The sequence below is a fragment of the Carcharodon carcharias genome, chromosome 34, assembly GCF_017639515.1.
Source record: "Carcharodon carcharias isolate sCarCar2 chromosome 34, sCarCar2.pri, whole genome shotgun sequence".
Classification (NCBI taxonomy): Eukaryota; Metazoa; Chordata; class Chondrichthyes; order Lamniformes; family Lamnidae; genus Carcharodon; species Carcharodon carcharias.
Window position 1 is genome coordinate 19,788,651 of NC_054500.1, and position 60,948 is coordinate 19,849,598.

At 43.0% G+C, this 60,948-nt stretch overlaps 1 protein-coding gene across 1 annotated transcript; it reads left to right on the top strand.

Moving 5' to 3' along the window:
• The first annotated feature begins 20,868 nt into the window (after positions 1–20,868).
• ppp5c (protein phosphatase 5, catalytic subunit) lies at positions 20,869–58,815 on the top strand. Its single transcript, XM_041179293.1, has 13 exons — positions 20,869–21,026; positions 26,508–26,749; positions 33,716–33,863; positions 38,191–38,312; positions 40,324–40,389; positions 41,427–41,525; positions 44,137–44,242; positions 47,718–47,860; positions 50,136–50,223; positions 50,895–50,935; positions 52,794–52,972; positions 54,216–54,297; positions 54,837–58,815. Exons 1-13 carry the CDS (start codon positions 20,942–20,944, stop codon positions 54,897–54,899), a joined length of 1,464 nt encoding a protein of 487 aa, XP_041035227.1. The 5' UTR covers positions 20,869–20,941; the 3' UTR covers positions 54,900–58,815.
• Positions 58,816–60,948: the final 2,133 nt, after the last annotated feature.

Below are 60,948 nucleotides of genomic sequence, written 5' to 3' on the forward strand. Positions count from 1 at the left end.
TTTATTTCTAGTACAGCTGCAAGGATACATTTTATTTCTAGTACAGCAGTGGGGATATGTTTTATTTCTAGTACAACAGTGAGAGTATATTTTATTTCTGGTACAGCAGTGGGGATTTGTTTTATTTCTAGTCCAACAGTGAGGGCATATTTTATTTCTAGTACAGCAGCGAGGATATATTTTATTTCTAGTACAGCAGTGAGGGTATATTTTTCTTGTACAGCAGTGAGGGTTTATTTTATTTCTAGTACAGCAGTGGGGCTATATTTTATTTCTTGTACAGTAGTGAGGATATATTTTATTTCTAGTACAGCAGTGGGGATATATTTTATTTCTAGTACAGCAATACGGATATATTTTATTTCTAGTACAGCAGTGAGGGTATATTTTATTTCTAGTACAGCAGTTAGGGTGTATTTTATTTCCAGTACAACAGTGGGGATATATCTTATTACTAGTACAACAATGCGGATATATTTTATTTCTAGTACAGCAGTGGGGATATATTTCAATTCTCGTACAGCAGTGACGATATATTTTATTTCTAGTACAACAGTTTGGATATATTTTATTTCTAGTACAGCAGTGAGGGTATATTTTATTTCTAGTACAGGTATGCGGAAATATTTTATTTCTAGTACAGCAGTGCGGATATATTTCAATTGTTGTACAACAGTGAGGATATATTTTATTTCTAGTACAGCAGTGAGGGTATATTTTATTTCTAGTACAGCAGTGAGGATATATTTTATTTCTAGTACAGCAGTAGGGGTATATTTTATTTCTAGTACAGCAGTGGGGATATATTTTATTTCTAGTGCCTCAAAGCGGATATATTTTATTTCAAGTTCAGCAGTGGGGATATATTTTATTTCTGGTACAGCAATGAGGATATAATTTGTTTATAGTACAGCTGTTGGGATATATTTTATTTCTAGTACAGCAGTGAGGATATACTTTATTTCTAGTACAGCAGTGGGGATATATTTTATTTCTAGTAACGCAATTCGGATATATTTTATTTCTAGTACAGCAATCCGGATATATTTTATTGGTAGTACAGCAGTGAGGATATATTTTATTTCTAGTACAACAGTGAGGATATATTTTATTTCTAGTACAGCAGTGAGGGTATATTTAATTTCTAGTACAGCAGTGGGGATATATATTTATTTCTAGTACAGCAGTGACGATATATTTTATTTCTAGCACAGCAGTGGGTATATATTTTATTTCTAGTACAAAAATACGGATATATTTTATTTCTAGTACAGCAGTGGGGATATATTTTATTTCTAGTAACGCAATTCGGATATATTTTATTTCTAGTACAGCAATCCGGATATATTTTATTGGTAGTACAGCAGTGTGGATATTTTTTATTTCTAGTGCAGCAGTGGGGATTTTTTTTTTCTAGTACAGCAGTGAGGAAATATTTTATTTCTATTACAGCAGTGGGGATTTATTTTATTTCTGTTACAGCAGTGGGGATATATTTTATTTCTAGTACAGCAGTTAGGGAATATTTTATTTCTAGTACAGCAGTTAGGGAATATTTTATTTCTAGTACAGCAGTGAGGATTTAATTTATTTCTAGTACAGCAGTGAGGATATATTTTATTTCTAGTGCAGCAAGGAGGGTAAATTTTATTTCTTGTACAGAACTGGGGATATATTTCATTTCTAGTACAGCAGTGAGGGTATATTTTATTTCTAGTACAGCAATGACGGTATATTTTATTTCTAGTACAGCAGTGAGGATATATTTTATTTCTATTACAGCAGCGGGGATATATTTTATTTGTAGTACAGCAATGAAGGTATGTTTTATTTCTTGTACAACATTGAGGATATATTTTCTTTCTAGTACAGCAGTGAGGATGTATTTTATTTCTAGTACAGCAGTGAGGTTATATTTTATTTCTTGTACAGCGGTGGGGGTATATTTTATTTCTAGTACAGCAGTAAGGGTATAATTTATTTCTAGTACAGCATTAAGAGTATAATTTATTTCTAGTACAGCAATGCGGATATATTTTATTTCTAGTACAGCAATGCGGATATATTTTCTTTCTAGTACCACAGTGCGGATATATTTTCTTTCTTTTGCAGCAGTGCGGGTATATTTTACTTCTAGTACAGCAGTGCGCATATATTTTATTTCTTGTGCAGCAGTGCGGGTATATTTTACTTCTAGTACAGCAGTGCGCATATATTTTATTTCTAGTACAGCAGTGAGGGTATATTTTATTTCTAGTACAGCAATGTGGATATATTTTATTTCTAGTACAGCAGTGGGGATATATTTTATTTCTAGTACAGCAGTGGGGATATTTTTTTTTCTAGTACAGCAGTGAGGAAATATTTTATTTCTAGTACAGCAGGTGGGAATTATTTTATTTCTGTTACAGCAGTGGGGATATATTTTATTTCTAGTACAGCAGTTAGGGTATATTTTATTTCTAGTACAGCAGTGAGGATTTAATTGATTTCTAGTACAGCAGTGAGGATTTAATTTATTTCTAGTACAGCAGTGAGGATATATTTTATTTCTAGTACATCAAGGATTGTAAATTTTAATTCTTGTACAGCACTGGGGATATATTTCATTTCTAGTACAGCAGTGAGGGTATATTTTATTTCTGGTACAGCAATTGAGGGTATGTTTTATTTCTAGTACAGCAGTGAGGATATATTTTATTCCCTGTGCAGCAGTGAGGGTATATTTTATTCCCTGTACAGCAGTGGTGGTATAATCTATTCCCAGTGAGGGTATATTTTATCCCTTTTGGGGGTACATTTTATTCCCAATGAGGGCATATTTTATTTCCTATACAGCAGTGAGGGTATATTTTATTCCCAGTGGAGGTATATTTTATCCCCAGTGGGGGTATATTTTATCCCCAGTGAGGGTATATTTTATTCCCAGTGAGAGTATATTTTATCCACAGTGAGTGTATATTTTATCCACAGTGGGGATATATTTTATCCCCAGTGAGGGTACATTTTAACCCCTGTGGGGGTATATTTTATTTCCGGTGAGAGTATATTTTATCCTCAGTGAGGCAATATTTTATTCCCGATGAGAGTATATTTTATCGCCAGTGAGGATATATTTTATCCCCTGTGGGGGTATATTTTATCCCCAGTAAGGGTATATTTTATCCCATTTGGGGGTATATTTTATTCCCAGTGAGAGTATATTTTATCCCCAGTGAGGGTATATTTTATTTCTGGTACAGCAGTGAGGACATATTTTATTTCTAGTACAGCAGTGAGGATACATTTAAATGCCTGTACAGCAATGAGGGTGTATTTTATTCCCTGTACAGTATTGAGGATATATTTTAATTCCTGTACAGCAATGAGGGTAGATTTTATTCCCTGTACAGCAGTGAGGATATATTTTATTCCCTGTGCAGCATTGAGGGTATATTTTATTCCCTGTACAGCATTGGGGGTATAATCTATTCCCAGTGAGGGTATATTTTATCCCTTTTGGGGGTACATTTTATTCCCAGTGAGGGCATATTTTATTTCCTATACAGCAATGAGGGTATATTTTATTCCCAGTGGAGGTATATTTTATTCCCAGTGAGGGTATATTTTATCCCCATTAAGGGTATATTTTATTCCCAGTGAGAGTATATTTTATCCACAGTCAGTGTATATCTTATCCACAGTGGGGATATATTTTATCCCCAGTGAGGGTACATTTTAACCCATGTGGGGGTATATTTTATTTCCGGTGAGAGTATATTTTATCCTCAGTGAGGGTATATTTTATTCCCAGTGAGAGTATATTTTATCTCCAGTGAGGATATATTTTATCCCCTGTGGGGGTATATTTTATCCCCAGTGAGGGTATATTTTATCCCATTTGGGGGTATATTTTATTCCCGGTGAGAGTATATTTTATCCCCAATGAGGGTATATTTTATTTCTAGTACAGCAGTGAGGACATATTTTATTTCTAGTACAGCAGTGAGGGTATATTTTATTTCTAGTACAGCATTGAGGATACATTTAAATGCCTGTACAGCAATGAGGGTATATTTTATTCCCTGTACAGTATTGAGGATATATTTTAATTCCTGTACAGCAGTGAGGGTATATTTTAATTCCTGTACAGCAGTGAGGATATATTTTAATTCCTGTACAGCAGTGAGTGTATATTTTTATTCCTGTACAGCAGTGAGTATATATTTTTATTCCTGTACAGCAGTGAGTATATATTTTAATTCACTGTACAGCAGTGAAGGTATATTTTATCCCCTCTACAGCAGTGAGGATATATATTATCCCCTCTCCAAAACTGGGAGGGTATTTTCTATTTTAATTCCTGTACAGCAGTGAGGGTATATTCTATTCCTTGTATAGCAGTGAGGGTATATTCTATTCCTTGTATAGCAGTGAGGGTATATTTTAATTCACTGTACAACAGTGAGGGTATATTTTAGTCCCTGTACAGCAATGACGATATATTTTAATTCCTGTACAGCAGTGAGGGTATATTTTATCCCGTGAACAGCATTGAGGATATATTTTAATTCCTGTACAGCAGTGAGGGTATATTTTATTCCCTGTACAGCAGTGAGGGTATATTTTATCCCCTGTACAGCAGTGAGGATATATTTAATTCCCTGTACAGCAGTGAGGGTATATTTTATCCCCTGTACAGCAGTGAGGATATATTTTATTCCCTGTACAGTATTGAGGATATATTTTATCCCCTGTACAGCAGTGAGGATATATTTTATTTCTAGTACAGCAGTAAGGGTATATTTTATTTCTAGTACAGCAGTGGGGATATATTTTATTTCTAGTACTGCAAAGCGGATATATTTTATTTCAAGTACAGCAGTGGGGATATATTTTATTTCTGGTACAGCAATGAGGATATAATTTATTTATAGTACAGCAGTTGGGATATATTTTATTTCTAGTACAGCAGTGAGGATATACTTTATTTCTAGTTCAGCAGTGGGGATATATTTTATTTCTAGTACAGCAATTCAGATATATTTTATTTTTAGTACAGCAATGCGGATATATTTTATTGGTAGTACAGCAGTGAGGATATATTTTATTTCTTGTACAGCAGTGGGGATATATTTTATTTCTAGTACAGCAGTGGGGATATTTTTTTTTCTAGTACAGCAGTGAGGAAATATTTTATTTCTAGTACAGCAGTGGGGAATTATTTTATTTCTGTTACAGCAGTGGGGATATATTTTATTTCTAGTACAGCAATGCGGATATATTTTCTTTCTAGTACAGCAAGGGGATTTATTTTATTTCTTGTGTAGCAGTGAGGGTATAATTTACTTCTAGTACAGCAGTGCGGATATATTTTATTTCTAGTACAGCAGCGAGGATATATTTTATTTCTAGTACAGCAGTGAGGGTATATTATTCTTGTACTGCAGTGAGGGTTTATTTTATTTCTAGTACAGCAGTGGGGATATATTTTATTTCTAGTACAGCAGTGAGGATATATTTTATTTCTAGTACAGTAGTAGGGATATATTTTATTTCTAGTACAGCAATACGGATATATTTTATTTCTAGTACAATGGTGGGGATATACTTTATTTCTAGTACAGCAGTGAGGGTATATTTTATTTCTAGTACAACAGTTAGCGTGCATTTTACTTCCAGTACAACAGTGGGGATATATCTTATTTCTAGTACAACAGTGAGGATATATTTAATTTCTAGTACAGCAGTGAGGATATATTTTATTTCTAGTGCAGCAGTGGGGATATATTTTATTTCTAGTACAACAATGCGGAAATATTTTATTTCTAGTACAGCAGTGGGGATATATTTCAATTCTCGTACAGCAGAGAGGATATAATTTATTTATAGTACAGCAGTTGGGATATATTTTATTTCTAGTACAGCAGTGAGGATATACTTTATTTCTAGTTCAGCAGTGGGGATATATTTTATTTCTAGTACAGCAATTCAGATATATTTTATTTTTAGTACAGCAATGCGGATATATTTTATTGGTAGTACAGCAGTGAGGATATATTTTATTTCTTGTACAGCAGTGGGGATATATTTTATTTCTAGTACAGCAGTGGGGATATTTTTTTTTCTAGTACAGCAGTGAGGAAATATTTTATTTCTAGTACAGCAGTGGGGAATTATTTTATTTCTGTTACAGCAGTGGGGATATATTTTATTTCTAGTACAGCAGTTAGGGTATATTTTATTTCTAGTACAGCAGTGAGGATTTAATTGATTTCTAGTACAGCAGTGAGGATTTAATTTATTTCTAGTACAGCAGTGAGGATATATTTTATTTCTAGTACATCAAGGATTGTAAATTTTAATTCTTGTACAGCACTGGGGATATATTTCATTTCTAGTACAGCAGTGAGGGTATATTTTATTTCTGGTACAGCAATTGAGGGTATGTTTTATTTCTAGTACAGCAGTGAGGATATATTTTATTCCCTGTGCAGCAGTGAGGGTATATTTTATTCCCTGTACAGCAGTGGTGGTATAATCTATTCCCAGTGAGGGTATATTTTATCCCTTTTGGGGGTACATTTTATTCCCAATGAGGGCATATTTTATTTCCTATACAGCAGTGAGGGTATATTTTATTCCCAGTGGAGGTATATTTTATCCCCAGTGGGGGTATATTTTATCCCCAGTGAGGGTATATTTTATTCCCAGTGAGAGTATATTTTATCCACAGTGAGTGTATATTTTATCCACAGTGGGGATATATTTTATCCCCAGTGAGGGTACATTTTAACCCCTGTGGGGGTATATTTTATTTCCGGTGAGAGTATATTTTATCCTCAGTGAGGGTATATTTTATTCCCGGTGAGAGTATATTTTATCGCCAGTGAGGATATATTTTATCCCCTGTGGGGGTATATTTTATCCCCAGTGAGGGTATATTTTATCCCATTTGGGGGTATATTTTATTCCCAGTGAGAGTATATTTTATCCCCAGTGAGGGTATATTTTATTTCTAGTACAGCAGTGAGGACATATTTTATTTCTTGTACAGCAGTGAGGACATATTTAAATGCCTGTACAGCAATGAGAGTGTATTTTATTCCCTGTACAGTATTGAGGATATATTTTAATTCCTGTACAGCAATGAGGGTAGATTTTATTCCCTGTACAGCAGTGAGGATATATTTTATTCCCTGTGCAGCATTGAGGGTATATTTTATTCCCTGTACAACAGTGGGGGTATAATCTATTCCCAGTGAGGGTATATTTTATCCCTTTTGGGGGTACATTTTATTCCCAGTGAGGGCATATTTTATTTCCTATACAGCAATGAGGGTATATTTTATTCCCAGTGGAGGTATATTTTATTCCCAGTGGAGGTATATTTTATCCCCAGTGAGGGTATATTTTATCCCCATTGAGAGTATATTTTATTCCCAGTGAGAGTATATTTTATCCACAGTGAGTGTATATTTTATCCACAGTGGGGATATATTTTATCCCCAGTGAGGGTACATTTTAACCCATGTGGGGGTATATTTTATTTCCGGTGAGAGTATATTTTATCCTCAGTGAGGGTATATTTTATTCCCAGTGAGAGTATATTTTATCTCCAGTGAGGATATATTTTATCCCCTGTGGGGGTATATTTTATCCCCAGTGAGGGTATATTTTATCCCATTTGGGGGTATATTTTATTCCCGGTGAGAGTATATTTTATTCCCAGTGAGGGTATATTTTATTTCTAGTACAGCAGTGAGGACATATTTTATTTCTAGTACAGCAGTGAGGGTATATTTTATTTCTAGTACAGCATTGAGGATACATTTAAATGCCTGTACAGCAATGAGGGTATATTTTATTCCCTGTACAGTATTGAGGATATATTTTAATTCCTGTACAGCAATGAGGGTATATTTTATGCCCTGTACAGCAGTGAGGATATATTTTATTCCCTGTACAGCAGTGAGGATATATTTTATTCCCTGTGCAGCAGTGAGGGTATATTTTATTGCCTGTACAGCAGTGGGGGTATAATCTATTCCCAGTAAGGGTATATTTTATCCCTTTTGGGGTACATTTTATTCCCAGTGAGGGCTTATTTTATTTCCTATACAGCAGTGAGGGTATATTTTATTCCCAGTGGAGGTATATTTTATCCCAATGAGGGTATATTTTATCCCCAGTGAGGGTATAGTTTATTCCCAGTGAGAGTATATTTTATCCACAGTGAGTGTATATTTTATTCACAGTGGGGATATATTTTATCCACAGTGAGGGTACATTTTAACCCCTGTGGGGGTATATTTTATTTCCGGTTAGAGTATATTTTATCCCCAGTGAGGGTATATCTTATTCCCGGTGAGAGTATATTTTATCGCCAGTGAGGATATATTTTATCCCCTGTGGGGGTATATTTTATCCCCAGTGAGAGTATATTTTATTCCATTTGGGGATATATTTTATTCCCGGTGAGAGTATATTTTATCCCCAGTGAGGGTATATTTTATTTCTAGTACAGCAATGAGGGTATATTTTATTTCTAGTACAGCAGTGAGGATATATTTTATTTCTAGTACAGCAGTGGGGGTATATTTTATTGCTAGTACTGCAGTGGGGATATATTTTATTTCTAGTACAGCAGTGGGGATATATTTTATTTCTAGTACAGCAGTGAGCATATATTTTATTTCTAGTACAGCAATGAGGGTATATTTTATTTCTAGTACAGCAGTGAGGATATATTTTATTTCTAGTACAGCAGTGAGGGTATATTTTATTTCTAGTACAGCAGTGGGGATATATTTTATTTCTAGTACAGCACTGAGGGTATATTTTATTTCTAGTACAGCACTGAGGGTATATTTTATTTCTAGAACAGCAGTTGAGGTATATTTTATTTCTAGTACAGCAGTGGGGATATATTTTATTTCTAGTACAGCATTGAGGATACATTTAAATGCCTGTACAGCAATGAGGGTATATTTTATTCCCTGTACAGTATTGAGGATATATTTTAATTCCTGTACAGCAGTGAGGATATATTTTAATTCCTGTACAGCAGTGAAGGTATATTCTATTCCTTGTACAGCAGTGAGGGTATATTTTAATTCACTGTACAGCAGTGAGGGTATATTTTAGTCCCTGTCCAGCAGTGAGGGTATATTTTAATTCACTGTACAGCAGTGAGGGTATATTTTAGTCCCTATACAGCAGTGACGATATATTGTGTGCCCTGTACGGCAGTGAGGATATATTTCATTTCCTGTACAGCAGTGAGGGTATATTCTATTCCTTGTACAGGACTGAAGGTATATTCTATTCCCTGTACATCATTGGGGATATATCTTATCCCCTGTACAGCAGTGAGGATATATTTTAATTCCTGTACAGCAGTGAGTATATATTTTTATTCCTGTACAGCAGTGAGTATATATTTTTATTCCTGTACAGCAGTGAGTATATATTTTAATTCACTGTACAGCAGTGAAGGTATATTTTATCCCCTCTACAGCAGTGAGGATATATATTATCCCCTCTCCAAAACTGGGAGGGTATTTTCTATTTTAATTCCTGTACAGCAGTGAGGGTATATTCTATTCCTTGTATAGCAGTGAGGGTATATTCTATTCCTTGTATAGCAGTGAGGGTATATTTTAATTCACTGTACAACAGTGAGGGTATATTTTAGTCCCTGTACAGCAATGACGATATATTTTAATTCCTGTACAGCAGTAAGGGTATATTTTATCCCGTGAACAGCATTGAGGATATATTTTAATTCCTGTACAGCAGTGAGGGTATATTTTATTCCCTGTACAGCAGTGAGGGTATATTTTATCCCCTGTACAGCAGTGAGGATATATTTTATTCCCTGTACAGCAGTGAGGGTATATTTTATCCCCTGTACAGCAGTGAGGATATATTTTATCCCCTGTACAGCAGTGAGGATATATTTTATTCCCTGTACAGCAGTGAGGGTATATTTTATCCCCTGTACAGCAGTGAGGATATATTTTATTCCCTGTACAGTATTGATGATATATTTTATCCCCTGTACAGCAGTGAGGATATATTTTAATTTCTGTACACTATTGAGGATATATTTTATCCCCTGTACAGCAGTGAGGGTATATTGTATATCCTATACAGCAGTGCGGGTATTTTTTATTTCCTGTATAGCAGTGAGGGTATTTTTTATATCCTATACAGCAGTGAGGGTATTTTTTATTTCCTGTATTGCAGTGAGGGTATATTTTATCCCCTGTATGGCAGTGAGGATATATTTCATTTCCTGTACATCAGTGAGGTTATATTTTATTCCCTGTACAGCAGTGAGGGAATATTTTATTTCCATACAGCAGTGAGCGAATATTTTAGCCCCTTTAGGGCAGTGAGGTTATATTTTAATTCTAGTACAGCAGTAAGTATATATTTTATTTCCTGTGCAGCAGTGAGGGTATATTTTATCCCTTGTACAGCAGTGAAGGTATATTTTATTCCCAGTACGGCAGTGAGGGTAAATTTTATTCCTTGTACAGCATTGAGGGTGTATTCTATTCCTTGTACAGTAGTGAGGGTATATTTTATCCCTGTACAGCATATTCTTTGGACAGCAGTGAGGTTATATTTTATTCCTAGTGAGGTTGTATTTTATCCCCTGTACGGCAATGAGGGTATATTTCATTCCCAGTACAGCAATGAGGATATATTTGATTCCTTGTACTGCAGTGAGGGCATATTTTAATTCCCTGTACAGCAGTGAGGGTATTTTAATTCTGTACAGCAGTGAGGATATATTTCAATTCCTGTATAGCAGTGATGGTATATTTTATCTCCTGTACAGCGGTGAGTGCATATTTTATTCCGAGTGAGGGTATATTTTATCCCCTGTACAGCAGTGAGGATATATTCTAATTACTGTACAGCAGTGAGGATATATATTATTCCCTGTACAGCAGTGAGGATATATTTTATACCCTGTACAGTAACGAGGATATATTTTAATTCCTGTACAGCAGTGAGGGTATATTCTATTCCTTGTACAGCAATGAAGGGTATATTTTTATTCCTGTACAGCAGTGAGGATATATTTTAATTCCTGTACAGCAGTGAAGATATATTTTATCCCCTCTACAGCAGGGTGGGTATTTTCTATTCCTTGTACAACAGTGAGGGTATATTTTATTCCCTCTACAGCAGTGAGGATATATTTTATTCCCTGTGTGTAGCAGTTAGGTTATGTTTTATTCCCTGTGCAGCAGTGAGTCTATATTTTAATCGTGTAAAGCAGTGAGGGTATATTTTAATTTCTGTGCATCACTGAGGGTATATTTTATTTCTTGTACAGCAGTGAGAGTATATTTTATTCCCAGTGAGGTTATATTTTACTCCCTGTACATCAGTGAGGGTATATTTTATTCCCTGTACAGCAGTGAGGGTATATTTTAATCCCAGTGGAGGTATATTTTATTCCCAGTGAGGGTATATTTTATTCCCAGTGGGGGTATATTTTATCCCCAGTGAGGGTATATTTTATCCCCAGTGGGGGTATAGTTTATTCCCAGTGAGGGTATAGTTTATTCCCAGTGAGAGTATATTTTATCCACAGTGAGTGTATATTTTATCCACAGTGAGGATATATTTTATCCCCAGTGAGGGTATATTTTAACCCCTGTGGGGGTATATTTTATTCCCGGTGAGAGTATATTTTATCCCCAGTGAGGGAATATTTTATCCCCAGTGAGGGTATATTTTAACCCCAGTGAGGGTATATTTTATCCCATTTGGGGGTATATTTTAATCCCAGTGAAGGTATATTTTATTCCCAGTGGGGGTAGATTTTATCCCATGTGGAGATATATTTTATTCCCATTGAGGGTATATTTTATCCCCTGTGGGGATATATTTTATTCCCAGTAAGAGTATATTTTATCCACGGTGAGGTTATATTTTATTCCCAGTGAGAGTATATTTTATCCCCAGTGAGGGTATATTTTATACCCAGTGAGAGTATATTTTATCCCCAGTGAGAGTATATTTTATCCCCAGTGAGAGTATATTTTATACCCAGTGAGGGTATATTTTATCCCCCATGGGAGTATATTTTATTCCCAGAGAAAGTATATTTTATCCCCAGTGGGAATTTATTTTATCCCCAGTGAGGGTATATTTTATTCCCAGTGAGGGTATATTTTATCCCCAGTGAAAGTATATTTTATCCCCTCTGGGGGTATATTTTATCCCCTGTGGGGGTACATTTTATTCCCAGTGTGGGTATATTTTATCCCCAGTGAGGGTATATTTTCTTCCCTGTGGGGGTATATTTTATCCCCAGTGAGGGTATATTTTATCCCCTGTGGCAGTATATTTTATCCCCAGTGAAAGTATATTTTATCCCCAGAGGGAGTATATTTTATTCCCAGTGAAGGTATATTTTGTCCGCAGTGAAAGTATATTTTATCCCCTCTGGGGGTATATTTTATCCCCAGTGAGGGTGTAGTTTATCCCCTGTGAGGGTATATTTTATCCCCAGTGAGGATCTATTTTATCCTCAGTGAAAGTATGTTTTATCACCAGTGAGGGTATATTTTATCCTCAGTGAATGTATGTTTTATCACCAGTGAGGGTATATTTTATCCCCAGTGAAAGTATGTTTTATCACCAGTGAGGGTATATTTTATCCCCAATGAGGTTATATTTAATCCCCAGTGGGAGTATATTTTATCCCCAGTGAGGGTATATTTTATCCTCAGTGAAAGTATGTTTTATCAGCAGTGAGGGTATATTTTATCTCCAGTGAAAGTATATTTGATCCCCTGTGGGGGTATATTTTATCCCCAGTGAGAGTATATTTTATCCCCAGTGGAAGTATATTTTATCCCCAGTGAGGGTATATTTTATTCTCAGTGAGGTTATATTTTATTCTCAGTGAGGATATATTTTGTCGCCAGTGAAAGTATATTTTATCCCCTGTGGGGCTATATTTTATCCCCAGTGAGGGTATATTTTATCCCCCATGGGGGTATATTTTATCTGCAGTGAAAGTATATTTTATCCCCAGTGGGAGTTTATTTTATCTCCAGTGAGGGTATATTTTATTCCCAGTGAGGGTATATTTTATCCCCAGTGAAAGTATATTTGATCCCCAGTGAAGGTATATTTTATTCCCAGTGACAGTATATTTTATCCCCTCTGGGGGTATATTTTATCCCCTGTGGGGGTATATTTTATCTCCAGTGAAAGTATATTTTATCCCCTGTGGAGAATATTTTATCCCCAGTGAAGGTATATTTTGTCCCCAGTGAAAGTATATTTTATCCCCTGTGGGGCTATATTTTATCCCCAGTGAGGGTATATTTTATCCCCTGTGGCAGTATATTTTATCCCCAGTGAAAGTATATTTTATCCCCAGAGGGAGTATATTTTATTTCCAGTGAAGGTATATTTTGTCCCCAGTGAAAGTATATTTTATCCCCTCTGGGGGTATATTTTATCCCCTGTGGGGCTATATGTTATCCCCAGTGAGGGTATATTTTATCCCCTGTGGCGGTATATTTTGTCCCCAGTGAAAGTATATTTTATCCCCTGTGGGGCTATATTTTATCCCCAGTGAGGGTATATTTTATCCCCTGTGGCAGTATATTTTATCCCCAGTGAAAGTATATTTTATCCCCAGAGGGAGTATATTTTATTTCCAGTGAAGGTATATTTTGTCCCCAGTGAAAGTATATTTTATCCCCTCTGGGGGTATATTTTATCCCCAGTGAGGGTATAGTTTATCCCCTGTGAGGGTATATTTTATCCCCAGTGAAGGTATATTTTGTCCCCAGTGAAAGTATATTTTATTCCCAGTGGGGGTATATTCTATCCCCAGTGGGGTATATTTTATCCCCAGTGAGGATCTATTTTATCCTCAGTGAAAGTATGTTTTATCACCAGTGAGGGTATATTTTATCCTCAGTGAATGTATGTTTTATCACCAGTGAGGGTATATTTTATCCCCAGTGAAAGTATGTTTTATCACCAGTGAGGGTATATTTTATCCCCAATGAGGTTATATTTAATCCCCAGTGGGAGTATATTTTATCCCCAGTGAGGGTATATTTTATCCCCAGTGAAAGTATGTTTTATCAGCAGTGAGGGTATATTTTATCTCCAGTGAAAGTATATTTGATCCCCTGTGCGGGTATATTTTATCCCCAGTGAGAGTATATTTTATCCCCAGTGGAAGTATATTTTATCCCCAGTGAGGGTATATTTTATTCTCAGTGAGGATATATTTTATTCTCAGTGAGGATATATTTTGTCGCCAGTGAAAGTATATTTTATCCCCTGTGTGGGTATATTTTATCACCAGTGAGAGTATATTTTATCCCCAGTGAGTGTATATTTTATCCCCAGTGAAAGTGTATTTTATCCCCAGTGAGGGTACATTTTATACCCTGTGGGGGTATATTTTATCACCAGTGAGAGTATATTTTATCCCCAGTGGGGGTATATTTTATCCCCAGTGGTGGTATATTTTATCCCCTTTGAGGGTATATTTTATCCCCTTTGGGGGTATATTTTGTCCCCAGTGAAAGTATATTTTATCCACAGTAGGGTATATTTTATCCCCAGTGAAAGTATATTTGATCCCCTGTGGAGGTATATTTTAACCCCAGTGAAGGTATATTTTATCCCCTGTGGGGGTATATTTTATCTCCAGTGAAAATATATTTTATACCCTGTGGGGAATATTTTATCCCCAGTGAAGGTATATTTTGTCCCCAGTGAAAGTATATCTTATCCCCTGTGGGACTATATTTTATCCCCAGTGAGGGTATATTTTATCCCCTGCGGCGGTATATTTTATCCCCAGTGAAAGTATATTTAACGCCGGTGAGGGTATATTTTATCCCCCATGGGGGTATATTTTATCTGCAGTGAAAGTATATTTTATCCCCAGTGGGAGTTTATTTTATCTCCAGTGAGGGTATATTTTATTCCCAGTGAGGGTATATTTTATCCCCAGTGAAAGTATATTTTATCCCCTGTGGGGGTAGATTTTATCCCCAGTGAGGGTAATTTTATCATATATGGAGGTATATTTTATTCCCAGTGAGGGTAAATTTTCTTCCCTGTGGGGTATATTTTATCTCCAGTGAGGGTATATCTTATCCCCAGTGAAAGTGTATTTTATCCCCAGTGGGAGTTTATTTTATCTCCGGTGAGGGTATATTTTATTCCCAGCGAGGGTATATTTTGTCCCCAGTGAAAGTGTATTTTATCCCCTGTGGGGGTAGATTTTATCCCCTGTGTGGGCATATTTTATTCCAAGTGAGGGTATATTTTATCCCCAAGGAGGGTATATTTTATCCCCTGTGGTGGTATATTTTATCCCCAGTGAAACTATATTTTATCCCCTCTGGGGGTATATTTCATCCCCAGTGAGGATGAGATTGTTATCACAGGCACTTGCCTGAGTATAACAGCACTTTTTATATTCTTTGAGAATGCAAGGGCTATTTTATCCTCAGTGAAAGTATGTTTTATCACCAGTGAGTGTATATTTTATCTCCAGTGAAAGTATATTTGATACCCTGTGGAGGTATATTTTATCCCCAGTGAGGGTATATTTTATCCCCAGTGGAAGTATATTTGATCCCCAGTGAAGGTATATTTTATTCCCAGTGACAGTATATTTTATCACCTCTGGGGGTATATTTTATCCCCTGTGGGGGTATATTTTATCTCCAGTGAAAGTATATTTTATCCCCTGTGGAGAATATTTTATCCCCAGTGAAGGTATATTTTGTCCCCAGTGAAAGTATATTTTATCCCCTGTGGGGCTATATTTTATCCCCAGTGAGGGTATATTTTATCCCCTGTGGTGGTATATTTTATCCCCAGTGAAAGTATATTTAACGCCGGTGAGGGTATGTTTTATCCCCAATGGGGGTATATTTTATCTGCAGTGAAAGTATATTTTATCCCCAGTGGGAGTTTATTTTATCTCCAGTGAGGGTATATTTTATTCCAAGTGAGGGTATATTTTATCCCCAAGGAGGGTATATTTTATCCCCATTGAAAGTATATCTTATCCCCTGTGGGGTATATTTTATCCCCGGTGAGGGTATATTTTATCCCCAGTGGGAATTTATTTTATCCCCAGTGAGGGTATATTTTATTCCCAGTGAGTGTATATTTTATTCCCAGTGAAAGTATGTTTTATCCCCTCTGGGGGTATATTTTATCCCCTGTGGGGGTATATTATATTCCCAGTGGGGGTATATTTTATCCCCAGTGAGGGTAGATTTTATCCCCTGTGCGGGTAGATTTTATCCCCAGTGAGGGTAATTTTATCCCATATGGAGGTATATTTTATTCCCAGTGAGGGTATATTTTCTTCCCTGTGGGGGTATATTTTATCCGCAGTGAGGGTATATTTTATCCCCAGTGAAAGTGTATTTTATCCCCAGTGGGAGTTTATTTTATCTCCAGTGAGGGTATATTTTGTTCCCAGTGAGGGTATATTTTATCCCCAGTGAAATTATATTTTATCCCCTCTTGGGTATATTTTATCCCCTGTGGGGCTAAATTTTATCCCCTGTGTGGGTGTATTTTATTCCAAGTGAGGATATATTTTATCCCCAAGGAGGGTATATTTTATCCCAACTGAAAGTATATTTTATCCCCTGTGGGGTATATTTTATCCCCAGTGAGGGTATATTTTATCCCCTGTGGTGGTATATTTTATCCCCAGTGAAAATATATTTTATCCCCTCTGGGGGTATATTTTATCCCCAGTGAGGATATATTTTATCCTCAGTGAAAGTATGTTTTATCCACAGTGAGGTTATATTTTATCCCCAGTGAAAGTATGTTTTATCACCAGTGAGTGTATATTTTATCCCCAGTGAAAGTATATTTGATCCCCTGTGGGGGTATATTTTATCCCCAGTGAGGGTATATTTTATCCCCAGTGGAAGTATATTTTATCTCCAGTGATGGTATATTTTATTCCCAGCGAGGGTATATTTTGTCCCCAGTGAAAGTATATTTTATCCCCAGTGGGGCTATATTTTATCCCCAGTGAGGTTACATTTTATCCCCTGTGTGGGTATATTTGGTCCCCAGTGAAAGCACATTTTATCCCCTGTGGGGGTATATTTTATCCCCAGTGAGGGTATATTTTGTCCCCAGTGAAAGTATATTTTAACCCCTGTGGGGGTATATTTTATCCCCAGTGAGGGTATATTTTATCCCCTGTGGGGCTATATTTTATCCCCAGTGAGGTTACATTTTATCCCCTGTGTGGGTATATTTGGTCCCCAGTGAAAGCACATTTTATCCCCTGTGGGGGTATATTTTATCCCCAGTGAGGGTACATTTTGTCCCCAGTGAAAGTATATTTTAACCCCTGTGGGGGTATATTTTATCCCCAGTGAGGGTATATTTTATCCCCTGTGGGGCTATATTTTATCCCCAGTGAAAGTATATTTTATCCCCTGTGGGGGTATATTTTATCCCCAGTGAAGGTATATTTTGTCCCCAGTGAAAGTATATTTTATCCCCTCTGGGGGTATATTTTATCCCCAGTGGGGGTATATTTTATCCCCTGTGGTGGTATATTTTATCCCCAGTGAAAGTATATTTTATCCCCAGAGGGAGTATATTTTATTCCCAGTGAAGGTATATTTTGTCCCCAGTGAAAGTATATTTTATCCCCTCTGGGGGTATATTTTATCCCCAGTGAGGGTATAGTTTATCCCCTGTGAGGGTATATTTTATCCCCAGTGAAGGTATATTTTGTCCCCAGTGAAAGTATATTTTATTCCCAGTGGGGGTATATTCTATCCCCAGTGGGGTATATTTTATCCCCAGTGAGGATCTATTTTATCCTCAGTGAAAGTATGTTTTATCACCAGTGAGGGTATATTTTATCCTCAGTGAATGTATGTTTTATCACCAGTGAGGGTATATTTTATCCCCAGTGAAAGTATGTTTTATCACCAGTGAGTGTATATTTTATCCCCAGTGAAAGTATATTTGATCCCCTGTGGGGGTATATTTTATCCCCAGTGAGGGTATATTTTATCCCCAGTGGAAGTATATTTTATCTCCAGTGATGGTATATTTTATTCCCAGCGAGGGTATATTTTGTCCCCAGTGAAAGTATATTTTATCCCCAGTGGGGCTATATTTTATCCCCAGTGAGGTTACATTTTATCCCCTGTGTGGGTATATTTGGTCCCCAGTGAAAGCACATTTTATCCCCTGTGGGGGTATATTTTATCCCCAGTGAGGGTATATTTTGTCCCCAGTGAAAGTATATTTTAACCCCTGTGGGGGTATATTTTATCCCCAGTGAGGGTATATTTTATCCCCTGTGGGGCTATATTTTATCCCCAGTGAGGTTACATTTTATCCCCTGTGTGGGTATATTTGGTCCCCAGTGAAAGCACATTTTATCCTCTGTGGGGGTATATTTTATCCCCAGTGAGGGTACATTTTGTCCCCAGTGAAAGTATATTTTAACCCCTGTGGGGGTATATTTAATCCCCAGTGAGGGTATATTTTATCCCCTGTGGGGCTATATTTTATCCCCAGTGAAAGTATATTTTATCCCCTCTAGGGGTATATTTTATCCCCAGTGAGGGTATATTTTATCCCCTGTGGCGGTATATTTTATCCCCAGTGAAAGTATATGTTATCCCCAGAGGGAGTATATTTTATTCCCAGTGAAGGTATATTTTGTCCCCAGTGAAAGTATATTTTATCCCCTCTGGGGGTATATTTTATCCCCAGTGAGGGTATAGTTTATCCCCTGTGAGGGTATATTTTATCCCCAGTGAAGGTATATTTTGTCCCCAGTGAAAGTATATTTTATCCCCAGTGGGGCTATATTTTATCCCCAGTGAGGTTACATTTTATCCCCTGTGTGGGTATATTTGGTCCCCAGTGAAAGCACATTTTATCCCCTGTGGGGGTATATTTTATCCCCAGTGAGGGTATATTTTGTCCCCAGTGAAAGTATATTTTAACCCCTGTGGGGGTATATTTTATCCCCAGTGAGGGTATATTTTATCCCCTGTGGGGCTATATTTTATCCCCAGTGAAAGTATATTTTATCCCCTGTGGGGGTATATTTTATCCCCAATGAAGGTATATTTTGTCCCCAGTGAAAGTATATTTTATCCCCTCTGGGGGTATATTTTATCCCCAGTGAGGGTATATTTTATCCCCTGTGGCGGTATATTTTATCCCCAGTGAAAGTATATTTTATCCCCAGAGGGAGTATATTTTATTCCCAGTGAAGGTATATTTTGTCCCCAGTGAAAGTATATTTTATCCCCTCTGGGGGTATATTTTATCCCCAGTGAGGGTATAGTTTATCCCCTGTGAGGGTATATTTTATCCCCAGTGAAGGTATATTTTATCCTCAGTGAAAGTATGTTTTATCACCAGTGAGGGTATATTTTATCCTCAGTGAATGTATGTTTTATCACCAGTGAGGGTATATTTTATCCCGTGAAAGTATATTTGATCCCCTGTGGAGGTATATTTTAACCCCAGTGAAGGTATATTTTATCCCCTGTGGGGGTATATTTTATCTCCAGTGAAAGTATATTTTATCCCCTGTGGGGAATATTTTATCCCCAGTGAAGGTATATTTTGTCCCCAGTGAAAATATATCTTATTCCCTGTGGAGCTATATTTTATCCCCAGTGAGGGTATATTTTATCCCCTGTGGCGGTATATTTTATCCCCAGTGAAAGTATATTTAACGTCGGTGAGGATATATTTTATCCCCCATGGGGGTATATTTTATCTGCAGTGAAAGTATATTTTATCCCCAGTGGGAGTTTATTTTATCTCCAGTGAGGGTATATTTTATTCCCAGTGAGGGTATATTTTATCCCCAGTGAAAGTATATTTTATCCCCTGTGGGGGTAGATTTTATCCCCAGTGAGGGTAATTTTATCATATATGGAGGTATATTTTATTCCCAGTGAGGGTATATTTTCTTCCCTGTGGGGTATATTTTATTTCCAGTGAGGGTATATTTTATCCCCAGTGAAAGTGTATTTTATCCCCAGTGGGAGTTTATTTTATCTCCAGTGAGGGTATATTTTGTCCCCAAGGAGGGTATATTTTATCCCCACAGGGGATAAGATATACTTTCAGTGGGGTATATTTTATCCCCGGTGAGGGTATATTTTATCCCCAGTGGGAATTTATTTTATCCCCAGTGAGGGTATATTTTATTCCCAGTGAGTGTATATTTTATTCCCAGTGAAAGTATGTTTTATCCCCTCTGGGGGTATATTTTATCCCCTGTGGGGGTATATTATATTCCCAGTGGGGGTATATTTTATCCCCAGTGAGGGTAGATTTTATCCCGTGTGGGTGTATTTTATTCCAAGTGAGGATATATTTTATCCCCAAGGAGGGTATATTTTATCCCCACTGAAAGTATATTTTATCCCCTGTGGGGTATATTTTATCCCCAGTGAGGGTATATTTTATCCCCTGTGGTGGTATATTTTATCCCCAGTGGGAGTATATTTTATTCCCAGTGAAAGTATATTTTATTCCCAATGAGAGTATATTTTATCCCCAGTGGGAGTATATTTTATTCCCAGTGAAAGTATATTTTATTCCCAGTGGGAGTATATTTTATCCCTTCTGGGCGTAGATTTTATCCCCAGTGAGGTTTTTGGAGGGAATCCCCTTTTGCAGGTTCCCCTCCCTGGGGAAATCCCATCTGGGTGCTACGTGTGACGTCACCCTCTTGCGTGTGTGCGCATGACGTCACCGGACCGGCGTCCTTCGCTTGACGTTCCCTTTTCACGACAATCGCCTGGTCTTTCGGAAGTTGAGTGGGGGGGGGGGGGGGAGTCGCTGTTTGTTTTGCGACCGGTTGCTAAGGCCGGGCTTTGGCGGAGGGATTTTACGGCCGAGTCGGAAAATGGCGGAGGGCGCGGACGGGGCGGGCGGCGAACAGCAGGACAAGGCCGAGGGCATGAAGGCCAAAGCCAACCACTACTTCAAAGGTGAGGTGCCGGGGGCTGCCCCGTGTCCCGAGCCGGCCCTAACCCGCCACCTCCGGGTCACCCTCACTGGGAGCCTGGGCCCCTCGTGTGTGTGTGAGGGGAGGAGGAAAGGGCCTCATAGCCACGCTGCTAAATAGTGAGCTATCAGTTACAGTGAGGGGGATTTGGCTGCTAAATAGTGAGCTATCAGTTACAGTGAGGGAGATTTGGCTGCTAAATAGTGAGCTATCAGTTACAGTGAGGGGGATTTGGCTGCTAAATAGTGAGCTATCAGTTACAGTGAGGGAGATTTGGCTGCTAAATAGTGAGCTATCAGTTATAGTGAGGGAGATTTGGCTGCTAAATAGTGAGCTATCAGTTACAGTGAGGGAGATTTGGCTGCTAAATAGTGAGCTTTCAGTTACAGTGAGGGAGGTTTGGCTGCTAAATAGTGAGCTATCGGTTACAGTGAGGGAGATTTGGCTACTAAATAGTGAGCTATCAGTTACAGCGAGGGAGATTTGGCTGCTAAATAGTGAGCTATCAGTTACAGTGAGGGAGATTTGGCTACTAAATAGTGAGCTATCAGTTACAGTGAAGGAGATTTGGCTGCTAAATAGTGAGCTATCGGTTGCAGTGAGGGAGATTTGGCTGCTAAATAGTGAGCTATCGGTTACAGTGAGGGAGATTTGGCTACTAAATAGTGAGCTATCAGTTACAGCGAGGGAGATTTGGCTGCTAAATAGTGAGCTATCAGTTACAGTGAGGGAGATTTGGCTGCTAAATAGTGAGCTATCGGTTACAGTGAGGGAGATTTGGCTGCTAAATAATGAGCTGTTGGTTACAGCGAGGGTGATTTGGCTGCTAAATAGTGAGCAATTGGTTACTGTGAGGGAGATTTGGCTGCTAAATAGTGAGCTATTTACAGTGAGGGAGATTTGGCTGCTAAATAGTGAGCTGTCATTTACAGTGAGGGAGATTTGGATGCTAAATAGTGAGCTATTAGTTACAGTGAAGGAGATTTGGCTGCTAAATTGAGAGTTATTGGTCATGGCGAGGGAGGTTGGCCTGCTGAATAGTGAGCTATTGGTCACAATGATGGAGGTTGGCCAGCTAAATTGTGAGGTATTGGTCGCAGTGAGGGAGATTTGGCTGCTAAATAGGAGCTATTGGTTACAGTGGGGGAGATTTGGCTGCTAAATAGTGAGCTATCAGTTACAGTGAGGGAGATTTGGCTGCTAAATTGTGAGCTGTCATTTACTGTGAGGGAGATTTGGTTGCTAAATGGTGAGCTATTAGTTTCAGTGAGGGAGATTTGGCTGCTAAATTGTGAGTTATTGGTCATGGCGAGGGAGGTTGGCCAGCTAAATTGTGAGGTATTGGTCGCAGTGAGGGAGATTTGGCTGCTAAATAGGAGCTATTGGTTACAGTGGGGGAGATTTGGCTGCTAAATAGTGAGCTATCAGTTACAGTGAGGGAGATTTGGCTGCTAAATAGGAGCTATTGGTTACAGTGAGGGAGATTTGGCTGCTAAATAGTGAGCTATTGGTTACAGTGAGGAAGATTTGATTGCTAAATAGTGAGCCGTTGTTACAGTGAGGGAGATTTGGCTGCTAAATAGTGAGCTGTTAATTACAGTGAGGGAGATTTGGCTGCTAAATGGTGAGCTATTAATTACAGTGAGGGAGATCAGCCTGCTAAATAGTGAGTTATTAGTTACAGTGTAGACGGTTTGGGTGCCACATAGCGTACATTATTATGAGAGAGTTCGGATGTCGGATGTTGAGCCACTACAGGGTACCAGAGTGACTAGCACTATCTGACCAGTGGGGAGCTACCCAAAGGTACAGCGATGCTGCCACTGACATGTCTAAAATGGTGAGACTCTCACGCACACCAATATCAAATCTGTATAAGTTGCCAGCACTTTGAGAAGTGGTTTTCTTTTTTTTGTAAAGGGGCAGTCATTGATCAGATGAAATTTACAGGCAGATTATACTTCCATTTTATTGATTTAGGGCAGCTCCAGTTACCTGTTGCAACCTGCTTGAAAATGCTCTGAAAGGTTGGACCAGGTGGATTATCTACCCTGTTAGTTGGATGTTAAAGATACCCACAATGCAGTTTCCTACATTACAACAGTGTCTGCCTGTATACTAACTTTATGTGATTGACGTACTAGGACACCTCAATCCGTCCGCACCGGACTATTTAAATCCCTGTCTTCTGCCACGGGGAACAGTTCCTCTTTAGCAAAACCGTTTGTGATTTTGAATATGTCCATCAAATCTCCTCTGCATTTTCTTTGCCCCAAGAGGAACAATCTGCGAACAATTCAAGGCAGTTGGGCAAAGTCAACATGGTTTTTTAAAAGGGAAATCATGTTTAACCAATTTATTGGAGTTCTTTGAAGGAGCCATGTGTGCTGTGGATAAGCGGGAACCAGTGGATGTGCTGTACTCGGATTTCCAGAAGGCATTTGATAAAGTGCCACATCAAAAGTTATTGCAGAAAATAAAAGCTCATGGTGTAAGAGATAACATTTTGACATGGATAGAAGATTGGTTGGCTAACAGGAAGCAGAGAGTAGGCATAAATGGGTCCTTTTCAGGTTGGCAGGATGTGACGAATGGTGTGTCATGGGGGTCAGTGCTGGGGCCTTAGTTTTTTATAATTTATCTAAATGACTTGGCTGAAGGGACCGAAGGAATGGTTGCTAAATTTGCTGATGACACAAAGATAGGTTGCAAAGTAAATTGTGAAGAGGATGTAAGGAGGCTACAAAATGACATAGATAGGTTAAGCAAGTGGTCAAAGATCTGGCAAATGGTGTATAATGTGGGCAGATGTGAAATTTTTCATTTTGGCAGGAAGAATAAAGAGGAAGCTTATTACCTAAGTGGTGAGAGAGTTCTGAGATTCAGAGAGACCTGGGTGTCCTAATGCGTGAATCACAAAAGGTTAGTATACAGGTACAGCGGGTAATTAGGAAAGCTAATAGAATGTTATTGTGGGGGGAATTGATTACAAAAATAGGGAGGTTATGCTTCAGTTGTACAGGGTATTGGCGAGACCACATCTAGAGTACTGTGTATAGTACTGGTCTCCTTATTTAAGGAAAGATGTAAATGCATTAGAAACAGTTCAGAGAAGGTTTACTAGACTAATACCAGGAATGAGCAGGTTGTCTTATGAGGAAAGGCTGGACAGGTTAGGCTTATATACACTGGAGTTTAGAAGAGTAAGAGGCGACTTGATTGAAACCTTTAAGATCCTGAGGAGTCTTGACAGAGCAGATATGGAGAGGATGTTTCCTCTTGTGGGAGAATTTAAGACTAGGGGTCGCTGTTTAAAAATTCAAGACAGAGATGAGGTGAAATTTTTGCTCTCAAGAGGTTGAGTCTTTGGAACTCTCTTCCTGAAAAGGTGGTGGAAGCAAAGTCATTGAATATTTTTAAGGCAGAGCTGGATAGATTCTTGACTAACAAAGGACTGAAAAGTTATCGGGGGTAGGCAGGAATATGGGGTTGAGGCTATATTTAGATCAGTCATGGTCTTATTGAATGGTAGAACAGGCTCGAGTGGCCTACTCCTCCTGATTCGTATGTTCATAATCCCAGCTTTTCCAATCTCTCTGCATCACTGCAGTTCCTTATCCTTCTTACCATTCTGATAAAGCCTCTGGAATTAATATGATATTCTGGCGAGTGCATCGCCATTATATGTTACCTGCATTTTCCTGACTGCCCTTGTGACTAGGCAAGAGTGGGAGCCTGTTTGTGTGCAGCCATTTCCCACAGATTAACAAAAATAAATGATTGGTTCCCCTCTTGTTCATGATGTTAGTTGAGGGAGGCAGTGTTGGCCAGGAGGTTGAAGGAACTCTGTGCAGGTAATGCCACAGGATATTTCCCATCCATCTGAACAGACAGATGGACCCTTGTTTTAACATTTCATTCAAAAGCTGATACCTTTGACAATGCAGCACCCTGTACTCAAGTGCTAGGGCACGGACAGGTAATTGGGTGTTGTGGTCTGGAGATCATCCACAGTCTGATTGAGTGGTAGCTGTATTACTGGTATGTTAATCCAGTTATTAAGATTAATATATGCAGCTGGTGGACATTGATTAAGCACCTTGAACACAGAACATTATTTTAATTTAATAAGTTTCCTTTCAAGTTTTATTTTTGTTACAGTGCCCTTTAAGGGCCTGTTAGTTTGATTATTGTTTGCTCACAAGAGTATTAAGTGAGACCTATGGTGCAGTCGGTAGTGTCCCTGCCTCTGAGCCAGAAGCTCCGGGTTTGAGTCCCAATCCAGGAATGAATAACCAAGGAAAACAGCCAAACAGGTTGAGCATTAACCTGCAAACCCTTCCAGCACATGCCAATGGCAGGCGGTAAGAGTGGGAGAGATTCCTGGTCAGCCATGTGATGGAAAGAAAGTTGGAGCCCCTACCATCACTATCCATAGCTCCAGACTACAACATGCATGTAAAAATGCATGTTGTCTTGGCAACTTGGACTCCCTGAGTGAGCTGGGTAAAGAGAAACTACTGGGCCATTGGGTGTTGGTGAGGAAGGAGGCAGACCTTTATGATGTCGCTTCTGTAAATAAAGCTGGTGTTAAGTAAAAGATTGGCATCCGGTTTCCAACTTCACCAGCTGGCTTCAGAATGAATGAACAGGCTCCAAGGGATGGAATGACTACTGCTATTCCTGTATTCCCAACACATGCTGAATTCCAGGGTTCAGGCTTGTATCCACAACCTTCTGTTATGAGGCAAGGATACTGCCACTGAACTTGTCAGTAGCGCTGGCCCCCACCAGAAGGGGGTGATTCTGAAGAGACACAACACAATTTAATTAATAAAGTCACTTACGTTCCCCTGGGTGTGCTCCTTGAACAGTTTGTGTCACATTTAATGTGGAAATGTGAATTAAAAATGATGAGTCCTGTATCCCAGTAATGGGCTAATTCCGCTCTTGCCTGTCAGTCTAGTATTGGGTCTTCTATTCCTAATTAGCTGCCAGTGGTCCAAGCTTGGAAAGGGCATGTGAGCACTGGCTGAGGGCAGAATTCAACTGAATGGTGAGGTTGTCCATGGTGGAACAGGCAGCAAGTGCTCCGAAGTCGCAGAGGAAGGGTGGGCAGCCGGGGCTGGTGCTTGTGTGTGCCGCAGCCCACTGCGATTCTGCAACCTCGCAAAGGGATGGGAGCAAAATTGAAGCTGGGTGGTGGGGATATAGGCAGGGGGCTACAGTTTCAAAGGTCCAGCTGAGGCTGTTTGGCCTGCGTTCTGTCTTGCACTTCATACACAATCTGCAACAAGCCTGGGCTTTGAGCTGAAGTTAATTGAACAGTGATAGTTTCTAATACAGTTACTCTGCACTATGTTAGACACCAGTTGTGAATAATTCCTGGTTAACACAGCAAACTCTAGTTAGCTGCATTGCCTGTTGTCAGTTTCTAATGCCAGCCTGTTTGTTGCCCCTGCAGATAAGGATTACGACAATGCCATTAAGTATTATACACTGGCCATTGAGCTGAACTCAGAGAATGCTATTTATTACGGGAACCGCAGCTTGGCATACTTACGGACTGAATGTTATGGCTACGCCTTGTCAGATGCCACCAAGGCAGTGGAACTGGATAAGAAATACATTAAGGGATACTACAGAAGGGCCACAGCCAATATGGCACTGGGCAAGTTTAAGGCAGCGCTGAAAGACTACGATACGGTGAGTGGAAATCTACAGATTTTGTTCGGATAAAGAATACATTTAACCCCTCAGGCATGCCCTGCCATTCAGTGAGATCATGGCTGACCTGTACCCTAACTTCATACACCTGTCTTTGCCCAATATCCCTTAATACCTTTTGGAATTGACCCAGCATTAACTGCAGTTTTATTTGTGTGATGACATTCACTCCAATTGTGTTAATAACAATCAGACTGCCTAGTTTTGTGAGTAAAATGCAAAATCCTAGATGTCAGAAACATTAGAAGTGTGAAGTGATTCATTTTGGTAGGAAGAACATGGAGAAACAATACAAAATAAAGGGTACAATTCTAATGGGGGTGTAGGAGGGGGTGCAATGCAGCAGCCAATTTGTGCACAGCAAGCTCCCACAAACAGCAATGTGATAATGATCAGATCATATTTTTTTTTTGTGATGTTGATTGAGGGATGACCATTGGCGAGGACACTGGGAGAACTCCGCAGCTCCTCTTTGAAATAGTGCCATTGGATCTTTTTCACCCAAGAGGGAAGTTGAGGCCTCGGTTTAACCTCTCTTCTGAAAAACAGCACTTCTGACAGTGCAGCACTCCCTCAGTATTGCACTGGGCGTGTCAGCATAGATTCCTGTGCTCAAGGCCTGCAGCGGGACTTGAACCTGGAGCTTTGTGACTCAGAGGTGTGACTGTGACCAACTGAGCGACACCTGACATGGGTGAGTTTGGAAAAGCAGGAAACAGTCAGCAGGTCAGACAGAATGGGCTGACTTATTAACACCTGGGACTTGAGGGCCCTTTGGATCTGCAAAATAAGAGCGTGGTCAAACAGAATGGAACCAGAAAAGGGGGATGGGGAGAGAAAAAGAGTATTAAGGGACATGGAAGCAAGGCAAGTAAATAAAGTGAGAATCGAGATCCTCAATGATGTTCTCATGGAATGTTGGAACAGGCTCGAGGGGCTGACTGGCTTACTCCTCCTTTTCCTGCGTTCCCTAGAGAACAAAATAACCGAGCGTAGTTTGAAAGCGCTGCATTCCTCGAGGCCTTTCTCTGTCTCGATTTCTGTTTTTGTTTCGATTTCTTTTTCTGTTTCTCAGCTCTGACCCAGTCTCTCTCTCAAAGTGAGTGACACAGCGGTGGAGGGGAAGCCACAAGATCCACAGCATGCTTTCCCAGAGCATGTACTCTTTAGAGACCAGCAGTGGGAATCCTGACTGGCATTCGCTTTGCCAATCCTGGGCCGGTGAAGCTAATGATACCATCCTCACTGCTGCCCCAGTCAAGACGAGCTCATGTTAATACAGGCTGTTAAATGAGGCCTGGAACGCTCACAGCTTGTGCAGTGTCGCTAATCAGCAACAGTTTGTATTTATACACTGCCCTTAACATAGCACAAAGTCCCAAGGCGTTTCACAGCAGTGTTATCAAACCAGATTTGACCCATGAGATATTAGGACAGGTGACCAAAATCCAGGTCAAAGGGGTAATTTTTAACGAGTGTCTTAAAGAAGTGAGGTGGAGAGGTAAGGAGGTGGAGAGGTTCAGAGAATTCCAGAGCTTAGGGCCCAGGCAGCTGAAGGCATGACCGCCAATGTGGAGCAATTAAAATTGAGACACCAGAATTAAAAGGAGTGCAGTGATTTCGGCAGGCTGGACAAGGTCACAGAGGTGTGATGGGGTGAGGCCACGGAAGGCTGTGAAAGTGAGGGTGGGAGTTTAAAAGTCGAGATGTTGCCAGACCGGGAGCCAGTGTTGGTCGGCAAACTCATTGGAGCTGCACAGCCCCTCCTGATCTAACGGGAAATTGTCCATTTTGGCAGGAAGAATAAAAAATAAGCTTACTATCTAAACGGTGAGTGTTTGCAGACCTCTGAGATTCAGAGGGATCTAGGTGTCTTAGTGCATGAATCGCAAAAGGCTAGTGTGCAGGTACAGCAAGTAATTCGGAAAGCTAATAGAATGTTATCATTTATTGTGAGGGGAATCGAATACAAAAGTAGGGAGGTTATACTTCAGTGATACAGAGCGCTAGTGAGACCACATCTGGAGTACTGTGTATAGTATTGATCACCTTATTTAAGGAAGGATGTAAATGCATTAGAAGCAGTTCAGAGAAGGTTTACCGGACTAATGCCTGGAATGGGCAGGTTGTCTTATGAGGAAAGGGACTGGTTAGGTTTGTATCCACCGGAGTTTAGAAGAGTAAGAGGCAACTTGACTAAAACATAAAAGTTTCTGAGGGGTCTTGACAGGGTGGATGTGGAGAGGACATTTACTCCTGTGGGAGAATCAAGAACTAGGGGTCACTGTTTAAAATTAAGGAGTTGCCCATTTAAAACGGAAATGAGGCACTTTTTTTTTCTCTGAGGGCTGAGAGCCTTTGGAACTCTCTTCCTGAAAAGGTGGTGGAAGCAGAGTCTTTGGATATTTTTAAGGCCGAGATGGATAGATTATTGGTAAGCAAGGGGGTGATAGGTTATCAGGAGTAGGTGGAATGCAGATTTGAGGTTATGATCAGATCAGCCATGATCTTATTAAATGGCGGAGCAGGCTCGAGGGGCCGAATGGCCTACTCCTGCTCTATGCTCATATGTTCACCTCAAGTTGCTCATGCCACTATCACTAGACCTGTAAGCATCAGTTCTTTATACTGTTCAGAAATGCTTGGACACAGCCCTTCGAATGAAAGCTCTGCTTCCTGATTACTGTAACAAACCTGGAAAAGGAAATGCTGCAGAGCTGCCCTGCGTACATTAATAGAATTAGGGAATTTCCCTCTCCCTCAGTTCTTTGCTGGGTTTGAGCAGCCTGGCTTCCCCACAACTAATGTTCCAAGCTGTGTATTGTTTATCATTTCATTGAATTTGTTGTTTCCTGGTGTCTGTTACAGTTTTAAAATAAAGCATTTCTTCAGATTTTTAAAAAAAAAAATCAAGGCTGGATATGTGGCAAAGTCCAGTTACACCAGGACAGCTCCTAGTGCCCCCCACTCTCTAAAATGGGAGCGTGTGAGGTCAGATTATAAATCCCTGAAGTCCACAAGACAGGGAATCCAAATCCCCACATAGATTTTACTGAGGGCTGGGGCGGGGTCATTTCCAATCTCGAATTTTAGAAGAAGAAGTTTGTTTATTAGTCATTTGGCACCATGGGTAGCACCCTCGCCTCTAGAACCAGAAGGTTGTGGGTTTAACTTTCACTGCGGGACTGGTGCATTTAATCTCGATTGACAAACACCCCCCGCCCCCCCGGCACAGCACCAAGGGTGTGCTACATTATCAGAAGTGTCAGCTTTCTGGTACGAGGTTACTTCAGACCCCTGGACATAAGAGTTTCTGGCGTTTTTCCAGAATAGAGCAGGGTTGGCTCCCAGGGTCCTGTTTAACTTTGACCCTTAAACCACCAGCTTTACCCTTAAACATCACCAGTGCGAACTAATTGGTCATTTATCTTGTTACTGTTTATGGGACCTTGCTGTGCACACTGCATGCCCCTGTGAGTGACTGCACTTCATGAGTAGCTCATTGACTATGAGGCTTTGGGTCATCCTGGGGATGTGATAGGCGATACAAAACACGAATTAGGAGCAGGAGTAGGCCATTCGGCTCCTCAAGCTTGTTCCGCCATTCAATAAGACCCTGACTGATCTGATTGTGGCTCTAACTGTACTTTCCTGTCTACCCCCCAATACCCTTTCACTCCCTTGTCAATCTGTCTAATTCATTCTTTAAAATATTCAATGACTCAGCCTCCACTGCTGTCTGGGGAAGAGAATTCCACAGACTAACGACACTCTGAGAGAAGAAATTTCTCCTCACCTCTGTCTCAAATGGGAGACTCCTTATTTTTAAACTGTGTCCCCTAGTTCTAGTCTCTCCCATAAGGAGAAACATCCTCTCAGCATCCACTCTGTCAAGTCCCCTCAGGATCTTATATATTTCAGTAAGATCACCTCTCAATCTTCTAAACTCCAATGGATACAGGCCCAGCCTGTCCAACCTTTCCTCATATGATAACCCCTTCATCGCATAATATGAGAGTGCACATTTCTTCCGCCTTGTTATTTTTCTGTTGTAGCTCTGAAACCCAAGTTTGCTTTTTTTTCTTGGTTCTATTTCTCACTTTCTCTTTTCCTAAATATGCTAACATGTTGGAGTTGTGTTCCACAGAACCGGATCAGGTGATCATTGGTGATCATGCAAACCTGTGAAATAGGAGCAGAAGTAGGCCATTTGGCCCCTCATGCCTGGTCTGCCATTCAATAAGATCGTGGCTGATCTGTTTGTGTTTTGAGTTCTACGTTCCCATCTACCCCCAATAACCTTTGATTTCCTTGCTTAACAAGAATCTATCTGTGCCTTAAAAATATTCAGTGACCCTCCCCCCACTTCCATTGCCTTCTGAGACAGAGTTCCAGAATCGCACAACCTCTGAGAGAAAAAAATTCTCATCTCTGTCCTATAAAGACGACTGCTAATTTTAAAACACTGCCCCCTCGTTCTGGACTCACCTACGAGAGGTAGCATCCTTTCCATGTGCACCTTGTCAAGGCCATTCAGGATCTTGTATACTTCAATCAATTCACCCCTCACTCTTCTAAACTCCAGTGGAAACAAGCCCAGCCTGTCCAACTTTTCCTCATAAGACAACCCACCCGGGTATCAATCTAGTAAACCTCCTCTGATTCACCTCCAATGCATTTACACCTTTCCTTAATTAAGAGCCCAAAACTGCACACAGTATTCAAGGTCCGGTCTCACCAATGCCCTGTATAACTGAAGCATGACTTCCTTAACTTTTATGTTCAACCCCTGTCGTAATAAAGGGTAGCATTCCATTAGCCTTCTTAATTACTTGCTGCACCTGCATTCTAACTTTTTGTGACTCGTGCACTAGAACACCTAGATCCCTCTGCACCTTGGAATTCTGCAGTCGTTCTCTGTTTAAGTAACACTTTACATTTTTTATTCTTCCTGCCAAAGTGAACAACTTTGCATTTCCCCATGTTATACCCCATCTGCCAGATTTTTGCCCACTCACTCAACTTATCTATATCTGTCTGCAAACTCCTTATGTCTTCTTCACAACATACTTTCCTGCCTATCTTTATGTCCTGTCCAGTTGCTTGACTGCAGGGGACATATGACAGGTGTTGACTTCTGTCTGCCTGCACCACATCTCCCCCATCCCCCCCACCCCGGTTCCGCCACCCCCCCCAAAACCTCTGCAGGTTTGAACATGAATCACAGGGTGCCTGGCTAATAATTCCCTGGCTAGCCACATGCTTCCATAAACAACTGAATCTTCGCAGGAGCTTGACCAGTTAAACAGGAGAGAAAAATGTGTGGAACTTGAAGCCTTAAACCCAAACAGAGCGCAGTATGAGGGGAAGCGATTTGTAGGAAGGGCTGCAGTTGTTATTTGGAAATGCCATGACTTCAGTGTCTAAGCAAGATGGCCTCCCACTCGTCCACACGAACCTCTCTGCTCCAAAGCGAGGGAAGCCGTGCAGTAAGACAGTCCTGTTATTGCACTGTGAGTTCATTAAAAAGAAAAGGGAGATTTAAGTCCAGACTATTCCATTTTTGACTGACTCCCAACCTTGGTCCTTTGTGACGATTTGTTTTGCATATTCAGTGTAGCGCCGTCCAACAAATTCTAGAAATGCTGGCAAAGCTTTTAACAGTTGCTGCCGCACGTAGTCAGGTGCATGCATAGAACTGTCAGGGTATTTATAGTGGGGCTATGCGGGTGATGAATCTTCAGTAAAAGCTTAATAGAGAATCATTCCACATACAGTCAGCTGTTATAAATACAAGTTGGGTGTATTTGTGACTTATTTTAGCAGCAGGCTTGTCAGTTCCACTCTACCTCACAAAATTGCCACTAACTCATATCCATCTTTGATACCTTTAGATTGAAGGTGAGTTCTAAATATATCTTTGCTTCCTTGTGCATGTTTGCATACTTGTTGGCTTCGAACGGTTCTGCAGTTGACCGTCTGATTCGAAGTTTTGGGGGGGTTTTTTTAAGCTCCTACGTGCTGGTGGTTAATGGGGTGCTGTGCATTTCAAAGAATCAGATCGTTTTCAGTCAGGCATTTGATTGTGTCTCAGGACAGTCCCAAGTGAGGTAGTTAACCCTTAAAAAAAATCCACCTAGGAAGTTGGGTCTAGAATGTCAATGAAGCATAATGATGAATATATTTAAAGTGTTTTTAAAGTGCAACGATAACTATATGCCATTTTCATACGGTGTCTATTTGCACTGTGGGAATGCCCCAGCAACCCAATTGCAGATTGTGTCTTTCTAGGCAGAGGTTGAGTCTGGAACAATCTGAGCTGCATGGCATGGGTGGTTATCTGGTGCTTATCGCTCAGCTGCTGGTGGTAGGAACCAGTTCAGATGGTTTAAGAGTCATGCACAAAGTGGATCATACACTGGGTTAAGCATGATTTCCAGAAGCATATTGATACCAGCGCCAGAAATAAGCCCGTTGACAATGCTCAGATGTGAATGAGCCGGACAGGCTTTGAGCTGCAGGTGTGATGATCTTGTACTTGAGTCTCGGAGTATGTTATTGGGTCCACGCTCATACAGTTGGCGCCAGCCAGTTTAAACAACAACAGAACAAAATCCAGCTGAGTTTGTCACCTCTTGACTGCAAAGCCAGCTCCCTAACCCCTGGATTTCACCTCTCTTGACTGCAGTTAAGGAATGACAGTGGGATCACCGGGTTTGTGGGGAGGTTGGGGGGCAGTGGTGCAGGAAGTAGTGACTTTGGAAAGAGCAACCTCGATGGGCAAAATGGCCCTTTCTCGCTCTAGACTTTGTTCTGGAGAGTGATGGCATGGGTGGGTTGGGCTGACATGCCTTTTCGGGAAGGGTCTGTTGCTGCATAATGAACCCTGAACTCTACAGGATATGCAGTCAGATATAACCTTTGTTCCTCTCTGTTCCATTGCAGGTGGTTAAGGTGAAGCCAAATGATAAAGATGCTAAAATGAAATACCAAGAATGTAACAAAATTGTCAAACAGAAAGCGTTTGAGCGTGCAATAGCAAATGATGAGCTGAAGAGATCAGTGGTGGACTCTTTAGACATAGAGAGCATGAGTAAGTATTTAAGATGGTTAGCTTTAAAAATGCGACTCCACATTTCACACTGGACCTGGGGTTGAATGAAGCTCACACTTGTTTTCTCCACAGATCTAAAAACCATACGGCCCATGGTGGCCATTCAGCCCACCATGCCTGTGCCAGCCCTTTGAAAGAGCTATCCAATTAGTGTCTCTCTCCTGCTCTTTCCACCATTACTCTGCAAATATTTACTCCCAAGTATTTATCCAGTTCCCTTTTGAAAGTTGCTATTGAATTTGCTTCCATGGTGGCACATTCCAGATCCTAACAACTCACTGTGTAAAAGAAAAAGTCTCCTCATCTCACCTTCTGTACTTCTGCCACGCTTCCTGAAAGCACAGAGTGGGGTGCAAGTCCCAGGGACCCTCATGTAGCACACTCAGTTGTATTTTGCTCTTTGGGTTTTTTTTTTAGCAGAAATGCTGCTGAGGTATTCGCCCGTGGAAGGCATCACCATGTGAACGCCTGGCTAATTTTCTTCTCCCTCCTGGTCCCGAGGCTTGTGTACCCTGCCTCTTCCGAAACTCAGCTCAGTTCAGGCCAGGGATTGGACCTGGGAACTTCCAGTCTGATTGTCTTGAGTGGCATGTCAGGTGGTGTGCCTTATTCGCCCGCTTTGTTTCTCAAACTGGAGTGCACAGGGGCCTGAGATGCCTTACGTGAATCAGTGGCGGGCTTGGCAGGAGCCGACTGCAGCTGCCATACATGCAGTGAAGAGTAGGCTGGCTGCCTCACCTCATATGGGGAATTCCTGTGAACGACAGGAAAATCACCAGCTTAGACCCACAGTTCCCAAGGCTGGTGGTGGGTGCTAGGAGAGGAAAGCTTTTGAAATAATTTAAGTACTAAAACTGGAAGAAAGGATGCCAAAATGCAAACTTGTCCAGGAGTAACAACTATTAGAATTTAGTATTATAACTTATACTGATTTGGCTGGGGGGGGGTGGTGGCTAGCATTGTGTTCATGATTATGAATCCATTTGAAAAGGCCCCTTTCAGCCAAAAGGTTTGAGCATTGTTGCACTGGAGCATCAGGGAATTGGTAATGGTCTCCTTTCTAATGCAGACGGTGGCATAATCTGACAGGAGACCTTCCCTGTGTTTCTGCCGATGCATAGAAAATTCAGGGTTTTATCCACAGTCTGTGGCAGCTAATCTCAGGCGGCTGGGCCATGGGGGTGCAGTTTGTGTCCATGCATGTCCAGACCACTGTCTGGTGGTTACTACTCAAACCTGTGTGTGACATCCATGGAACCAGCTGGTGTCAGCACCTTCAAACGAGGCCCGATTGGACTGGTGATTGTGACAGGAGTTTCTATCTAAATTCCGGTGCAAGCGATTAAAGTTTCCTTTTTGCTGTCTGAGATCCCAGGACAGAGGCTCGTTACCAGTAAGTGTGGGTCGTAAGATTAGGGACTGCAGTGTTGTAGCCCCATCTTGGCCACCATGTGCTCTGTGCCTGTGTGCTTGTCTGTAACTCTAGGCAAGACGAGTAATTGAGGTCTCCTTTTTTTGCATCCTGCCTTTTCCCTTTCTCTTTCCCTCTCTCTATGGCTTTTTCTCTTGCCGTGTTTGGTTGCATGCACTTCTGCTGCCCCCTCTCTCTAATCCCTCTCAGCTGGTGCCTCCAATGGCTGCTGAGAGTTGTTGACATTGTATCAGAAGTTGTAAAGCTTGCAGCTTTAACTCATCTAAAAATAAACGGCGATAGGTGCACAGGATAACCTCCAAAGGTGGGACTTGAGAGCTCCTGCCTCAGAAACGAGCCTGAATACTTACTGGCTGCGATAAGAGAGCAGCTGGAAGGATAACTGGGTGAATAAATGGCTTCCCATTTTCCCCTCAGAAATGACATTTAGCCACGTTGGAGATTAGATCATTATCTTTCCTGGTTCATTAGCTGTTCCTAAGTAGATGACATGCCACACAATCCACAGTGGCTTCCCCACCCCAGCCCCAAGCGGTTTTTAAAAATTTATTCATTCAGGGAATTAGGATGTTGCTGGCAAAGCCAGCCTTTTATTGCTCATCCTTAATCACCCATGAGAAGCTGGTGATGAAATGCTACCTTGAACCACTGAGTGGCTTGTTGGGGCCATTTCAAGGGCAGTTAAAGAGGCAACCACGTTGTTGTGGCTCTGGAGTCTCATATAGACCAGACCAGACCGGGTAAGGACGGCAGATCTCTGAAAGATGCCCAATGGGGTTTGTAACGACAGTCTGGTACTGTAGTTTCATGGTCAATGTTACTGAGGCTACCTTTTTATCCCTGATTTATACAGTTGACTGAATTTAAATTGCTCAACTGTAAGTGGGATTTGAACTCAGGCCACTAAACTCCAAGTACATTAACATAACCACTATGCTATTGTGCCTATTCTGTTAATTCTCCCAAGTCAAGGGTGAGTGAAGGCGGCTTGTAGCAACAAGCTTTTATATTTTTGCAATGTTATGGCTGCTTGATTCATCTTCACAGTCTCTCATCTGTCCTGCTAATTCTGTTCATTCCCTCGCCTGTACTGTTGGTTCTACAGGTGCTGATTACTCTGCTATCCATGAACATACGAATTAGAATCAGGAGTAGGCCATTCGGCCCCTTGAGTCTGGTCTGTACATAAGACCATAAGATAATGGCTGATCTAATTGTGGCCTCAACTCCACTTTCCCGCCTACCTTCTATGCCCTTTGACTCCCTAGACAATCAAGAATCTATCTAACTCAGCCTTAAAAATATTCAATGACTCAGCCTCCACTGCTCTCTGGGAAATGGAGTTCCACAGACCCACCTGAGATAGAAAATTTCTCCTCATCTCCGTCATAAATGGGAGACCCCTTATTTTTAAACTGTGTTGGCCTTCACGTGTGATCCCAGATGGTGACCTTTGCGAGCGTGACATTCACAAACCTGTGAAAGGACAGGAAATGATCAGGTGATCTGTACATGTTCCTGACCCGCCGTACCTCACCTCCACCTCCGCCCCCACTCCCATTCCTCAGCACAGTCTTGCAATCTCCTGAATGGCAGAGAAAACAGACACAAGTTTAGACCTGTGAAGAGCAGGAGCTCTTCAATCCAGCTAAGCTCCAGGGGTCTGTGGATCACTTTCATCAAAAGTCCACACCAACTCTTACTACTTTCAGTAACTTGAAGTAACTTTTGCTTTCAGGACCCTTTGTGACTCTTGAAAGACTGCAGTGAGTTCATATTTACCGATATACTGCATGTTTGGTAACTCTTTGTGCCACCAAAACTGCCCCCTCTGCTTTTGTACTTTATACTCGTGCCCTCGAGTTCTCCAATTCCAATTGACTTCAAATAACAACAGAACATAACCACCTCTTCTTGACATTCATCAGTATTACCATTGCCGAATCCTCCCCCATCAACATCTGAGGATCACCCTCGACTTAAAACTTAACTGGATCAGACACCTAAATAGCGTGGCTACGAGAGCAGATCAAGGCTGGAATTGTGTGGAGAGTGATTAGCCTCGTGACTCCTCAAAGTCTTTCCACCATTGAAAGACACAAGCCAAGGGTGTGATGGAATGTTTTCCACTTGCCGGGATGAATGCAGCTCCTAGAACACTCAAGAAGCTCGACACCATTCAGGACAAAGCACCCCACCCACCACCTTAAACATTCACACCCTCCACCACCAGTGCACCATGGCAGCAGTGCATGTACCATCTACAAGATGCACTGCAGCAACTTCCAAACTGCAGAGGGGGCAGTTTTGGTGGCACAAAAGAGTTACCAAACATGCAGTATATTGGTAAATATGAATTCTAACATCTAGAAGCATTAGGACTGCGGAACCTATAGGGAACGCCATTGCCTGCAAATTCCCCTCCAAGCCCCACACCATCCTGACTTGGAAATATATCACCGTTCCTTCACTGTCACTAGGTCAAAATCCTGGAACTCCCTTTCTAACAGCACTGTGGGTGTTACTACACCACGTGGACTGTAGCAGTTGGAGGTGGCTCACCACCATCACCTCAAGAGGCCGTTAAGAATGGGCAATAAATGCTGGCAAATGAGTAAAAAAAAAACAACCCACCTGCACAAAATCTTAGTTCCTGCAGCATTTTAAAATGCTCAAATTATACTTACTCAGTGTACATTTCCCCTATGAAAGAAAACCATTCCTTGAGCCTATCCCGATGGCTGAGAACCCTAAATAAGTTAGGAAGGCGTTATCATAGCTAAACTGTGCCGACCCTCCCACTCTGCCTAACTCATATTTTGATCTTGTACTTGTTCCAGTCTCTCAGTCTCCTGGCTTTTATTTTGTATTTAGCAATCGAAGATGATTATACTGGCCCCAAACTGGAAGATGGGAAAGTCACTTTACAGTTCATGAAAGACCTGATGCAGTGGTTTAAAGACCAGAAGAAATTGCACAGGAAATGTGCATATCAGGTAAGGAGCTTTTGCTTTGTGCTATTGGGGTAGGTAACAACATAATCTGGGCACTCGCTGAAAGACAGATGTAGATATCGACAGAGGGACCAGTTTGCTCTAGGGTACGGTTCTCCTGCTAATTGGCTTTTGTCCCTTTCCCTTCCGTTTCTCATTATTGTCTCTTGGCTGTTACCGATTTCTCTCGATATTGCACCTTGTGTTCGCATGTTCTCAATGTCAAACCATTGTGCAATCTTTTCTGCCCCTCACCCCCCCCCACCTTGGCTGGGAAGTGATGCCCTGGACACTGGATGCCTTCTGGTATCTTGCCCAAATGCCTGTTCCTCTTAGACGGTGATCATTGTTGAGCTTTGTGTTGCTGGATTTTGTCACTCTTGCCGGCTTTCCACATTTGGGTGAGCTGAGAGGCTCCAGCCACCTGGATGACTGAACAGGCTGGGGCTCCTTACTCTAGAAAAGTGAAGGCTATGGGGTGATCTGGCAGAGGGATTTAAATTTATGAAGGGTCTGCTACTGTAGACTTAAAGATGATGTTTCCACTTGTGGGTGAGACCAAAACCAGGGGACAATAAATATCAGATAGTCATCAATAAATCCATTGGGGAATTCAGGAGAAACTTCTTTACCCAGAGAGTGGTAAGAATGTGGAACTAGCTATCAAAAATAGCATAGCTGACTTAAGGGGAATCTAGATAAACACATGAGGAAGAAAGGAAGAGAAGGATAGAGAGATTGAGTTAGATGAAGAAGAGTGGGAGGAGGCTCGTGTGGAGCAGAAACACCAGCATGGAGCAGAGGGGCCGAATGGCTGTAAATTCCATTTCAAACTCGAATTGAACCCTGTACCCCAGGGGCAACATCTGGCAGCCCAGAAGTTTCGGGGATTCTCTCTGACAAATGATTCTGCTGTTAAGTCTTTTTTTTCCAAGGCTTGCTGTAGCACATTGTAACCAGGAGATGTCAGGGTGGCAACTGCACAAGATGGCAAGTCTCGAATAGCATGTCTTAACCAGCGCAGTACTGGCAGGATCGTAGAAACAGCAAGCTCTCTCCCATTGTCTGATTGCATTTTTGCAAAGTGCCTGATACGCTTTACCACATTGAAGGCACTGTAACAAGCTGTCATAGTTAATGCTTGTTTTATTGGTTTATTTGCAGCTCACACATTGTGCCCCTGAATCGCTAACATTATAACAGTAAAACTACAAGAAATGTGCTTATTAATTAGTAACCCAGTTCTTAATTTTCTGTCCCTCTTTCATTTTATTTTGCCTCCTTTAATCCTTCTTCTTCCTTCCCTACCCAACATAATTTTAAAGTTTAATATATTGATTTCATGTTCCCGCTCCCACTTAATTTTGATGAGAAGTTTTCAAAACACTGTCTTCAAACCTTTACGCACTCTTTATAGAGCAGATATATTTAGAAGGTAAATACCATTGCATCATATCACTGGGATAGTTGCTTTTAGGCACCTGTAAACTTGCCAGGAATTTGGCAATTTTAACAGGTTCAACTGGTCTGTGGTGCTGGGGAGAGAAGAAATTAGGAGGCTGATTGTTCATGAGCAGTTTAGAACTTGCAGTGGAACACACACCTCTGAGTTTCCCTGTGTTCTGAGTCAGAATGAGAATACGCATCAGCTCTCGAGTTCTTAACACCATTCACACACCCACCCCCGCAACTCCCTTCACTAAATGGGAGGTCAAATTCTGATATGATTTAGTGTTTGTAACATTTATCCGGGTCCCATATATCCATGTCTTGTGAGTTTCTGATTAAGGCTCCTGTTTTCATATTTAGCCCCTTCCTATTTTCCTTTTAAAATTTTATGTGTGATTTGTTTTTTTCTTCTCTTTCTCTCCGTGCATGTTCCCTTTATGTTTTTTGTACGACCCCGCAAGTGCATTATTTATCACAGAACGTGGCCTGCATGGATCCTTTCGGGTGGAAACATTTTCCCCATTTCCTGCAAGGTGTGGCTGACTTATCTCTCCTTCCCTTACAGATTCTGGTCCAGGTGAAAGAAGTGCTGTCGAAACTACCCAGCTTGGTAGAGATCACACTGGGTGAGGTAAGGGCTATGCCGGGTAACAATCCCTCCATGCAAACAAATGTGTTGGGACTAATAATGGTTCTGCCACTGTAGTGATACGGAAAGGGATTAATTGGTAGCTCTTTCAAAGCATGGGCCCAGTGGACCGAATGCATTCCCCCTGTGCAATGTGATTCTGGCATCATCGAATCTTTACTAAACAGAGAATAACGGAAACTCAAAATGATCTGTCAGAGCAACCTCAGTGTTGAGATCTGTTCTTGTGCAAGAGGAGGTAGGTATATTGACATGTATACTTCCAATTTTCCTGTGCAAGCGCTTAAGTTCCACCGAGGCTGATTTGATAACAAATACAAAAGCAACTCGACACGATTTGAGGAGTAGAAAGATATGCAGATGGGGTTAAATGAAGTAGGACGGAGGAATCTTCTGGAGCCAAACCAAGGAGCAGTGGTGCTGCACAGCCTGAACCCATGCCACACGCTTTGTGCAATTCTATTCTTTTCCCCTCAATTTTGTTCTTCCCAGAAACCATTCCTGGGCAGTGGCAGCACTCCTGTGCCTCGTCCACATTCCTGAAAGAGCCTGGGCATTGATGCGAGGGCTCGACATCACAGTGATGCGAGGGCTCGACATCACAGCAAAAGCCAACCTTGTAGTCACCATGCATTTTATAGCAGGGGCCACTGTGACTGATTTAGCCCAGACAACACATACTGAAGTCAATTAGGCACCCACCCCCATGCCAACCACTGCCGCTCTGATCAACACAATGGATGCTGGCACCAAGTAGCACCCTGGTCTTAAAAGAGAAAATGCTGGAAATACTCAGCAGGGCAGGGAGCATCTGTGGAGAGCGAAACAAAGTTATCATTTCTGGTCAATGATCTTGTCATCAGACATTGCTGGGTTGCAATCCTTGCTGCATAAACTCCTCGAGACCTCAGAGACTCCTATGGTTTTTTTTAGTTGTTGGGAGGACAGTGTTTCATCTGCTGCCTGTATCTGTGCGTCTGTTACTTGTTTGTACTCATCTGGCTGTTGTTCCCTTTCAGAAAGAGTCCATTACCATTTGCGGAGACATTCACGGGCAGTACTATGACCTGTTGAATATATTTGAACTCAACGGATTACCTTCAGAATCTAATCCTTATGTATCCTTTTCACCTTGGGGGAAATCCTTGGTAATGTGAATGAGGTACAATTGGCCCCAGTGCAATTCTGGGAGGGATAGAAAATAAATAAGTTGTCTTTATGTAGGACCTTTCAAATCCTCGGAATGTCTTAAAGCGCTTCACAGGCAGTGAAGAACATTGGCTAGTGTTATGTAGGAAACGCAGCAGCCAATTTGCAAGGTTCCACAAACAGCAACAAGATAATTGACCTATTAATCTGTAACGGTTGATGTTGGTTTAGAAATAAACGCAGAGCAGCGCGTTGAGACACACCCCTATAATCTTTGGTGAGCCCTGCATGATTCTGTCAAACAGGCATCGAATCATGGAAATTTGCAGCATGGAAGGCCATTTGGCCCCTCGTGTCTGTGCTGGCCAGCAAGGTGCCCTCCAGCCTAATCCTGTTTCCGAGCTCTCCGTCTCCGTCCGTACAAGCCTTGAGCAGAATATTATGGCGGGGTGGGGGGGGGTGCGGAGGGACACAGAATGCAACGAGGAAGAAGCTGTCCCAATGGATCCCGGAGACAGGAATGTCTGGGGTTTGGGCAGGTGGTGTGCTTGATGCAGCATGTGGGTAGGAAGAAAGGTAGGGGTTCCATCTTATTGGGGCTGCCCTCTGATCCGCAAAGGGCAGCCCCCCAAAGATAGTATTCCCCTTTCTTTCCTGCCTTTTGGAATTTTAAAAAGTGGGCTGCCCGACTGCTGATGCCAAACATTTTATGGCGTTGGGCAGAGTATTATCAGGGCCAATTGACCCTTAATTATGTATTTAAATCTGGTGGGCAGTCGCTGATTTCAGCACCCCCACCACCCTGTATTATGGGGGTGAGCATCTCTAAGATCCAGGCTGGGCCTGACCTTGCATCTGACCATGCAGCACTTCTACGTCCAGCCAGGACCTCACTTTAACATTCCCCTTAAAGGACAGCGCCTCCAACGATGCAGCAATCCTTCAGCACTGCACTGGAGATGAGATTTGTACTCGAGTCCTAGAGTAAGGCTTAAACCTATTGCCTTAGAGTGTTAGCACCGAGTACAGTTGAGTGAAATAAGTGGGTATATTCCACAGTAATACTGGTTAACGGATAACAGTGCGGTTTGTCTTTGGGCCTGACTCTCATATTGCTGATGAGAAGCTGGTGTCCAGGTCATGGTGCCTCTCCCATCTCAGCTCTCTGTTTCTCCTTGCTAGTTTTCTCCACCAGTGTTGACCATTTGCTGTTGTCCTGTTCTATAAGTGTCACCATTCAGACGTTTTGACCAACTGATCACATACCATCTGAGCATCAAGACACTATTTGGCTTTGGGTGGCTTCACACTGATTCCATTCCCTTTCTCAACCTCCATCCACCACAGCCCCCTTTTTGGCAAGTTCAGTAAATAGTGATTAGAAGCAGGGATTCCAGTTGGTTTCCCTTCTCTTCTCCGCCCCCCAAACCACTCTTATTTCTGAGATCAGAGGTTCTGAGGCCAGATTTAGCAGCCTGATCGAGATATGTTGACACCGACTGGAGATAGAAGCTGGCCAGTTCTCTATGCATACTGCTGTATTACTCCTTGTTAGCCTTGCTTGAAGCATTTGTATCAGAGAGTGGATTTTAGTAGCACAGGTTGCACAATAGTCTATATTCCCTATCTATCCATGAGCAGAAGACGGGAACAGAGGCTGGAATTCTGCAGAGTAACCCATCTGACTCCCAAAGTTTGTCCACACCTACAAGGCACAATTCAGGAGTGTGATGGAATACTCTCCACTTGCGTGGGTGATTGCAGCTCCAACAGCACTCAAGAAACTCAAGGACAAAGCAGCCTACTTGGTTAGCATCCTTCCACCACCTTAAACATTCACTCCCTCCACCACTGACGGACAGTGGCAGCATTGTGTACCATCTACATGATGCACTGCAGCAAGTCACCAAGGCTCCTTCGACAGCACCTTCCAAACCCGTGACCTCCACCACCTAGAAGGCCAAAGGCAGCAGTTGCATGGGAACACCACCACCGGCAAGTTCCCCTCCAAGTCACACATCATCCTGGCTTGGAAATATTTCGCTGTTCTTTCACTGTCATTAGGTCAAAATCCTGGAACCCCCCTCCCTAACAGCACTGTGGGTGTACCTACACCACAGGGACTGCAGCGGTTCATGAAAGCGGCTCACCAGCACCTTCTCGAGGGGCAATTAGGGATGGGCACAAATGCTGGCCCAGCCAGCAACACTCATGTCCCATGACCAAATATAAAAAATTTGGAACAACAGCAATACAATGGCTGCTTGGGCCTTGGGCCTCTGCTACTACAAAAATACCCAGCGATGTGGAAGTTGTGGCAACAGCACTGGCACTCCCTTCTGGCTTTTGCCTTGTGAAACATTTATAACCTGTTAAATTATATTCCAGGTTTTCCACTAGAAATAGGGCTGGAACCTAAATTAGTTTGGGAGCCGAGGGTGCTTGTGTGCATCCACCAAACCTGGCGAGGTGTTTTGTTACTCCTCACCCTTTGTATAATGCAAGAACCAAGTCCTGTTTCATGTCTAATGTTCTCCGTTGTTAATCCAGTGCTTACTCCTTAATCTGCATGTTGCTCAGTTATTTAATGGAGATTTTGTAGACCGAGGGTCATTCTCCGTGGAGGTTATATTAGTCCTGTTTGGGTTCAAGCTACTTTTGCCAAACCACTTCCACGTTCTCCGAGGTAAGATTTATTTTCCCTTTTGTCCTGAGGTAAGAACTTTTCTTCTTTCGTGGAATGTGGCCATCACTGGCAAAGCCAGCAATTATTGCCCCCATCCCTAATTGCCCTTGAACTGGGTGGCTTGCTCGGCCATGTCAGAGGGCAGTTAGGAGTCAACCACATTGCTGTGGGTCTGGAGTCACATGTAGGCCAGACCGGGTAAGGACGGCAGATTTCCTTCCCTAAAGGACGTTTGTGAACCAGATGGGCTTTTACCACAATTGCCATGGTCACTATCACTGGACTACCTTTCTATTCATCTCTTTTTATTAATTGAATTTCAATTTCACCAGCTTCCCTGGTGGGATTTGAACCTGTGCCTGCAGAGCATTAGCCTGGGCCTCTGGATTACTGGTCCAGTGAGATTACCACTACCCCATCGTCTCCTCTAAACTTGCATTCCTGTGGAGCCTTTCACCACTTTAGGACAGCCAATGAAGCACTTTTTAAATGTGTAATCACTATTGTAATGTAGGAAACACGACAGCCAAACTGTGCACAGCAAGATCCCACAAACGGCAATAAAATAAATGACCAGGTTAACCTGTTTTTATTTCAAGATGTATGTTGACCCTCAGATCTTGAAAGGGGTCCTTCCTGGTTCTGGGGCAGTGTCTACATGAACTCAGTCAGCTTCCCTTTCACCCCTGCTCTCTGATGAAAAATGACCCATCCAACCAGGAATCTGCTTTAAATGAGGTTTGCCTTGCCATGAGTACATGCCCTAAGGTGCCAAGTAGAGACCTTGGAAAGGGAATTGGATAACTACCTGAAGAGAAGAAATTTGCGGGGCTACAGGGTGAAGGTGGGGGAGTGGGACTAGGTGAGTTGCAACGGGTTGGAAGGTTATGGGGAGAGGGCAGGAAATTGGAGTTGAGGCCGAAATGAGATCAGCCACGATCGTATTGAATGGCAGGGCAGGCTTGAGGGGCTGAATAGCCTACTCCCGCTCCTAGTTCTTATGTCCTTGCAGCGGGCCAGCATAGGCACAACAGGCCGTATGGCCTCCACTGATTCTATAGGACAAAGGTGCCAGTGAGCTAGTGTGATGGGGCCGCTGTTTTGGTGCATAAAAGCTCTTCATTAAAATAAAAATCACTTCCCATTTCAAAAATGGAGAGCATCAACCAGAAAATTGGCACGAACGGGAATTAATTGAAAGTGGGAGAAAATAAGAGAGATTAAACGGAGAAAAGGAAAATTAAAATCCTTGAAGGGGAGGTGGGTAGTAACTTGAAATAAGAGGGGGGGACGTGGAATTCAATTGTTGGCAATTCTGTATTTGTTTAAATTAGTTAGTGTTTACCACTCCAGACAGCGAGACTGGGACATGTGGAAAGGCAAAATTTCGGGACTGGTGGACGTAGGGTTAGAAAAGAGACCAGAGGAAGGCAAGTTGGGAGGTGTTTTTATAAGATGAGAGGCAGGGAGTAGTAACTGCTCCACTGCAGCTTGCCATATAGCCTAGAGAGTAGGTGTTAATGCAGATGAAACCATTTTGAGCATGTCTAAGCTCACCCTTGCCACTGGGAACCGATGGGTGGTTACATGAAGTATATCAATGGAGAACACCCCAAAGCACTTTCACAGTGAATATTTTAGGTGTGCAGTCACACTGTTGTTATGTAAACAAACAGTGTCCCTCAAACAGCAGTTACATAGAAGAAATATTGGCCAGGACACCTTGGAGACCATATGCACTTTGAAATAGTGCAGTGGGAGCTTTTATGTTTCCTTGAGAGGGCAGAAGCAGTCTCCATTTGATCTCTTGTCCAAAAGATAATAACTCCGACTGTACTGTACTCCCTCAGTACTGCACTGGAGGGTCAGCCTGGATTACGTGATCAAGTGGATGAGGCAGGGGCACTTGAATCCACAATCTTCTAACCCAGGCGCATTTTTCAGCACTAAACTCTCCACAGGGTCACAAATCTCAAGCATAGGCTGGTGACAAGTGTAACATAATGAAATCTAATCCCAGTGGGCGAACCCCTGATACGCAGGCTGCGGGAGAAGAATAGCAGAAAAGTGAGCAAAAATGGAAAAGGGAGCTATGGAAGGAGTAGAGGGCGCAAAAATAAATGAGGAATAAATTTAGACAGATAGTGAGCTAACAGGAAAGAGCATTAGCTGGGCCGAGATGAGTTGATCAGTTCTATTTTTGGTGTTATTTTCTTCCTACCTGGCCTTTCCCCTCTGTCTCCCCTCCCCTCCCCACTCCGGAATATCATACCACAGGAACTCTGTTCCTACCGTCTCCGCGCACCCCCCCCCCCCCCCCCCCCCCCAACCCCCAACCCCACCCCAGGTATCTCGCTCAGGCGGCCGTTTAATGCCTTTAGTGTCAGCTATGGCTCAGTCGGTGGCACTGCTGCTTCTGAGCCACACGGCTGTGGGTTCTGAGCCACACGGCTGTGGGTTTGAGTCCCATTCCTCAGACTTGAGCACAAAAATCCAGGCTGATACTCCAGTGCAGTGCTGAGGGGCTGCTGCACTGTTGGCAGTGTCGTCATTCGGATGAGACCTTAACCCCGTTTGCCCTCTCAGGTGGACCTCAAAGATTCCACGGCCAATATTGATCCCTCAAACAACATCACAAAAAGCAGGTTATCTGGTCATTATTACATTGCTGCTTGTGCACACAAATTGTCTTCCTGCATTGACACTGACTACACTTCATTGGCTGTACAGCTCTTTGTAACATCTGGTGGTTGTGAAAGCACCATAAAAATGCAAATTATTTGCAAATCTAGTGTTTTTGCTGATTGACCATGGGAGAGATTGCAGCTGAGCCCATTCATGACTCTGCACTATGTTGGTATAGGTTATATACGAGCATACGAATTAGGAGCAGGTGTAGGTCACTCAAGCCTGCTCTGTCATTCAGTAAGATCATGGCTGATCTGATTGTAACCTCAAATCCATATTCCTGTCTACCCCTGATAACCTTTTACCCCCTTGCTTATCAAGAATCTATCTAGATCTGCCTTAAAAATATTCAAAACCTCTGCTTTCACTGCCTTTCGAGGAAGAGAATTCCAAAGACTCATGATCTTCTGAGAGAAAAAAATTTCTCCTCATCTCTGTCTTAAATGGGCAACCCTTATTTTTAAACAGCGACCCCTAATTCTAGATTAGGTTAGGGTCACTGATAATATTCTGGAGCGGCTAGAAAGCTGCCTGACTGTTTCTTCCCCTCTCCCACCCCACAATTGAACTGCAGTGTTCTCCTTGGCTGAGCCCCAGTAGGGGGCCCAAGAGCAAGCTTAGCTCTCCAGCAAGAAATAGCTCATGACACCTGGAGGAAGGGAAGCAGGAGCGGATAAATTCTGAGAGGCCAAGGGGCCTTTGTGACTGGAATTAAAGTTGACGGTGGCATGTGACAATAAAACAGCAGCATCCACGGCTCATGGGAGGTTTGTTCTTGGTCCCTTAGGTAACCACGAAACGGACAACATGAACCAAATGTACGGTTTTGAGGGTGAGGTGAAAGCCAAATATACGTCACAGATGTTTGAGCTGTTCAGTGAGGTCTTCCAGTGGCTGCCTCTAGCTCAGTGCATTAACAGTAAAGTATTGGTGAGTGATCCTCGGTCTGGCTGCTTCATTGGGTTCGGACTGCTTGTTCCTTGACTGTCGAGATTCTCAAGAAAAGGCCGCTAAAGAAAGACAAATGCCTACAGTGCTTTTTTTTTCACAAAATCAGGCCTTGCTAAAGTGCTTAATAACCAGTGAAGTACTTTTTTTCTTTTGAAGTATGGTCATTACTGTAATGTAGGAAATGCAGCAGCCAATTTTCATGCAGCCGGTCCCCACAAGCGGCAATGAGATAACGGCCAGCAATGTTATAATGTCATTAATTACTGATTAAGTACATCTGAAGTGTAGTCACTGTGGGATGAAATGTGCCAGTAAATTTGTGACACTGCAAGATCCCACGCACACATGACTTGATAACTTTCTTCAAAGTGATGTTGATTGAGGGATAATATATTGGGCCCAGGGCACCAGGAGAACTCCCTTCCTCTTCAGAATAGTCTTGGTGGGATGTTTCCATCCACCTGAGTAAGCAGTTGGGGTGAGTGGGGGTCTCGGTTTAACATCTCACCCAAAAGACTACACCTCTGACACTGCAGCGCTCCCTCAGTCCTGCATGGGGAGTGCCAGCCAGGAGGGCACTGGGATCCAGTTCTGCAGGCACCAGTTCCCCTTAGATACCATGCCAAAGTAGCTGTTCATATGTGTAGAGAGTTAAGCTCACCAGGCTTTTCAACTCTAGGAGGCGGGGGACAATCCTGCTGAGCCAGACCCTCTCCACCTATGCAGTGCTTACTTGGCAGTACCACAGCTGCTGCCAACTTGGAGTATGCCAGATCTTCCTGATCTGGTGCCCTCAACAGCTTGCATTTTTATAGCGCCTTTAGTGTAATAAAAAATCTTCCCAATACCTTTCACAGGAAGGTTATCAAACAAAATTCGACACCGAGCCACGTAAGTGATATTAGGACAAGTGGCCAAAAGTTTATCTAAAGAAGTAGGTTTGAGGAGGGTCTTGGAGGGGAGGTTTGTGGAGGGAATTCCAGAGCTTAGGGCCGAGGCAGCTGAAAGCACAGCCGCCAAAAGTGAGGCAGTGGAAATTAGGTATGTACGAAATTGGAGGAGTGCAGAGATCTTGGTGAATTGTAGAGCTAGAGAGGATTACAGAGACAGGAAGAGGTGAGACCATGGAGGATGTACATAAAGATGAGAATTTTACAATCGAGGTGCAGTGTAGGTCAGTGGGTGCGGGGGGGTGGTGATAAGTGAACTGGACTTGGTCTGAGTTAGGATGCAGGCAGCAGAGCTTTGGATATGCTTAAGTTTTCAGAGAGTGGAGGGTGGGAGGCCAATCAGGAGATCATTGGAATATAAAGAAAAAGAAAGACTTGCATTTAGATAGTGCTTATCATGACCTCAGGGCATCCCAAAGGGCTTTGCAGCCAATGAAGTACTTTTGAAGTGTAGTCACTATTGTAAGAACTGCGGCAGCCAATTTGTGCGCAGCAAGCTCCCACAAACAAAATGTGATAATGACCAGATAGCCTGTCTTAGTGATGTTGATTTGAGGGATAAATATTGACCAGGACACCAGGATAATTCCCCTGCTCTTCTTCGTAATGTGTTGGGGTATCTATAATGTCTACTTGAGAGAACAACGAGACCGTGGTTTAACAGTGCAGTACTCCTTCAGTACGGCACTGGAGTGTCAACCTAAATCTCTCAAATAGCAATGTTATTGTGACCAGGTAATCCATTTTTCCTTCGTGATGTTGATTGAGGAATAAATATTGTATAAAAACAAACTGAACCGTTGAGTTTAGAAGCCACTCGGCTAGTTCTCATTGGGTGGGGTGTCTTCTGGATGATGCTGGACTATGCAGCCTTCACAAGAAATAGGACCAGGGGTCGATCACATGGCCCCTCGAGCCTGCTCCACCATTTAATATGATCATGACTGATCTCGGGCTTCAACCCCACTTTCCCGCCCACTCCCCATATCCCTCGAATTCCACAAGAGACCAAAAGATCTGTCTGTCCCAGCCTTAAATGTATTCAACGATGGAGCATCCACAACCCTCTGGGGTAGAGAATTCCAAAGATTCGCAACCCTCTTGAGTGAAGTAAACTCTCCTCATCTCAGTCCTAAATGATCCTTATCCTGTGACCACCCCCCCCCACCCCCCCCCCCACCCCAACCCTAACTGTGCTTTAGTTTCCCCAACCAGTGGAAACAATCTCTCAAGCTGCTTCAGAATCATGTATGTTTCACTGAGACCGCCTTTCATTTAAGATTATTTTATTCACCGTACAATAGATTATGCATGGTGGACTCTTCAGTGAAGACGGCATAACCCTCGAAGACATCAAAAAGATTGATCGGAACCGGCAACCTCCAGATTCAGGTATGAAATCCCAACCGGCAGTGCTCTGACGGGACTCGCAATCACTTTACATGACCAGGGCTTCCATGACTGGTGGCCTGCACCCAGGACCGGGTCTTTACCACAGTGGGATGTAAGTCATTAATTTGATCAGTGTGGGCGGGGGGGGGGGCGGCAGTGGAAACGTGAAATTCAAGCTCGTTTGTTAAGCCAGGTTTTTATTTTTTTTTTGAAAACTTCAACATGTATGTTTACACGGCAAGAGGGGTTACGTGCAGAGGTAAAACTTGGACGTCACTGTTTTGAGGCAGATTTAATCCCTCAAGGAATGTACGCAGAATGAAATGTACCTTAGTCTCAAACGTATTCCACTTACTCAGGTAGAATTTATCTTTCTACCAGTCACACACACACATTGCTTGGTTACAAATGAAGAGACTTTTGTTCCTTTAACAATGTTTCTTGGTCACACAAGTAACAGGCAAACTTATTTTTTACTTTTTCGCTTTTTTCCCCTGTTTTACCCTGTCCTCTCCCCCTTCCTCATTTATCTTCTCTCTCCCCCCTCATCTCCTCTCTCACCTAAGTGTTTCATTATGTCCATTATCAGGCTTGCTGTTTCCCTGTTCCTGACTATTGTGTCTCTCTACATTTTTAAACCTGTGTTTGCTTCATTTGCTCTTTTGCCACAGGTCCAATGTGTGACTTGCTCTGGTCAGACCCGCAGCCTCAGGTAAGAGTCCAGAATCTGGGCATTCTGCATTCAAACCTTGGGGGCCCTTCTATGTGTAAGCCTAGATCAGAATTAATGGAGTATAACGTGGGGAAAATGTGAACATGTCCACTTTGGCAGTAAGAATAAAAAAGCAGATTATTTAAATGGAGAGATATTGCGGAACTCAGAGATGCAGAGGGATCTGGGTGTCCTGGTACATGAATCACAAAAAGTATCTATGCAGGTAGAGCAAGTGATTAGGAAGGCACAGGGAATGTTGTCATTTATTACAAGGGGAATGGAATATAAAAGTAGGAATATTTTGCTATGGTTATGCAGGATATTGGTGAGTCCACATCTGGCGTACTGGGTACAGTTTTGGTCTCCTTATTTAAGAAAGGATATAAATGCATGAGAAGCAGTTCAGGGAAAGTTTACTCAACTGATTCCTGAGTTGAAGGGCCATCTTTTGAGGAAAGGCTGGACAGGTTGGACCTGTATCCATTGGAGTTTAGAAGAATTATCTTATTGAAACATACAAGATCCTTAGGCGACTTGACAGAGTGGATACTGAAAGGATGTTTCCGCTTGTGGGACACAGTTTTAAAATAAGGAGCCGCCCATTTAAGACGGAGATGAGGAGAAGTTTTTCCTGAGGGTTGAGAGTCTGTGAAGTTCTCTTCTCCAGAGAACGGTGGAGGCTGGGTCCTTGAACATTTTTAAGGCTGGGTTCGGCAGATTCCTGATTGGCAAGGAAGTCAAACATTATAGGGGCAGGAGAGTGGAGTTGAGACCACAATCAGATCAGCCATAATCCTTTTGAATTTGGAGTGGGCTCGGGGCCGAATGGCCCCAATTCATATGTAACTGCCCCAAAGCCTTGGTAATCGAAGGCCATCCATCTTCACAATGTGCTTTAACAGTTTTCCTGTTCTGTTTAAGTTATGTGGGCCTGGCCGTTGGTAAAGTATGGTGAGCATGGCTGCCTCATATAGTGAATAAAAATCAGAACCCTGAGATCTGTTAGTATGAGCAGCTGGGGATATCTACGACATTAAGGGAACATGATTTCAAAGTTGTGCTTCCCTAAGACTCAGCGATACTGTCCACGCACAGCTAGGCAGTGAGCGTCAGCGCTCGATTTAGCCACAGGGCTCTCGTAGCCAGGCTCAGCCCTGTCCTTGACTCGTTTACATGCCTGCCCTTTCCAAAGGGAGCTGGTCAGAGGCTGAATAACCCCACCTTTCCTCCCCTAGACGAGGAGCCCCAAGAGGGGATTTCATTGGAATGTACTCTGAGAGGCTTGACAGGGTAGATGCTGAGAGGCTGTTCCCCCTCCTAGCTGGAGAGTCTAGAACTATGGGCTATAGTCTGAGGATGAGGAATTGGCCATTTTGGACTGAGATAGGGAGAGATTTCTTCAGTCAGAGGATTGCGAATCTTTGGAATCCTCTACCCCAGAGATCATTTGTTGAGTATATTCAAGACTCTGATAGATTTTTGGACACTAAAGAGAAAGAAGGTATTTGGGGATGGTGCAGGAGATGGAGCTGAGACCGGAGATCAGCCATGATCTTACTGAATGGTGGAGCAGGCTCAAGGGGCCGAATGGCCTACTCCCGCTCCTTACACTATAAACCATTGTGGCACCTCCAACCTCTACCCAGTTTGACATCGCCAAATGGGATAGAGGCATGGGGAGGGGGTTCAAACCTGGGCATTCTGAGATGCCACACGTACGATGCATTTTCTCAGCTGGCTCCACCAATAAAGCCCTGGCCACCAGGCTGTTGCCTGTCATTGGTGGCTCTTGTTTTCTCCCGTATCTTGCCCGGTGCCCAGAGTGAAAGCGTCCCATCTCCATTGCCTTTTCCAGAATGGAAGGTCGGTCAGCAAGCGTGGCGTCAGCTGCCAGTTTGGGCCCGACGTCACCACCCGGTTCCTGGAAGAGAATAAACTGGATTACATCATCAGGAGCCATGAGGTGAAACCAGAGGGCTACGAGGTTACACACAATGGCAAATGTATCACTGTGTTCTCAGCACCAAACTATTGGTGAGTATTCTGCACTCTTCCAGTGACTCATTAGAGCACAGGGAGCCTGTTCTGCCCAGGATGGGTGGAGACCTTGCATTCCTCCAACCGGTTTTTCTCCATGGAGTGCGCAGAAGGAGGCCTTTCAGCCCATCCTGCCTGTGCCAGCTCTGTGTCGGGAGCAATCCAAAACTAATGTCACTGCCCTGCTTTCTCCCCACGACACCGTATCCTCCTTTGCGCTGAGTGTTTAACTAGCTTTGAACAGAGAAGGTTAAGAGGGGGATTTAATTAAGGTATTCAATATCATGAAAGATTTTCTTTGAGTAAATAGCGAGAGGCTATCTGTACCGGCGGGGAGGGTCAGTTATCAGAGGGTCGCAGGTTTAAGATAATTGGTAAAAGAAGGAGCGAGGGAGAGAAGAGTTTTTTTTTACACTGCGAGTTGTTGTGACCTGCAGTGTACTGGCTGAAAGGGCGGTGGAAGCAGATTTCAGTAGGGAAACTGGTCAGATTGCTTAAAGGGAAAATAATTGCAGGCTTGTGAGAAAAGAGCGGGAGGAGTGGGGATAATTGAACTAATTTCAAAGAGCTGCACCAGCACAATGGGCCAAGTGGCCTCCTCCTGTAGTTTTGCTATTATTTCCCCTTGAACAGATGAATGCCCTCTCTTTCAGCCAGTCCCTGTGATAAAGCACTTCATACTCCAACAGCTCTCTGAGTAAAGAAATATTTTTTATTCTTTCACAGGATGTGGGTGTCGCTGGCAAGGCCAGCATTTGTTGCCCCATCCCTAATTGCCCTTGAATTGAGTGGCTTGCTAGTATTAGCCTGGGCGTCTGGATTACTATCCAATGACATTACCACTACACCACCGTCTCCCCATCAGCCATGAGAATCCTGTCTGATCGCTTCCCTCCTTAAACCCAGGGGCACCTGCAAGGCTGCCTCGGCTAAAACCAGTGGACTCGGTACAGATCAAGAGTAATGGGAATGGCCGGGTAGGCGAAGGGCAGCTGATTCATCAAACATGTTCCCTGCTGGGCAGAGGTATCGTGAATAAACACCTCCTCCTCCTCTCCTCCCTTTCGCAGCTGTGTTATCCACTGGGAGAGGCAACAAAGAAACCTTCTGTGAGCTAATGTCGCACTGCTAATTTACCAGCGGGCAGTGTACACACCAGTGCGCACTGGCCTCCAGTCCTAGTGTATAGTAACTGCTTCTGCCTGCAGCCTTCTCTTAATGAATGCTCCTTCTCTTCCAGTGATCAAATGGGAAACCAAGGAGCATACATTCACCTCAAAGGTTCTGATTTAAAACCCATCTTCCATCAATTTAAAACTGTGGTGAGTTGTTTTATATTCGTTCACGGGGTGTGGGTGTCACTGGCAAGGCCAACTTTTGTGGCCCGTCCCTAGCTGCCCTTGAACTGAGTGGCTTGCTCAGCCATTTCGGAGGGCAGTTAAGAGTCAGCCACATTGCTGTGGGTCTGGAGTCACACGCCCCCTGGAGTAAGGACAGCAGATTTCCTTCCCTATAGGACGTTAGTGAACAAGGTGGGTTTTTACAACAATCAATGATAGTCTCATGGTCACCATTACTGAGACTAGCTTTCAACTCCAGATTTTATTAATTTAATTAGCTGCCAAGGTGGGATTTTAACCCATGTCCCTGGGCCTCTGAATTACTAATCCAGTGACATTACCACTGCGCCAACATCAGAGGTGTTGCACCATTTAGCCTCCTTGGAAACAAATTGCGTAGAAGAAGGAGCAATGAGATAGAGAGAGAGAGCGCGCACCGAATGGAGATACTGTGCATATAGGTAGAAGTTGGGGAGTTTGTAGTTTTAACCATGTAATAACCCTGTTTCTTTCTCTTCCAGCCTCACCCGAATGTTAAGCCGATGGCGTACGCAAACTCACTACTGCAGATGGGGATGATGTAGCATACGAGCATTTGGTTTGGACAGTATCCCCTCCCATGGTGGATGGGGCATCAGGGTTTAATTTAATCTTCCTCACTCGCTCTGCCATCTCCAAACCAAGTCTCCCGCCTTCCCAGGCCCTCGCTGACTTGGGCTCCATGAAGTGCAGGGTCCTCGTAGTGCATAGGAGTGTAAATCACACACTCAGCCCGGGCAAGCACGTGTGACTCCAGCGCTGTCTCCATGCGTATCAACACGCGTGCCCTTGCAAGCATGGTCTCAGACCAAATTCTTAATACCCAGGTCAGTTAGGCTCTGCAGAATAAATTTATTTGAATTCCTCGCCTACTGTAGTTTCTCTTTCACCCTCCACCCTTCCACAGTTAACCAACCTAGTGATTGTTCTCAGCCCCTACTTTCATAATAGACGCAGGGTGGGGGTAAAGTTGATGCGTAGTCTCAGATTCGCTGGTCGATCCCCCAGAATCTCCTCTGTCCCCTTCTGATCCCCCAAAACCAGACCCTCAGCAACCTACCAGTAAAATTGCAAGGTCCAAGAATATAAATTTAATTGCAAAGCAGTGCAGGTTTGCATAGGGGAAAGAAGCTTGTTGGTAGAAGTAGCTTCTCACCTCCGAATTTTGGGTTGTAACTCCTGCAAGTACCCTTTTCAGCCCTGGGACATTCAAACTAGCGCCCATGACCCCCCCACCCCCACCATTTCCCGACAACACGACCCTCGGAGCCCCCGGCACCCCGATTTCTCACCTGCGTTCGTATTTCCTCTGGCTGGTTTGTGCCGTTTGAGTTTCGTGGGCTCGGGGCTGTTCTTGGCCGAGCTGAACCCCAAAAACCAGAACCCGTAACCATCAGCAACTCGTGAGCGATCGCAAGTTGACAAGGGGAGCTGCCTGTCCTGGGTCCAGGGCTACACACGCAAGCAGCCAGAGCAAGGCTTAAAACACCTTGGGGCCCACCTGCTCCAGTTAAATCCTGTGTGCACCATGTAGAACTTGGTATTTGAGAAGCCAAAGTGCTCAATTCATGAAAGACAGGGGTCGGAGAAAGTTTGTTTCACCCAGTGGTGAACTGTGTTTTATGGGGGTTGGGGAGTGCGGCAGGGAAAGAAGGATCTGGGAGAGAACCAGTGCATTTACCTCCAGAACTGTGACCAACTTAGAAAGAAAGTCTTGCGTTTCTATAGCGCCTGTCACCACCTCGAGATGTCCCAAAGCGTTTCGCAGCCACTAAAGTAAAAGTGCCGCCATTCGTTGTAATGTAGGAAATGGCGGCAACCAATTTGCACACAGCAAGCTCCCACAAATAGCAATGATGTAAGAACAGAAGAAATAGGAGCAGGAGTAGGCCATGTGGCCCATCAAGCCTGCTGTGGCATTCAGTAATATCATGGCTGATCTTCCATCTCAGCTTCACCTTCCCACCCTATCGCCATAAATATTCAATCTCAGCCTTGAATATACTGCTACCTGGACTGAATCACCTGTCCCCAGTGATGGAGATTAGTGTTTCGGGTAAGCTGGTCACCAGCCCCTAAATATGTCCCCTCTGTTCATTTGACCTGTTGCTGCAGTTTAGCTTTAAGTGGGAGGTCAGCTATTATTATCCTAGAACGTTATTCTATCCACTTCTTCCTCTTTCTCCCTCCACCCTCTGTACTACAACCAAACAGACGTCCTTATGCTTCATTCAGGGCCCTAAGACCCAAGTTGCCCCTCTGCTAGAAACCTCCTGGCTTTCCCTCCACACGCATTCCTGCCTGGCTGTGTAGAACTCCTGTAATTGAAACCTGCCGAGAGTTGTTACAGCCAAGGCCACTTGCGCGTGATCTCTTAATCTTCAACACAGGGCCCCAAGTCCAAGTTTGCAGCTGATACTTCTAGTTCCCGATATATTTCAGTAAGGACTAACCTGGACATCACAGTTGGTGGCTAAAATTCACCAAAACATCTTTGGCAACAGAATTGTGTCCAGTGGAGCAGACATTTCACTCCAGCTTAATGATCAGTTTCCATAATATCAAGCTTTCCAGATGAGATGTTAAACCAAGATGACCAGACTTGTTCAGATGAGCATACAAGATCTCATGGAAGGGTCCAAAGGGTTAGGAGTTCTCCTTGGTCAACGTTCATGCCTCAACCAGTATCATTTTTTTAAAAAAAAAACATTTAACTGGTCGTTTGTTCTGTTGTAGTTTTTGGAATCTTGCTTTGTGCAAATTAGCTTGTTGCTTTTGCCCGCCCAGCCAAGACTGCAATTCAGTGTCAAGGAACACGTCCCAAGGCTGTGAAAGGCACTATACAAATGCACGTTATCTTAACATGTACACATCAAGATCCATGCAGCTTTACATTCTCTAGAACAGGCACTGCCAACAAAGGAAGCACTGACAGTGGCTTCTTCATGGTTCACACTTCAGCACAGTCCCAATGGCCCTGCTCGTGTGTGCACAGAACCCTCGGGAAGAGTGGCGCCAAATAAGCAGGGGTCAAAAGGAAGGAGTTTTGTATAGATCACAGGTCGTATACTGGCTGGTGCTGGCAGTTTGTTCTCATGCAGCCAGGCTAGCCCAGCCTTGGTGTCCTGGAGTGTCCCACACATCAGTCTCCACCAGTACTGAAGGACATGTTACATCCTTTAGGGTTACTCTGCCATCTGAAACTAGGCAGAGAGAAACACTTTTTTCGCAACACCTTTTGAAAATGTAGCAAATTTAGTAGTGACAGAGGCAGGAGGGTGAAGAGTGTTTGGGGGATCTGACTTCAGCCTCTGTAGGCAGAGGGAGCACACTCAGATCACATCGAGCACAGGGCAATCCCTGATCTTGGATAGAACCCTGTTTCAGGGGGTGGGGGGGTGGTTATTTGTTTATTCACACGATATGTGTGTCACAGCCAAGGCCAGTATTTATTGCCCATCCCTAATTGCCCTTGAGAAGGTGGTGGTGAGCTACCTTCTTGAACCGCTGCAGTCCATGTGGTGTAGGTACATCCACAGTGCTGTTAGGTAGAGGTTTCCAGGATTTTGACACGCTGGCGATAAAGATGTACTCCCAAGTAAGAATGCTGTGGAACTTGGTGGTTCCCATGTGCCTGCTGCCCTTGTCCTTCCACAGGGCAGAGGTCACTGATTTGGGAGGTTGTGTCAAAGAAACCTGTCATGGATCAACTGAGTGAAAATATCTTCAGTTGACAATCGGAAATTTCTCACCCCGTCCCAAGTTATCTTTGCCAAAATGCTCCAGTCCTTCCACTGTTTGATATTCCTTCTGGATATAGCTGATCTTCCAGAGACATACCCATGTTTCATTGACATCTATACAAGGGGTGGGGGGGGAACGACCTACTCCCATGGGGAATGTGACAATCATTCAGAGCTTCTAGAAAGTCCTAAAACGTTTTTTTTAAATTACATGACCATTTTCCTCCTGAAATTTTCCACACGCCTGGGGAGCACTTTGGTCGCTATGAGAGCACAGTTGCAGCCTCTCCGAACGATGAGGGAGCAATGGCTGATGCAGTGTGTGATGGATTTCTCTTCATTTCTCTGCCTCCTCCTCGTTAGCTCGGTATTTTTTTGGCACTCCCCTCGTGCTAAGGCCAGGTGGTGACCTGCAGGCAAGAGCCGTGTGGACTTTAAAACCTGCCATCCATTTGATTTTGGTTTTGAGTTTGAATTTAAATGGTTGGGGGGAGGGGGGGAGACTTGACGACCTGGTGCTCAGTTTAGGCACAAGAGTTTTATAATTGTATGTGTTTGCCATCAAAATGTCACTGTCAAAAAAATTTATTCAAATGTTAGAATTCTGAATTATATTTAATGACAACGTGTATTGTGGTGTTTGAAGGCTTGCAACTTCCTGAAGACTGTATTTGCCAGGAGGCAGCAATATGTTGAATAAAATAAAGATTGCAAGAAACCTGTCGTTTTGCTGAGTCATTTAGGGAATGGGCAGTTTCAGTGGATGAGAGTGCCACCTCTTCTTATCTGAGCCAACCTGTTCCAGTCCTCATCCATGCCTTCGTTCCCTCCTGACTTGACAATTTCAACGCACTTCCTGGCTGGCCCCCCACATTCTACCCTCCGTAATCATGAGTCACCCGAAACTCTGCTGCCTGTGTACTAACACGCATCAAACCCATTCACCCATTACTGCGCCTGCCCCCCCCCCCCCCCCTGCCATGCTCGCTGGTTAAATAGCGCTTTGATTTTAACATTCTCATCCTAGTTTCCAAATCCCTCCATGGCGTCCCCACTCCCTACCTCTGTAATCTCCTCCAACCCTCCCAAGATTTTTGCACCCCTCTGATTCTGGCCTTTTCGGCATCCCTGATCTTAGTTGTTCCGCTGTTGGCAGGCAAGCCAGAGGACCCGACCTCAAGAATTTCCTCCCTATACCTCTTTGACCGAGATTTTGGTCCCCTGTCCGAGTATCTCCTTGTGCGGCTTGGGATCAAATTTGTTCTGGAATTTTCCTGTGAAACTCTTTGGGGTGTTTTTTTCTGTGTTAAATGTGCTATGTGGCATACAAGCTATGTGGGATTTGTGTCCAAATACATTACTACAAGATAATGACACTCTCTGGTGCAACCTCTTGCTGCCTGATCTCCCCAAATGGTTCTTCTATGAAGCTTACTAATGGGAAAGGTTACGGGGCAGAGCCGGGGTTGAGAGAGCCGGGTTGGGGTGTGGCATCATGTTCCATGTAAAAGTAGCTGATTGCTGAGTCACTTGGCTGAAAGGGGGGACCGGTTCAAATGCTCCAGCCATTACACATGCTCAGGTTTACCCCCAATCATTTAACCAGTTCATTGATAGGGATTTTTAACCTAGCCCCCTTATGAAGCCTAATGTTTAAATCCTGTATGCTTGGAGACATCATCACCCATTAAATAGGTTAAATTTTCTTCACTCTTTCTTGACATGTTGACATTCACTGGCTGGGCCCAGCATTTATTGCCCATCCCTAGTTGCCCTTGAGAAGGTGGTGGTGAGCTGCCTTCTTGAACCGCTGCAGTCCATGTGGTGTAGGTACACCCACAGTGCTGTTAGGGAGGGAGTGCCAGGATTTTGACCCAGTGACAGTGAAGGAACGGCGATATATTTCCAAGTCAGGCTGGTGAGCGACTTGGAGGAAAACTTCCAGGTGGTGGTGTTCCCATCTATCTGCTGCCCTTGTCCTCGGTTGTAGAGGTTGCAAGTTTGCACGGTGCTATTGAAGGAGCCTTGGTGAGTTGCTGCAATGCATTGTGCAGATGGTACACACCGCCGCTACTGTGCATCGGTGGTGGAGGGAGTGAATGTTTACGGTGAGTGGATGGGATGTCGATCAAGAGGCCTGTTTTGCCCTGGATGGTGTTGAGTTCTTGAGTGTTGTAGGAGCTGCATTCATCCAGGCAAGTGATACATGATACCAGGGGTGGGGTGCTTTGGTTCCTTGGAAGGGACTAGGGTCAGTTAAGGGGAGATTTAATAAAAATGTGCAAAATTGTGAATGAATTTGAGGGATCAAATGAGGAAAAACTTCCCTCTGACGGGAAGATCAGTAACCAGTGAAGGTGGGTTTAAGGTGGCTGCAAGAATCAGTGGGAGAAGAGAGTTTTTTTAAAGCTCCAAGTTGTGATCTGGAATGTGCTGCTTGAAAGGGTGAAAACAGATTCAATATTGACTGTCTAAGGGAAATTGGATAAATGCTTGAAAAGAGGGGGAAAAAAACTGTTGGGTCAGAATGTTGCCCTTGGCGTGTGGGATTGGCAGCGGTAGTCGGATTTCACGCTGGCAGGCCGATTAAGGCCCGCCCAGCGTGATACGTGAGCGGGTGGAGGGGGGGGGGGGCCGGCGGTGGGGAGAGAGAGAGAGCGAGCAGGCCTAGTGCAAATTCGCACATTTGAGAGCGAGGGATTGCTTAATAATCTCCCTGAGGCACGGAGCTGCTTGGCCCTTTCACCTGTGGAAAAATTAACTCCAATTGATAACTTAATGGCCTTTTAATTGTCGGCGGGCGCGCTGCCGGCTGGGTGACTGAACCATCACGTGACTGCGCGATGATGTA

Excerpts from the sequence above, each read along its gene's own strand:
- ppp5c (XM_041179293.1), top strand. The coding sequence starts at position 20,942 with ATGGCGGAGGGCGCGGACGGGGCGGGCGGCGAACAGCAGGACAAGGCC. Across the intron at positions 41,526-44,136 it reads CTTCAGAATCTAATCCTTAT|TTATTTAATGGAGATTTTGT; the intron begins GTATCCTTTTCA and ends CATGTTGCTCAG. Across the intron at positions 50,224-50,894 it reads CCGGCAACCTCCAGATTCAG|GTCCAATGTGTGACTTGCTC; the intron begins GTATGAAATCCC and ends CTTTTGCCACAG.